This window comes from Erigeron canadensis, chromosome 1, assembly GCF_010389155.1.
Source record: "Erigeron canadensis isolate Cc75 chromosome 1, C_canadensis_v1, whole genome shotgun sequence".
NCBI lineage: Eukaryota > Viridiplantae > Streptophyta > Magnoliopsida > Asterales > Asteraceae > Erigeron > Erigeron canadensis.
The window spans coordinates 52,405,604-52,466,551 of record NC_057761.1 but is presented as its reverse complement, the minus strand read 5'-3'; the positions used below and the strand labels follow the sequence as shown (position 1 = coordinate 52,466,551).

Below are 60,948 nucleotides of genomic sequence, written 5' to 3'. Positions count from 1 at the left end.
GTTGTGCGGTTTTAAAGTTTTTATTATTGAGATTAATAACTAATAAAATTAGTTTAGCTAGCATAAATTTAATGTAATAGATAAATATATGTTAAAAACAAAACAATATGAAAAATATTAAAAAATATAATTAAAATAGGGATATATATATTATTTTGTTTTTATTATCTAATCACAAGAAACGAATTGTGTAGATGTTTTGTTTTTATATTTTTTAAATATTATTTAAGTAACAATTCATTTGTAATTATGGATATAAATATAAATAGTCTTCATTTTTGGTTAGTACGTGATTTAATATAAGATTAGATAATTTTATAATTTATTTCTTAAAATATAGTTAAAATTAACTGGGATTAAAATTTTGTTGCCAAATCTTTTAAAATCTATCTAATTTTATTTATTTATGTTATATATATATATATATTATAAAAACATGGAGATGCCACGTAAGCTAAAATCCTATGTGGCAATGTTTGAACATAGTTTTGGTTTTGAGGAGTGCTTTAGAAAGCTTGGTTAACTACTCTTTTAATATATATATATATATATATATATTAAAAACAAACTTACGGATTTGAGTGCAAAGAATAGTATAACCACAATATTTTAACTCTTTACACTTTTAACACTAAATTTTTATAACATTTTATTTTCTTTTATTTTTACCACAAAATTTTGATTTTTTTTTATTTTCACCACAATACTTTAACTCTTCACACTTTTACCACTAAACTTTTATACTTTTTGATTTTCTTTTATTTTCATCGTTAACTTTTTATTCTTTATATTTTCACCATAATATTTTAACTCTTTTCACTTTTAGCACAAAACTTTATACTTAATTTTTTTTTTTTAATTTCACCACAACACTTTAACTGTTTACACTTTTAGTAGTAAACTTTTATATTTTTCATTTTCATTTCCTTTCACCAAAATACTTTAACTCTTTACACTTTTAACACTAAACTTTTATACTTTTTAATTTTCTTTTATTTTCACTATAAACTTTTTATTTCTTTTTATTTTCACCAAACTAATTTAACTCTTTTCACTTAAACTTTATACCTTTTTATTTTCTTTTATAGTATACTTTTTATTTTTTGTATTCACCACAACACTTTTACTCTTTATACATTTAACACAAAACTTTTATACCTTTTTATTTTCTTTTATTTTTACCACAAACTTTCGATTCTATTTATTTTAACCACAATACTTTAACTATTTACACTTTTAGCACTAAACTTTTATACTTTTTGATTTTTTGTTTATTTTCACCGCAAACTTTTTATTCTTTTTATTTTTCACCACAAAATTTTAGCCTCTTACATTTTTAACACTAAACTTTTAAACTTTTTGATTTTTTTTTATATTCACCATAACATTTTAGCCTTTTAAACTTTTAGCATTAAACTTTTATGCGAACTACTTTCACCTTCACACAAAAAGTTTACTATTTGTTTTTTTAACCGTCGCGTGCAAAGTATAGTAACCTTTTTGTTCTTTTTATTTTCACCACAATATTTTAACCCTTACACTTTTAACACTAAACTTTTATACTTTTTGATTTTCTTATATTTCACAACAACATTTTACCCTCTAACCATTTTAACACTAAACTTTTTATGCGAACTACTTTCACTTTCACACAAAAGTTTTACTGTTCATTTTTTATTTGACAAATGTCAACTTTTGTTTTATTCTTAATCATTTAAATAATACATATTTTCTTAAAAAAGTTTGTGGTTTTTTAATCTCGATCCATAAACGCATACCTATTTGTAACGCATTATCTCATCGTTATCAAAATTTTGTAACTAATATACTCATTTCTATACGTTTTATTATTTCTATTAAAAATTTATTTTAATAGATATGAATAATTCTTTCTATTAAATCGTAACAAATGTGTACTTTGGAGTTTGGATGTCAATGTATAAATATTAAAATGGTTGATCATATTCAATGTGCAGATCAATGTATATAATATTAGAACACATCATCATCTTTCCCTCCAATTGTGAATGAATGGTGGATAAGGCTTGACCAACCAACATCAGATAAAGACCACACACACATTCTCAAACCCAAATTTCAGCCAGAAAAAGAAGCAAGCAAACAGAAATCTTTCAACAATGGCTACACTTTCATCATCTTTCCTACAACAACCAAACCTACTATCTCCCCACTTGTCTAAACCCAACCATATTTCCAAGAAAAGGGCAGTCTCCTTCAAGATTCAAGCTGCCAAACTCCCTGCTGGGGTATAGTACATATACATCTTTAATTTCCTATTATTCTTTTTCCCTCATATATTTACAACATATTGATACTCATGTTTTAGGTTTGCTTATTAAACTGCTTATCGCGTTTTTATATATTAGAAGATAGACCAGTTATAAAAGTATGTTGGATTTCTCGTTTATCCGTTTTATCCAAAATTGTTATATGATTATCAGCTAGCTAGTGAAATAAGCAGTTACAGATGATCAGTTTCACATAGGTTAATGTAATAAAATAATGCCAAATACCTACTTAAATGGATTTAAAGGTCCTTAATCATTTGGGGTAATTTATGTTCAGGTGGAACTACCAAAAGCACAACCAAAGTTTCAATCTCCATTTCTTGGTTTCACAAAAACTGCTGAAATTTGGAACTCTAGAGCTTGCATGATGGGTCTCATTGGCACGTTTATCGTCGAACTGGTTAGTTATCGGTTGATATATAACTGTCTTATTGAGCATGCTTAAACTGATTAAACCTGTTTTTGCAGATACTGAACAAAGGCGTACTTGAAATGATTGGAGTAGAGATTGGAAAAGGCCTTGATATCCCCCTTTGAGAAAATATGTATATTTGTTAAAATTTCCAACTATTTCCTGTGATTAGCTTTATTAGATCAAGAGTCTGTAACAGTTTATGTATGTTATTCATAACTGTTATTTGGAGTGGCATCGCCGAAATTCCTTGAATGTTTTGTAGTAAGCAACATTATCAACTCCACTTATTCCAACTTGGTTTGTAATGAATAATGATATCAGTACACTTTTATGTCTCCCTGCTGAAGATCCGTGTATATTAAAAGTAAGTGTTAATGCCCTGAAATGTGATCTCCCTATTGTTCCTCCCCAAGGTAAAATAACATAATTCAATTTAGATAAATCAAATGAGAAATTTTCAAGTTATATGTAGGCATACATATACCGTTTTGATTCGTAATCCATGTATGGATTCTGTGACGTTACGGTTCTGTACCATTTCTTGTTCCACTGTTGCACATACACCATCTTTCCCAAGGCTTCCGATACTGAATAGAAAAATCTATGGAGTGACTTTTAGTTCATATAAGAATGATGATCAGGATCTAAAGATCAACTCTAGGTATCTCATGCCATGACCAGGTCTAATTATGAATACCTTAGTTACATTGATATCAAAGGTGCCACCATTAATAGCTGAACAATCACTGCCCGTTGAAATGCCATGGTGGTTGTAAGATGCTTAAGCCTTTGCTTTTCAGAAAAAAAAAAGCAATCATTTTCTCGTATACCAGTTTGAATATTAAATTCATGGATAACTTATACATGAGCAAGCAGTGATGTTGATTCCATCAGTGTTCGGATTGTCTCCAGGTGATAAAGACTGAATATTTCTGATATCTACATCCTTGCAATTGACTATGCTGATATGAAGATTTGGGCTGTTATTATGTGTAGTGCCACTGACCCAAAGGCCCGTTACAAACCCCATGCATAACATCCTAAATGATTATGAACTTGAGTTTACATTGTTTTCACTTCTTATATGATCACCTCATTGGTTTTCTTTTGTACCTTCTTTCAGTTCAACATATTCTACCCCGGACTGGCTGATGTCCTTAAGAGTATGATTTGCCTAGTGCGGCCAGAAGAAGTTTCTCTATTCCTCGGTTCTGTTCTGTTAAGTTTTTTACTTTTTCTTGTTTTACATGAGTTGGTGTACTGCTAACATTGAAACCCATAAGATACTGTGGATAATTTTTATATGTAAATCTAAATAGCAATATACGTCAGAACCTCGCCCCATTGTAATTAGGTTGGGCCAACAATTTTGTAGTGCTGGTCCGTGGGTTGTTAGGTAAACTCTTTAGTTCAGTTGAGATTGAAATGGAGGGTCAGCTTACTTTGGGAGTTTGGGTTAACACATGAATACCATTTTTGCCGAAAACTTTAAAATTCATATTAACTAAAATTTAAATTCAATTTATTACTACAAATTAACATATCAAAAATCACAAATGAAGGGTGGCTACATAAAATGAATCTAAATACAAGTAATATTAGGCGTAGTATCAACAAAATTTCCTTCGACGTTTACACAATAAGCAATACTGTCACCTGTGATTTGAACATTTTTTGTCACAATATCAGTACATGTAAATGCATCGCTGCAATTAAAAATAACCGCTTGCGTTGTTGCTGATGACCCGTATATGTTTATATACTGCACGTCACTCACGTGTAGTGCTGATTCCTAATCCAAATACAGAAGAATAAAAATAAAGTAGTTATGAATATAATATACTGTATATCCTTTACAGAGATGAGGAATCTGCAGATTGTTGTTATTGACTAACCATTGGTACAGTGGAATTATCATCATTTGTAGATCGTGTGATGTAATGTTGATCTATTACTATTGGATTTAGAACATCCACGAGATAAATGTCTTGAAATACGATCGCCTTAGCATACCCCGTTCCATCCTAACAACATGATTCACGCTTGTTTAGTCATTAGTTAATTAGTACTTGTTTGCTTATATATTACACTGCCTTTCATTGGGAGTATGTTATTAAAGTTTATGTGTTTTAACTGTTAAAGCCAAAGTTGATTAGCCTTATAGAAGTATCATGAAGTTATATTTAGCTTTACCGGTACTGTCTTGATTCGAAGTCCCGTTACTGTTCCTGTGATGTTACAGTTTTGTATATGCACATTTTCGACTGTATCATATTCACTGTTTTCCCCAAGGCTTCCGATACTGCATATACACATCCATAAATATTTATTGGTTTCATTTTCTTACTGGTGATGACCTAAGAGATCCAAATAAGCATCATCTTTCATATGTTTACCTTATGCCATGACCAGGTCCACACAACACACGTGTCACATTCATATCGCTAACGCCACCATTAATAGCCACACAATCATCACCTATATATTCAAGTGTACATGTACTGCAACAATTGAAGATTGAAACTTACAAGAAATGTGTTAATATGAAGTAACAAGCATATATAAATGGCATACCGGTTTGAATATTTGAGTCGTGGATAGTAATCTGTGATGAAGCACTGATGTCGATCCCATCAGTATTTGGACTGTCCTCGGGTGCTATTATATGAAGGTGTCCGATATCCACATCCTGGCAATTAGTGATGCTAATATGAAGAAATGGGCTGTTTATATGTTTTGTGCCATTCAGCCGAAGGCCCTTGCATGAATGAAAATGTAATGCCTAAAAAATTCACAGTACTTGTATATTAGGTAATTTTCGCAGCGTTGACATCCATCTGTAAAATATAGAATCTTACCGATGGTCGCTGACAAGTATCAGTTGTCTCCTGTAACAAAAAAAGTAAGAATAAGTCTAAATCTTTTACAGTTATATTCAATATTTAACACTTAAGCTTGATTATATAAATGTAACCTGTACTCTCCACCAGACTGAACCCTGGCCATCAATTTGGCCAGGTCCATCAATAGTGAGTCCTTGCACTGATGTGAAATATAGCCAAAAGCGATTCTCTGCACAATCTTTCCATCCATCAAGTGTATCAGGTGCAGTGATGCTGCCCAAAAGCTATCCATCAAAACAAATATGCCGTAAATTATAATAACTATGACATCATGGATTAATAATTGTTCTTTCTTAGTATATATAACTGATCATGCGTTTGAGTCTCCTTCTATTTTGCTCTGAGGGTACGTATGGGCTTAATTAACTTGTTATGCAAATCCATACCCATATTAATAATTTTTTTGTTATAATTAAACCAAATGCCAACCTTGATATTTACAGCAGGGGCCACGCATGATGAACCGTCAAACACCACAGGGCTTAATAAAAACGTCATGTTTGGGGGTATGATCATTGTCGGGTATTCTGAAGTATCTCCACATAAATCAGCCCATGCTTGAACAAAAGCCTACAAACATGAACATACATGATAAGGAAACAGTAAAGTAACTCGTAATTAGTGAGTAGTTCCTTTTGACTAAATGATGGTTTACTGGGGAGTCATCTGTCATCCCGTCGCCATATGCACCATAAGTTGTTACATCAAAATCGGTTGCAGTTGCAGCCCTTGGGCTCAATGCAATGCACCAAAAGCTCAAAAATACTAGCCGCATCATCAAGAAACCCTGCAATGAGAATGAGTACTATCAGAACATGAGGTAAGTGTATCTACTAATTAATTAACATGTGTGGGTCATTTATCGTACCATCTATTCGTTACACGTACACAAAGTGATTGAATTGAAGCTGGTTTCTGCTGCGGTAACTGATTTGTGCTCCAATCCTGCCTTCAGTTCAAACAAAAATTGTGAGAATGTATGCAGTCAGATATTATATATATGTCAACAGTTATGTTATGTTAGATATCATAGTATAAACAATAAGTGCCAAACAAAGTTCAAACATATATATTGTGAGAGGGATTGTTGTATAAAGAGATCATAGATTAACCTGTCAACTTAGAAGCTTTACAAATGTGCAGCCTATCAGCATTTGTAACATATATCTCTTTGAAGAGTTTTTTTTGGAATGGCATCTCTTTAAAGAGTTGATTACCACATGTTATGCCACAATAAAGGCAACCATTACCGTTCAAAAAATATAAAGGCAACCCATCTTGCAAAATATATTAAAACACATTTAAGATCGACTTTACTATTTCAGTTTTATATATGTAATGTGTGTTTCAAACGTCAAAATATGTGAACATGATCATGTATTTAAGGTAAAACACTCAAAACAGATTTTCGATACCAAGCAACTTTTATATTAATTTGAGTATTACTACTTTTGGTGCCAAACTACCACTTTATTTGTCTTTATTATATTTATCAACTTATTACAATAATTCTATCACTTTATTTGTGCGGTTAACAACCTATATACCAAGCTGAGGAGTAGCCCGTTCCCACTCTCTTTTTTCGTGCAGAACGCCATCAGAACGCCCGGTCTTGGTCCCGGGGGCGTTCCACCTTCTTATTTTTCGTGCCCCTTCGCATTTGTAACGCGAGGCTCCAGCGTTTGTTTTTGTCATTTTGCCTGCGCAACATTTGGATGTATGTGGCATGTGGGACTTCTGAGTACCTCGAAAAAGTAGAAAAACATATTTCATTTTTTTTTCCATTAAACCATGTATATATACCATTTACAAATTAATAAATAATAAAAGGAATGCCCCTGGGAATAGGGGAATGCCCCTTAGACTATTTGTAAAGGTTAGGTGAAAAGGATGAAAGTGAAATGATATGTCAAATGACTTGAAAGTGAAAGCTTTAAATTAAGTTAATAGGTGAAACTTATAGGTGAAGATGGAGTTGACTAAGCATTTCACCAAGTGAATGTCTGCCACTTTTTTGTTTTTTTCATAACCATTGGTTGCAATGTGGGGCTAATAGGAAATATATATTATAAAATGTATTATGTTTTTAAATAAATAAAGATGGGGTCCAAATGAAAGGTGAATGGTTAAGGGAAAAAAAGAAGGTGAAAGATATAAGATGGTGAAACTGACGTGACATGAAAAAGTGTAGATGAAGAAAGTGAATAATTACGAATGGTCTTATGATTAGTAGTGGACACTTGTCAAGCAAGGAGTGGAAGAAGGACATTCCCTTAACTCTTTACTCCTCTTAGTCTAAATAGATTTCTCATTTATGCGATCGTATTAGCAAGTCTTTTCCTTCTCGAAGTCTTCAAGAGCCCGCTATTGGATACATAAAACATATAAAGTGAAAACAATCTTAATAGGGTAAAAAAGACAAATGTAAGCTAGATTTGTAGCAATAACTTTACATCCATAAAAGCACAAAAAAAAATCATTGATTTGTAGATTAAGTTCTTTAAAGAAGTTTGCCTAACACCAAATATCTTTAATTCACATTTAAAATTGTGTTAAAAATTCACATTTATAAGTGTGACAAAATTTAAAAAATTATATATATTTTTTTACAATTATAAATGTATAAATAAAATGTTCATACTTAAAAAATCTCGCTTCCTACATTTGTATGAGCAGATTATTAGGGGGTTTCGAGAGTCATGAGTTTCATTACAGGAATCCGTGATTCGAGCTCCGTATATATTGCCCAATTGGATGTCACTATGGTGTCTCGAATGTTAACTAACTATTAACTCGTTATTCAAAAAAAGTGTGAACAAATGTCCAACATTTTTTCACACTTAAAAGTGTGAGAGTTAATTTTTCACTCAATTTGTTCACACTTTCTCTTGTGTGAGGAAATTTAGTGTTACAATTAATTCTACACTTTAAAGTGTGCACAATTATATATATACTATTTCACACTTGAAAATTAAATGTTAATTTTTTGTTTTTATATATATAAGTGTTAAAAGATTTTATTTTTTTTAAACGACACAAAGTGTTAAAAGATTTGATTTTTAAAATTTATTCACAAAATTTATTCACACTTTTAAATGTGAATTGTTTTCACTCATTTATAATTATAAACAAACTAACAATTTTTTTCAAGTGCGAAGAGATTAATGATGATATGTCTATTGTAGTGTCTCATTATTTATATTATCCAAAAAGATTGAGTTGTTTCTTTTTACTTAAATGTACGTGACATTACTGAGATATTTATTTATTACTACTATTTTTTTTTGTCACACTCAAAATGTTTACTGTGTACACATCACCAACAAAGCACGTTGTTAACGATGGTTTTTATGCATATTATCTATATATCAATTATATCCAACCTGGTATTGTCCAAATTGAAAATGATACGTTTATTTGGCTATATTAATTAAGTTGTCCCATGTTGAAATAAAGACTCATCAAAAGATATAATCAACTTGCCATTCCAAAAGAGAAAAAGAAGAAAGATTTAACCAATGTAATAGCTGGTTGAATTTAATAAAACACTGTTTACTACTAATATACCGGTACCACTAACAATAACAACAGAAGGCTGGTCCCGGCCCCATCTATTCGATGCCATTCATCTTCTTTAATTTCCAGTATTTTCATTTCTATCTAGTGAGTAATTGGCAACTTGGTCAAGCCAATGATTGTTTGCCACGTATTGATACTTTAATTTAAGCTAAAGGTACAACTTGTTACTGCCAGAAAAATCCAGAGTAAATAGACCCACCCATTTTCCTTAAAGTTAATGACACAAATCGTCCCTGTGGTTTACTTAAATAGTCACCTTTCATCCTTTAAAATCAAAAACCTCAAGGATAATCCTTTATAGAAGAATAAGGTTCACATTTGGTCATTTGATTATTTGACCGTCAACTTCTATCTGTTAAACCCATCACGTGCCTCTCACGTGAGGGGTATTCTAGTCATTTCCACTCTAAAGGGCGATACGTGACTATTTAGGTAAACCACAGGGACGAATTATGTCATTAACTCTTTACAAAAACCTGATATTTTTTTCATCTTTTTGTTTTATTTACTTAAAGCCTAGATATTCTAAAATTAAATACATATATACACATACATAAACACATTAATACATATATCTTTATTTGAAGATCAATCTATCCAATTTCATTCATCCATTCAAATGAAATGGTTGCCATTAATTAAAGGAAGAGAACACAACAAAAAAAATGAATGAAGATGCGGATACCACCATTTTCCCGCCAACCACCACTGGGCTTTTTCAGGCCATCAGACTGTCGAATCTTTCAGGATATCTGCTATATATATCTAAATGGTGACGACGGAGATGGGGAGGCCGACGTTATGGTGATCGGATTTTATAGATTTAGGTATAGATCTGGATATAAATATTGATCTAGGGTAGGGTGTGGTGGTCGGTTTTTGGTGGTGTGGTGATTAGCGGTGGCGGTAGTGTGGGTCTGATATGGTAGGTAGTTTTTCGATAGGGTGATGGAGGTGTGGGGTAGGTGTTGTTGATGTTGATGTGCGGCGTGAGATTTTCCGGTGAGGTAGCCGGAGACTCCAAAAACAGTTTCAGAAAAAGGTACAAACTGTAACTTAGAGAGAGAGAGAGAGAGAGAGAATGATAGAAAAAGAGGGTGACAAAATGAGATATATGAAAAATTTAGAGATATATGTATAGATTTAAACTTAAGAAAGAGATAAAGGGTGACAGATGTATAGATATTTTTATGTATATGTATAAGAAGATGTGTTATAAAGGTTTAAAGGGATTCTGAAAAAAAAGAGGATGATTTTTTTAAAATATTAAAAGAATTAATTACACCTTTTAATTTTTGTAAAGAGTTATTGACATATATCGTCCCTGTGGTTTACCTAAATAGTCACCTATCGACCTTTAGAGTGGAAATGACTAAACGTGGGAGGCACGTGAGGGGTTTAACAGAGAGAACTTGACGGTCAAATAATCAAAGGACCAAACGTGAACCTTATCCTCCTATAAAGGACTGTCTTTGAGGTTACGAAAGGTGACTATTTAGGTAAACCACAGGGACGATTTGTGTCATTAACTCTTTTCCTTGTAGCTAAAAATTATATAAAAGTAAAGTAACTGCTCAGTGCCGCCTTCTGCGGGTTTTGAGCCCCAATACCTCGACGGTGTATGGGGGAGGTTAAGATGTAGACAGACCTTACCTCTACCTAAGTAGAGAGACTGCTTCCAATTTCTACCTAAATGGTAGAAAAGGCCCTCCAACCTTTGCATGGGATGAGGATCGAACCCATGACCTCTGTCTCCAGAGGCAAGGATGTTTACCACTAATCCCACCATGCTGCTTTTATATAACTAAAAATTATATATACAACGTATAACAACCCTAGCCACATCCCTTTCTAAAATACGATTTAGGAATATTTATTTGTCAAAGATCAAAGAAACACATGTTTCTAAAAACAACGCTACATGTTGATTAAAGACGTGTCAAATAACATTAAATCAATTAGATTAGATATTTTATCTAGGGTAGGGATAACGTGAGAACCACATATATGGGGAGAGAGAACCGTGAGAACCATTAGTTTTCCTCCTTCTTTCTTCTTTTTTTTTGTGTTTTTTTATTTTTTTAATTTTTGTTTTTCACTTTTTTCAACTTTTTTTTGTTTTTTATTTTTTTTTAACAAAAACCAATTCCAAAAAAAATAAAATAAATAAATAATTTTTTTTTTTTGTAAAAAATCATATGGGTTACGCGTTAAGAAAACGTATGGATATGGTGTGGGCGTTGCCCTACATCTATTCTAAAGGGGTTGTCATCGGACGCATTTGAGAATGATATGGATTTTATGGGCGGCGATCCAAGAGATGGTGACGGTTGTTACGGTACGGGCGTAACCCTTAATGCTAAGGGCAAATCCCTTAGAGATGATTTTCCAATGGTTCTCAACATATATGTGGTTTTCACTTGATCCCTTCTCATCTTATGTATATCTATCTATCTATATCTATATTATCTTATAAAGCATTTTGTTTTTTTTTTAAATTTCAAAAGATGATTTGAACTACCTAAATTACCTTTTTTCTTTATTCACTAATTTAAACATCTCTACCTAATATACCTATAATACCCTTAAATCTCAACCACTCATTTTTTCTTTCTCCTCAATTCTCAACCATTCATTTTTTTTCTCTCCACTCCATAAATTATTTATTCCCCCAATTCATTTAAAATCTTTTATCTCAAAAACCGTATATCGATAAATTATAAAAATTGTATGAGTGTTCTTAAAATTTCATGTTGTTTCATTAGAGATGTCATTCGATATATACTTTCGACGAACTTTTAAATCCGCGTACGGAACCTGTACGGCTAAGGCATTTGACTATCACACTCTATGACTTATCACATGTATGACCTATCACCCCACTATCTCACCACCGCATTGTGCGGGTACTGTTGCTCATAATTAGAGAAAGTGGTTACCAGAAATAGTATCCTTGAATAATGTTCCATAGTACGTGAAAAAATTTCCTTTTTTTTTGGCCTGATAAAATTCCCCGCGCCATTGTTTTGCTAATAGATAAAAAAAAAAGCACCATTCTTGAACTTTATAACCATAATACGATGACAATTAATTTTTGTGTATGTAAATTACGTATTGAGCTAGAATATATGTGTTTTGTAACTTGATTAATGAGCTAGCTAGGAGGTATAGTATATATAGCTAATTATGAGTGCCTAGAACAATCAACAATTTGTAATACTGTATATATTAAGAATTTCTATTATCTGTTATACATGCATGCACTTAATTTCATGTGTATAAACTTAACCCCAAATAATGTGTAGCTAGCTAGCTAGGGGGATACAATTAATTAACATAATCTAATCACAACTAATATTTGGGGTGGTATCAACAAAATTTCCTTGAGCGTTCTTGCAGTAAGCAAACTCGTCATTTCCAGTAATTGAAACTTGGTTTGTTACGATATCGGTACAATTATACTTGTCACTACAACTGAATGTAATTGCCTGCTTTGTCGCAGTTGACCCATGTATATTTGTGTATACTTGTACTGCTTCTGCCGTTGGCTAATAATCCAAAATTAAATTATGTTAGATATGATGAAAGTAAGATATATATACATTTTGTACGTACAAAAACATGAATAATGAATATATTGAAGTAGTTTTCGGTATGGATCGATCATAGAACAAATTATATACTAACTGGAGCTGGGCAATTGGAATTTTCAAGATCATTAGAACAGTAATGTTGATCTATTAAGATCGGGTTTTCAACATCTACCAAATATATGTCTTGAAATATCATCCCTCTAGCATAACCCGTTCCTTTCTACACACAACATAAGAAATGGATTTTTTGAATTATATAAGGATGTATTAATTAAAGAATTAATTAACCCGTGACACTTTATCAAGTTATATTAAAAACTTAATTAATTACCGGTACTGTCTTGATTCGTAATCCATTTTTGGTTCCTGTGATGTTACAGTTTTGAACAAGTACTTGTTCGACTGTGTCATGACCGCCATCTTCCCCAAGGCTTCCGATACTAAAAATACATATATTAAATTGTAATGAAGTGACAGGACAAAATACACGAAAAATTAAAAATGCAAATGACTACTTATATACCTTATGCCATGACCAGGTCCACATGACACCCCGGTTACCTTGATGTTGACGATGCCACCGTTAATAGCCACACAATCATCACCTATTGATCCAGATGTATTTTAACGTACAGTTAAAAAATTATGTCAAAGTAAAAACTAATTACAAAGGACCGAAAAAGTAGTACAGATGGATCTCAAACCAGTTTGAATATTGGAGTCATGTATGTTAATGTTTGATGAAGCACTGATGTCGATCCCATCAGTGTTGGGGCTATCTCCTGGTGCTACGATTTGAAGATTTCCAACATCTACATTTACACTATTTATGATGCTGATATGAAGCTTGGGGCTGTTAATATGTGTTGTTCCATTCAGCTGAAGCCCGTTGCAGTCAGTAAAATGTAAAGCCTGAATGATATAGGAGTATAAATAATGTTACTTATTTTTCACAAAAATATACTGTAAGTGATACGATCGAGTAATATTTTTATTTTTAAAGTAGAAACGCAAACATCTTACAGTGGGGCGATCACAAGTTTTAGATGTCTGCAAAAAGAACAATTCAATCAATATTAAGATCTTTAGTTATGATGCTCGATAGTGAACTTAAGCTTGATTGATTACACTCTATTTAAAACTTAACCTCATTTTCCTTTTCCCACCAGATCGAGCCCTGACCATCAATTTGGCCAGGTCCGTCAATGGTGAGCCCTTGCACCGATGAGAAATATATCCAAAAGCGTTCCTTTATACAATCTGTCCATCCATCCAGTGTCTTTGGTGCAGTTATGTTGCCCAAAAGCTACCCATTAATTAAACACAAAGACATATGTATTGTTTTAGTGCTAATCAAGATTTTGTAGATTAATTAAATATGGCATGCAGGATAATATATTGGCATATATGCATCCAGGATCAGTTGAGTTTGGTTTCACCTTGATATATACTGCATTGGAGTTGCATGGACCGTTGAATGCCACCGGGCTTAACATAAACGTTTTGTCTGATGGTATGATTAATGTTGGATCTTCTGTGTTATCTCCACATAAATCAGCCCATGCTTGAACGAAAGCCTGAAACGATAAGCATAATTAACAACTTTACAAAAATACAAACACAATTTCAAGGTGAAACCATCACACCAGTCATCACAGAGTGGTACTAATGGTAGTTTTCTGTATCCAAGCCAAGCCTTACCACCTTGCCTTGTGACCGAAGACCCACATATATATGAGATTTAGTGACCCATTTATGCATTGATCGACATTATATTGCTCAGTTTTAAGGACATTAAAGTTTAGTTGGAAAAAAATAATAATTTAGTTTTCATTTTGAGAAATGCAGATAAAAGGTACCATTTTTGGGTTCTAGTAGTACCTACTAAGAAAGACATGTTTAATAGCAAAAAGACTCATTCCTACTTCCAAATTCATCTTGTGTGGATATATATAGCTAAGTTTTTATTGTATAGCTAAGTTTTTATTGTAGGTAAAGTGTCCGGGCAACTATATGACTATTCTATACTTTTTGTGACACTCTTTTTTTTTTATTGATTATTGACTGTAGTGGCACGTTTTTGATGTATTATTGAACGGGCAACTTTCTTTTAGTGACAGGATTTTGTTACATTGTAGTCGTTTGTTTCCCCGTCTCCTGTTGCACCATAAGAGGTTACATCGTAGGTGGCTGAACTTGCGTTTTTCAGACCAAATGATATGTAACATAAGCTAAGAAAGACTATCTTCAAGAAATCCTGCAAAGAGAAAGAGTGATGTAAGTAAAGTAATCTTTCATTTTTCAAAGGAATCATGTGGGATCTAGTTTTACCATTCTTTCAAAAACATAAGCAGTTAAGCCTTGTGTTTTACAAGTTTAATGATTCTTCCCCTCAATTCACCAATATATATAGATTGGGAGGAAATCTTAGGACATATGTGTGAGCATGAAGATTTCGATTGGTTTCATAACTAATTAATGCATCATTTGACTACCAATGAGTCAATTACGTGCTTGTCGTTGTATGTGTTACTAAATAAATAAAAGTTGTATTCAAAACAAGGTAAGATAACTTAGGAAAAATGTTTGACCAGAGGGGCACTGCCTACTTGAACTTTCGAATTCTAAAAAAATATTCGTAAATGTAGTGTTTTTAATTTTAAGGACAATTGTAGCTTTTGATCATTTGACTCCGTGAATAAAGGTCGACCCGTTTGTTGGTAATGTGGTAAAGGTCGACCGGTAATATAAGTAAAGGTTGATCTATATGGTAATATGGGTAAACATTGACCCGTTTGTTAATCACAGGGCGAAAGACAAGTGTATACACCTGAGGTTGATACAATGTTTGCAGATAAAAATTCGCAAATTGCAGTTCCATATCCACAGACACATGCTATATTTGTTTTGAATTTTACTTCTTGTTGTCATGATCATTTATATTTTCATTATTTTATCTTTGCAGTATAATGTTTACATTTCAATTCCAAGCTTTCAAATAACTTACGAATATACTTCCTTCATTTCATTTTCTTTTTTCCTATTGCTTGAAAGAAACCCTACAACCACTAACACCGCCACCCACCGCCGCAACCCGCCACCACAATTACCACAACCATTACCGCCGGTGATACCACCACCCGTCGTTACCGACCTACTCGCTCGCTACCGGGGCACACCACCAACTTCGTCTTCCGTGGAAATGGCTACCGGAGCACCACCACCACCACCGTCTCCCCTGGAAATGGCCACCAGCATCTCTAATCATCTTCGAGATGTTAATCAAAGTGTTGTGGCGAAATTGAATCACGAGATCTCTAAGGGTGTTGTTCTGAATTGTCGTTGATTTATTCCTTTGTTACGAAAAACTAGGGTTTGACTTTGAAAGTCAAAATTGAATTTGGGGGAGATTGAAGTTTATAAGGGATAATTGCATTTGCATGTATCCCCAAATATGTCATGTAAATTACATATTTCCCCAATTAAAATTTTAAATAACAAATATATTCATTATTTTTTATTAAATAACATATTTATCCATTTATATCTATTTCTTTAATTAAATTTTATCTTATGACCATTTTATCCTTCTTCACTTAAACAATTTGATTGATCACTTAAACACTTTGATTGATCACCGGCCACTAAAATCAAAAACTAAAACAAAAACTTACGAACTCCTATGGAGGCCAAATTCTATGTATCCAGTTACATAGACACTTTGATTTATATGCACAAAGTTTATTTGTTGTTTGAAAATATACACGTACATATATGAAGTAAAAGGCCAACGGTGGATGTTGGTGATAAATTCTGTTGTGTATATGTATGAACATCTTATGTGTTTGTAAGTATATTTGCTTGGCACAATTTCTTATTTGATAAAGGGCATAATTGTCCAATTCATATTAAAAAGTAAGATTGGGTATATTTATAATATAAATTTTTTGTTGGGGAAATTTGTAATTTACATGCTATTATTGGGTATATATGCAATTAACCCAAGTTTATTTAGTTAGATTTGATTTATATTTCAAATCAGAAAGATTATAAATACCCCTATATATTAGTTTAAAGATTTTCTTAAACCATAAAAAAATTGATGATATGTGTATTCTACAAAGACTTTTTCTATGATTACTCACGTATTCGCACACGTGTGATGGGTGGTGCCAAAAAAAAAAACAAAAAAAAATTCAAATGGAGTAAAATTAGAAGAAGGTAATGTAATTATTTTAAAGGATGAAGAATGTATATTGTAAATGGTTTTATTTTTGGCTATTATAGATATACGTATACTAGTTGGAGATATATATTTAAATTAGTAAATGAAGAAGATGGGTAATTTAAGTAAATCAAATTTTTTTTTGGAAAAAACAGATGGAAGTCAAATCTTTGTTTTATAAGATGATATAGATGAATAGATAGATATAGATATAGAAATGATCTTTTAATTTTTTTTACATATCATCATTAATTTTATTACGAATATTTAAGAAGATATATTATATCTAATGTAATAGTTAACTTCATGGCCGGTGTCATTAATATATTTTTAAACATTTGAAAGTATAAATTTTTTCCACATATATAAGTTCAATAATATTATAAACTCATGGATTTTTTTACACATTTTTATGGTAAGTGTGGAAAATTGCGATATCTGTAGTAGTGTGGGGGCATGCATGCATGTGAGTATAATTCGCCTTAGAGACGGAGGATATCTTGCATGTTGGGAAAATAAAGGTTAACTCGTCCTCTTATATTTAATTTTGTATTGTTTTTTGTTAAACGGGATAAAGCAACTTGTTACAATTCAAGAATACTATAATATTATCCTCAATATATATATATATGTGGGGGCCGGCCAAATAAATCTAACTAATGGCATCTAACTCTTGGGCTAGTAGAAACAAATTTCCCTTGAGCATTTTTGCAGTAAGCAATATCGCCTGCTGGTCCAGTAATTCCGACGTTCCATGTAGACAGTCCCGTACACTTAAACTTGCCGCTGCAGTCAAAAGTAATCGCTTGCTGAGACGCTGATGACCCATGTATATTCGTATACGAAACATCGCTGACTTGTACTGCTGGTTCATGTGGCTAGTAAAAAAAACGAAACATATAAATTAAAAAAATTAGTACATTTTTGTAGAAAATTAATTAAGATAGCTAGATCAATGAGATTTTTGTTATAGATCCCAGTAGACATATATATATCATGACTAATTAACTAACCGGTGCAGGGCAAAAAGCGTCTTCATAATTGGAGCAGTAATGTTGATCGATTATGATTGGGTTTTCGACATTTACCAAATGAATGTCTTGATATACAATCCCCTTAGCATACCCCGTTCCACCCTGTAGTGATGATTCAATAACATCATACGACACACAATTAAAATATAATTCTGTTTCTGTTTAGAGAATAATTAATTAAGAAACTATATGTATATATAAAACTTTACCGGCACTGTCTTGATTCGTAATCCATTCTTTGTCCGGGTGATGTTACAATTTTCTACACGTACTTTTTCGACTGTGTCGTAACCACCATTTTCCCCAAGGCTTCCGATACTGCAAAATGGATATGATATGTCGGATGAAATTTGTAAGTACGTGTCAACCTTTTAAATAAAATATATTTGTACGTTAATTAGCAGCTTAATGATAAATTCGAAAAGAAATTGAAATGATCGAAGAGCTACTACTATACGTGGTACCTTATGCCGTGGCCAGGTCCGCAAAACACCCTTGTTACATTGATATTATATATGCCACCGTTAATAGCCACACAATCATCACCTATATATGTCGAAAGGATTTAATTAACCCTTAATTAAGCATAGATATGATGGAAAAAATTAAGTACACTAAATTAGCTAGTATAAAATATATATATATATATACCAGTCCCAATGTGAGAGTCATGAATATTAATATAAGATGAAGCACTGATGTCGATTCCATCAGTATTTGGGCTGTTTTCTGGTGCTATAATTTGAAGATTTCCGATATCTACATCTTGGCAATTAACAATGCTAATATGAAGAAATGGGCTGTTGAGATGTGTTGTGCCACTTAGACGAAGCCCATTGCATTCATGGAAATGTAGCGCCTTCGATCATTCAAGATTTCCATCATATTTATAGCATGCATGATCATGTTGTTAGCCTTTTGCAAATTATTAAGTCTACTATTATATATAATCTTTATTAATTAATGTAACAACAAAAATGTCTTAATTACCGTTGGGCGCTCACACATATTGGATAATTCCTGCAAATAATATCGATCCTTTGATTAGTATATATATTATCTTGATGTACGTTGCTTAGTATTGAAATCGAATTCGGTTAAGTTGTACCGTCTGTCCCCACCAGAGCGATCCCTGACCATCGATTTGGCCAGGTCCATCGATTGTGAGCCCTTGCACCATTGTGAAAACTATCCAAAATCGATTTTCTACACAATTTTTCCATCCTTTCATTGTCTTTGGTGCTACGATGTTGCCCATAATCTATTCATATAATATATAACTTCCATCAACTAATATATAACAAAACAAAATATTTACAGTTAAACTCAGAATAAAAAAAACTTAACCAGTCAAAATATGACAATTAAAATGAGAAAAAGGAAGTAATCAACCGTTAGTGACACTCGTCATATAATGACGAGATGAAATGTAATTTGAAACATGTGTTTTCAAAAGAAAAGTTAAATAATTTATAATCAACACGTGATTTTATATACATTTGACTTTTTCTTTTGCTATTGTAATTAATACAAAAATAATAAAAAGTATTTAACTAATTAATGTGATTTTGGTCTTATATAAAATGTTTTTATTTAATAGGGAGTCATTAATGTTCAAAAAATTATTTAAATTACAACGATCGAATAGATAATCAATGAAAACTGCATAATATATTTTTTAAAACTAGACATATATATATCTATGCAAGACGATGACGATAGTGGTAGCGACCGTGGTGGCAAAGCGGTAGTGGCACTGATGAATGGTACGTAGGCGCAATGTTGTTGTTCTAGTGAATGTAAAAGTAATTAATGCAAAAAAAGTATTTTATGGGTTGAGATCTATATCGATTTTGTAAATTGTTTCATTAATGATATTATAGGTACGATATATGAAAATGTTTAATTCAAAGAATAAATAAGAGAAGTAATTTAGATAAATCGTATTCTTTTTTGAAGAAGAGAGGGTAGTCTTTTATATACGTGTATAAAGATATATCGTTGAAAACAATAAAAAGAAAACTCAAACCACAAAAACTAGGTGGATATGCATGATACAATACTAGATACTAGATGCATGTTTGCATGTTGCGACGAAGATTGCGGTACTTGTAGCAGTGTGGTGGCGGCGGTTGGTGTGGCGGCAACAGCGATGAGCGGGGTACGGTGGTGAATGTAGATTTATTTAATTAAAGATATTATAAATATATTAGACGGCGGACATTTTAATTAGTGAATAAAGAATAATATAAGTATAACACTATTTTTTTTCCTAAAAAAAGGTTATAAGTACTAAACCTCTTTTTGTATAGTATACCAAATCAACGGCTTCACATGCGTTAAAAATCAAATATCAATATATGCTATCGATCGATCATCAATATTTACCTTGACGTGTATCGTAGAGGACTCGCATGAACCACTGAATTCGACAGGGCCGACTAAAAACGTCTTCTTTGAAGGAATGATCAATGTCGGCTTTGGCGATTTAGATTTACATAAGTCAGCCCATGCATCAAGGAAAGCCTGCAAATTAACGTACGTGAATTAATTAATTATAATATAAGTATATGTAATTAGGATATTACTGTTAGTTTGTATATGCATATATAGAACTGCAATATTCTCTTCTAATCACGCTTATAATAGAGATAGTTTTACATTGGTATCGTCCGTCTTCCTATCTCCTTTTGCGCCATAAGATGTTACGTCGAATTTGGCTGCGCTAGTGGTTTTCGGGCTAGCCAAAATGTAACAAATGCTCAAAAGAACTACCATCAAGCAACCCTGCAAAAAGAAAAATATAAAGAGATTATGTAGGAGTACGCAAGTATCGTGAATTTACAATCTTTGAATTGGCATTTATATATAAACATATGACTCCTAATGAAAGTCTTACCATTTCTTTTTAATTACCAGTTAAAGGTGGTAACTCTGCTTTTTGCTTAATATTATTATGCCTCCACCCACCCATCCATCCATCCAATCCCAATTTATATTGTGACAAAATGCAATTAGATTACATGTTTGAACATTTTGATTTTGTCATCATGTCAAAATAAATTAATGCTTCGTTTGACTATAATCTCTTGTATTACGAAATGAGTGTAATATTTGACCCAATATACAATTTTGTTATAGATCATCTCCGATGTTGAATCTCTCCAATGGTCTACAATTATGACATGAAATCAATTTATTAACATATCCATGATATAATATAATAAAGTTTGTTTCCTCATACTTTAATATACATATAAATATATAATACCATTTCAATAACATTCACACCATCACTCCATCACCACCGCCACACTAATCGTCACTCACCTTCCACACCTCGCCATCCCCTATGCTAGCTACTACCACCACCCGCCACTGATAACCTCCCACATCTCGACCCGCTACCACACTTCGCAAGTCGCATTGCATTGGTATATAACCTCGTCATAATTTAATGTCTATTGTGTTAATACTTAATAAAACCTTTTTAATGCTTATAGATAATGGATGTAAGTTTGTAAAATGTACAATTTTATAACTTGTTTTGATTTAAAGGTTTTACAGCTTGTTATTTTTATTAAATAAGTTAATAATGTCATGATTAAAAGTTATAGAGGTTTAGCATTAAACATAATCTTAATATCTAATAGGATAGTTATAGAGGTTTAGCATAATCTTTGGAACACATTTATCAAATTTTATCACGTTTATAGGTAGACGAGATGATTATATGAAAAGGTCTACGATGTAGAATCATATGTGGCAATAATAGGATAGTTAATTGTGAAAGTTTATATAAAATGTACCAATATATGTCATTAATAAGTTTGTAAATTACATTAAATATATAAAAAAATTTTTTGAAAAATGTGAATTATTCGAGGTTTAACATACGTTATCTTGACGAGAGAGTCTAATTGCAGAATAGATTTTAAATTTAAATCTTTTGATAAAAAAAACCCCTAGTCACATATATATTTTTGGGTGGGGGGGACTTTACTTAGGCTCACCATGGATAAAATTTTAATACCTATAATCACGACTCATCTATATCTATCTATACCTCTCTTAATCTCTTAAAACATTTATCACATACATCTTTTATCTACTAAATTATTTTCATTAACTTGTTAAATTACATGAATTATTTTACATCAATTATCTACCTTATTAGCTCCCGGTACCACTACAAGTTGCCACCACCACCACCGACACACCGTCTACACCGCCGCATTGCGCGGGTATTGGTCTAGTATAGTCAGATATGCTTAGAGTAAGATTAAAACCTGAAATCTCTTGTAAGAAAATGACCTTCTTGCCTATTTGGTGATGATTTACATTTTATGGGTATGTTTGTTGAAAGTAGTTGTAGTTTTTAGTTGGAGCTGTAAGCTGTAGCTTTTATTTTTTAAAAGTGTTTGGTATGGTAGCTGTAGCTGCAACTTCAAGAGGTATTTATGTAGATTTTAAAGATTAAAAGCTTAATTGAAAAGCTAAATCTCTTGAAACACTAGCGTTTCATTTTGGAGGTTTTTCTTTGAAATAAAAGCTAAAGCTAGTTGTGTCCAAACAAAGCTTTTAACATTTTAGGAGCTTCTAGTTTCAAATAAAAGCTAAGGGCGCGTTTAGTTCGAGAAAATGTTTTCAAGTTTTCCATTTCTAGTTTTTTAGAAAATGAAAAGTTTTTCATTTCTAAAAAACCCTTGAAAATTTTGAAAATGTGTTCAAAATAAAAGATGGAGTTTTCATTTTTCCATTTTAGAAAACTAGAAAACATGTTCAAATTCATTTGTTTTCTAATATTAGGTTTGGAAAATAGAAAAGTGAAAACAAAAACTGAAAAAAAACAATTTTCTAATTTTAGTGTAAAAGTTGGAAAGGGGAATTTTCATTTTCCAAGAAAACTTTTCTAGAAAAATACAATTTGAACGCGTTTCTTATTTTCCATGTTTTTTTGAAAAATGAAAATGAAAAACAAGGGAGTTTTCTTGAACTAAACACACCCTTAAGCTCCTGAAAAGCTATTAAAAAACTTGTGACAAACATATGCTACCTTATATAATGAACACTAATTAGATGCACAATTTTCTTTGTTTAATGCTCCATATATTGTTTTCCTTTTGAACGGTAAACTTGGATTCCGTCATATTGCCACTCTATATATCAGGAGAAACCCATTTTAAGATGCAGCGATGACAACAACACTCAACAGTTTTTGGATTTATTTGGATCTTGATGATTTACACGATACTAGTATAAGTTAGTAAATACCAAATTGTCCATAAAACAGTCTTGATAGCATCAGCTAATCTTTGGGCAGTGGGCTTTGGCCGAGAAGATCGAATTTCTATTTAAGTTATTACTCAAACTTTTTTTACGAGTAATAAAATTCAAACACGTTCGTTTTTGTTTGATTCGATCTGGTAAGAAAAATACCTATTACATTGTTAAATTATGGAAGCAATGCATACAATCTAATCACAAGTAATAGAAGGTGTGGTTTGAATAAACTTTCCATGAACATTTTTGCAATACGAAAATACTTGTTCTCCGGTGATTCTAACTTTGTTGGTTACGACTCCAGTACAGTTGAATTTCCCGCTGCAATTTAATGTAATCGCTTGATTTGATGTCGACGATCCATGTACATTCTTATACGTTACCTCACTCACTTGCACTGCTGGTGCGGTCGGCTAATCCACATAAAGAGAAAATTATTAATTAGTACATAAAGATTTTAATTAGATGCTGAGATACAGAAATTTTTGAGTTGAAAGGCATACTGGTGCAGGACAATCAGCATTGTCCATATTAGTGCAGTAATGTTGATCAATTATTATTGGATTTCCAACATTTTCCAACATAATGTCTTGAAATACAATCTTCCTAGCGAACCCCGTTCCATACTACAACAAAAAAAAAAAAAAAAAAAATTATCTACCTGCAGAAAATTTGATAATTCAACATTCATCGTTGTCATGTTTAATATGATATTTGTTTTACCGGTACTGTTTTAATTCGCAATCCATTTTGTGTTCCAGTGATGTTACAGTGTTGTACTAGTACTTGTTCCACTGTCGTATAACCACCGTTCTTCCCAAGGCTTCCGATGCTGCCAATTATAGTACAAAGCCTTATATCATAAATCATGTAAATTTAGCCCTTCAATATAACAATTATGAAGAATAACCCATTTGTAATTAAATTGTTGCCTCTTATAGAACAAGACTTGTTACCTTATGCCATGACCAGGTCCACAAACGACCCTCGTTACATTGATATCATAAGTTCCACCACTAATTGCCACACAATCATCACCTGCAATTTTATATCTTCAAAGGTAAGTACAGTTTGTAGATAAGATGCCGTTAAATTAAGATACGGTGATTTTCTTAAATGTCATACCGCTTTGAATCGTAGAGTCGTGGATATGAACATGAGATGACCAACTGATGTCGATTCCATCAGTATTTGGGCTATTTCCGGGTGCTGAGATATGAAGATTTCCCACTTCCACACCATGACAACCAAAAATGCTAACATGACTCTTTGGACTATTTATGTGTGTTGTACCTTTGAGTTGAAGGTTGTCACATCTATCAAAGCGTAACATCTACGAAACAAACCAACATTCATACGTTGATATCTCGATAAAATCAATGTTAAATCTAAAAAAACATACAAGCATACCGACGGGCAATCACAAGTTGGACCTGTTGGCTGCAGAAATAAATTTAAAAAAAAATATTAAGGAATTGATCAATCAATGTAGGAAAAAGTACTTATGATTTATGGTTGATTTAAAAATCTTAACCTGTAATCCTCCCCACCAGATGGAACCCTGACCATCTATTTGGCCAGGTCCAGTGATGGTGAGCCCGTGGACCGATGCAAAAACTATCAAATACCCTTTTGTTTCGCAACCTTCCCATCCATCTAGCCTCTTGGGGGCGGTAATGTTACCCAAAAGCTACCAGATAAATACATAATCAAATTGTAAAATTGTTATCATATATAATTAACAAACTTAAATGACTATAAGAAAATGACAAACATAATTAGTTAATAGAATACAAAAAAAAATATTGATAATTGATTAAAGGTACCTTTACATGAACTCTGGGAGACTTGCATGGACCATCAAACGACACACATTTTATTAAAAATGTTTTGGCTGAAGGTACGATCAATGTCGGGTCTTTTGACTCATCGCCACACATATCTGCCCAAGCCCGTACAAAAGCCTGCATTATAAATTTATAATAAGAAAAACATTGGTCTTTTTGTTCAAACTTATAGATCGACGTGATTTATGTACATTGGTGTCATCTGTATTCCCATCTCCTATTGCACCATAAGACGTTACATCAAATGAGGCCGCACTTGTGACTTTTTGGAGAAATGAAATGTAACAAAAACACAACATGATCACCATCAAGACACCCTGCAATTAAATAAGATAAGAAAAAAGAAGGTGAGTGTGATGATTCTGGCATATATGTGACTGATGTGGGAGATATATCTTACCATCTTCTGAAAGCAATAGAAGCTTATTGTAATGTACATACTCTCCAATTCAAGTATATAAAGCAAGATAATATTAGATTGTGTTCATATGTAAATATTGTTATAATATCTTGTATTGTTTTTGAATGTTATTTCATTTATTATATAGCTACTGTGTGTATTCACTTGCAAAAAGTGAGCATTTATAGCTATTAATGTTATTTAACTATTGCCAACGGGGTGGTGCCCATTGATAAGGTCTTTGTATCTTGGGCTTTCCCACCTGATTTCGAGTCTCACTTCTCACATTTGTGGTGGTGGGGTGGCGAAGGGGGCATATGTTTTTAACCAACTAACAGTTAAGTCATCATTATACACTGATTTTCCTAGTCTTGCTTTGAGATCATTTGCTACAACGTTGATCCTCGGGATTCAAAAGTACTACCAAGCCTTAAGAACATTTAACTGGGGATGAGTACAAGATCTTAATCATGTTTTATTTTAGCACTTTTTGCCTGTGATCCAAAACATAAATTAAGCAAACCAAGCATGGTTGGATAGATTCAATAACTGCAATGATGTTGCATGACTTTATCTTTCAAGTCATCAGTCACGGGGTTCACTATTGATGGCTTGATGCTATGCCGTGCTAAAATCGGCTTTTGAGTTGACATGCTTATGGCAGCCTGAGGTGTTACTCTTATAGACCAAAACAGTGAGAAAATGAACCAACAGTTTAAAACATGGAAGTCTGCGACATCATCTACTAAGAGCTGATTAAAGTTGTTAATTCAGTTACTATCCAATAACTGTATATCAATAATGATACCATGGTATGAAGTGTATCCAAGGCCTGAAAGTCAATAACTTGAGTGTTCATTGGTTGAGATGCAGCCACAAAGTACATCTAAAATAAACTTAGGACTGTTATTAGAAGTAACTTGTAGTGTTTAATACTGTATGTTACTTTTTTTTTTTGTGCAGCAGCCCTTAGGCTTAGGACTGTTATTAGGAAAATCTTGTTTTTTTAAAGGAAAGTTTTTTAAATGTGTAGTTTTGAGCTTCATAGGCTCCTTTGCCAGACAACCTAGTTTCTGTAATCATATGTGATAGATCCGTTATATATACCTAACTCCTAAACTGCAATAAATGTATTGACACGTCAACCCAAGAACGGCAGTCCTTTCTATCCGACACAAAATATTAGCCCGGACCTAGTTCAATTCAGTTTGATGCCCGTTTTGGCACATGTATTATTTTTATGCCAACTTTCCATATATTGGTAGCCATTGCACACTTGCAGATGACTTTTAAGCTTAAAGCAATTAGCTTTAGTATATCAAAATCTCTTAAAATTCATACATGTTATCCCAGATGGATATGGGGCTACTATCTAGCTAGTTGCAACTAATAGGAGGGTTGGTGTCAATAAATTCTCCTTCAACATTGTTGCAGTAAGCAACTACGCCGTCTCCAGTGATTTCAACTTGGTCGGTTACAATTTCAGTGCACTTATACTTCCCGCTACAGTTTAAAATAATTGCTTTCTTTGATGCCGAAGACCCATATATGTTTGTATACTTTACATCACTCACTTCAACTGCCGGTAAGTCCGGCTAATCCAAATCAGAAAAAATAAATAAATGAGTATATATGGAAATCTATGATTCTAGAAATAATACGATCATTTATGAGATTTAATGGGAGTAACAAGGCTTACTGGTGCAGGGCATTCGGCATTTTCCATATTATCGCAGTAGTGTTGATCAATTATAATCGGATTTTTAACATTATCAAGTTGAATGTCTTGAAATATAATCCCCCTAGCATACCCCGTTCCACCCTACAATACAAGAATACGTTAATACGCTTTAAAAACCATCATTAACATGCTTGTCTTAGTCAAGTATATATAATGAAAGTTTACCGGGAATGTCTTGATTCGTACTCCATTTTTGGTTCCAGTGAGATTACAATTCTGTACCAAAACCTGTTCCACTGTTGCATAACCACCATTCTTTCCAAGACTCCCAATGCTGCAAAAACATGTCATAGAAAAAACTTAGTTTTTATAAAATAACTATATAATATCTTTGCCGCCAAATAAAATTTATCTGTCATTGATTTATAAATCTTGGAGCATTAAATTGGTACCTTATGCCGTGCCCAGGTCCACACAAGACTCCTGTAATGTTGATATTATGTGTGCCAGTATTAATAGCAAAACAATCGTCACCTGAATAAGTTGATCAAAATGTTTTCAGATTATATGGTAGATACATGTTTTGTATTAGAAACTACAGACTATTTGATGTCATACCACTTTCAATTACAGAGTCGTAGATATTAATGTTAGAAGACTCGCTAATATCAAATCCATCAGTATTTGGGCTGTTTTCAGGCGCAGAAATATGAACGTTTCCAACTTCTACTCCATCACAAACATTGATACTAATATGGCTCCTTGGACTGTTGATATATGTTGTATCTCTTAATTGGAGACCATCACATTTATGAAAATGTAACATCTAGAAAAAAAAATTAGCATGTTCACATTTAGTATTCAATGGGTAAAAAACGTAGAAAATATAAAGCGATTATTCTCAAACTATGAACACACCCACGTCAACTACTAGTAGTAGATGCAAACTGGAAGGGGATGTGCATCAGTAATCAGTTTGAAAAATACTACTCGTACTATTCTATGTATTCGTACGTATTTAGTGTTTTGTTATGATAATATATATCATGTAAAAAAACAGACGATTGATCATACCGACGGACAATCACAAGTTGGACCCGTAAGCTGCAAAATTAAGACAAAAGCATACATCAATTTAGATAATTGATCAAAGGAACAAAAAGATAAAGATGAGTAAGTTGAAAATCTTAACCGTATAGTTTCCTTCACTTCCAGGCCACCAAAGGGAACCCTGGCCATCTATTTGGCCAGGTCCAGCGATGGTGAGTCCTTGAACAGATGCAAAACTTATCAAAGACCCTTTGGCGGTATCACAACCTTGCCATCCATCCAGACTCTTGGGTGCTGTAATTCCGCCCAAAAGCTACCCACCAAAAATGAATATGCACATTATATATAATCACAGTTGATTAAATGTCAAACATAACTTGACATGCATACATCATCTATGAAAAATACTTCATACCTGAATAAGAATACTATCAGAGTTGCAAGGACCAGAAAATGCCACACATTTTAACAAAAAAGTTCTGTCTGGTGGTATGACCAACGTCGGGTCTCCTGAGTTATCTCCACATACATCCGCCCATGCTCTAACAAAAGCCTGCATTATGAATCTAAATTAGAAACAAAAACACTCATTTTGACTCAAACTTGTAGACAGGAATATTTACGTACATCAGTATCATCGGTATCTCCATCTCCTATGGCACCATACGCCGTTACATCAAAGGTGTCTGCACTTGAATATTTCGGGCCAAATGAAATGTGACAAAAACTCAACAAGATTACCATCAGAAGACCCTGCAAAAGAAAGAATTAGTGTGAGTGTAGTGAAGCGCGCAGCTGGCATTGGATAGATTGCATGCAGTTGAGAGTTGGAAGGTTATCTTACCATTTTTTCAAAGCAATATAACTAATTGTCTTTATGCTTGTAGATTTGTGTGACAGTGGTCATATTAGTTCGAGTATTTATACTGTAAAAAGACGAATCCGTGTTAGATTACGAGTATGTGTTTAACAAGAAAGGTTGGATCAAACGGTTAATACCTTTGCCTAAACAGCTTATATCTAGCTACCTTAAATAGGGGTAACATTGTCTACGTGTCAACATATATACATCGTTCTAAATAATATTAAGACCTATAACCCGTAAAAAGATTGTAGTGGATGTTACTTGCTTACTTTATTTATTATACATTGGGATCAAATACTTTTTTTTACCAGTTAATGATGGTGGTCGTGACTCTGCTTAGTGATGTGATTCATCTATACTCTTTTATAAAATTTATAGCATATTTATTAAAATACTTTAAGTTTTCAAGATGCAAAAATATATTCATGTAGCATAAATTTTAAGTACATGCATTATACATTTAGTCAAATTTTTTAGTTCTAAAATTGACTCGTCTAGTTTATTTTTCGCTTATATTTTATACTAGATTAAACCAGCACATTGTGCGGGATAAATGAAAACATAAATAAAAAAATACAATATTTAATAGTTACATTATTATTCATAAATTATAATTTATATGAATATATGTAAAAGCAAAACAGAAATATTTATTAATCATAAAATCTTTCTTCAATTCTTATGTACATCTATACATTGATTGTATGAATCATACAAAACGCATGTTGGCACACAATATATTATACATATTAATTAAATTTAAATATTTAAATCACAAACATATCATATACAAATAATAATGGTTTTTTTTATTATTAAAAATTCATATAAAGTATTATCAACTATTATATGTTAACGCATAGAAAAACTTCCTAATTTTTTATTTTACCTTATTAAAAAAGATTCAAAGAAAAATTGAATGTAACAAATGTAATTTTTTCCACTTAAACCACTTGCGACAATTACCATAAAAATTGTGGATATTATTAATGAATAACTAGCACGTTACCCGCACAATGTGGCAGTGACAGTGTGGTGGTAGGGGATGGTTGTTGGTGGTAGTGGCGGTGTTGAGTGATGTTAGATAATTGATGTAAAAGTAATTGATGTAAATGGTTAATGTAGATATTTAAAAAAAATTACTGATAGCGTTATATACTCATTAAGGGTAATTTAGTCATTTCCCTTCATGTAACTTTCAACATGATGGCTATTTTCTTTATTATATAGTATAGATACTAGATTTTAAATATATATTTAAACAAAACTAAAATAAGTTTATGACAAGTTGTGAATTTAAATATATGAAGTAACATATGCTTGGTTTGTAAAGATCAATTTAGAAATATATAGATAAAGATATACAATAGATTATTCTATTAGATATTTATTAGCTATTATTATTGGTATTATATATTGAAATTATTGGTTAAAAAGTATAAATTAGTGATTGAAAACAAAAAAATAAATAAATTAAAGTCATTTTTCAGAGAATCGAAATTTGTGATTGGTCGATAAATTACTTAAACAACTGCCTTTTAATATATAAACATATAAAGATTTTATAATAATTATAACTTAATTATTTAATGAGACCAAAATGTGTATAATATGAAAAACAAAAAGTGTAAATTTATTTTACAAAAACCAATATAAATATTAAAACATTTAGATAAAAACTATTAGGATGTTTATATCATAATATTTTAGTTTCTTTAAAAGTTATTTTATGTTAACACCTGTGAGGTTTGAAATTACCAAATGAACATTGATAAAGATTTTTGATTCAATTTAACTGTCTTATAGTATATGTTAAAATTAAAATATGTATGTATGTGTCAAAATACATGAGTTGTTTATCATTATTTCAACCTAAGATGAATTGTTAAGTATATAAATATAAATTTGAAAAATGTAATTAAATTTTTTTTTTTTAAATTTAGTTTCGATCCAGACTTGCTAAAAGCAATTTTAATTAAAATCTAATTAAAGAAAATAAGCCTAAACATTGGACGGATATATTATAATTGACTTTTTGTAATTTTTTCTTTGTAAACATTATTTGTTTTTTTTTTTTGACCATTAACATTATTCATTTTTTTTTTTTTAACATTAACATTATTCGTTTATACATATAAATTATTTAATGACATGTTTCGATTTAGTTATCAAGTGTGGATAAAATAATTAATTATAGTCGTAGCTCATTTAAGAAAAACTTATGCTTTAGGAACATAATCAAGATTCAAATTTTGGTATAAACATTTGAGGTAATTTAAGAAATAGAGTAGAATTGACGTAATATTTAGTCGTAAAAAATATATATATATATAGTTATATCTTTGTCTTTTAACAGTATTTACATTTTATCTAATTTTCTATGCTTTTTGGTTGAAAGACATTTTATCTTACTTTTACTTTTAAATTAAATGCATGTTTGGAATAAAACTTAGTAATCTTGAAAAACCCTTATTAATCTAATTTTTCAAATGTAAGAAGTATAACTTAAACTTACCAGAATTTTTCAAAGTCAAAGACCTTATCAATGAGCCACCAACCTCAATTAATGATATCAAATAAACTAATTTTCAAGCTTATATATTAATATGTCTTAATATGTTACTAATATAAATTTAATGATATCGAATAAACTAATTTTCAAGCTTTTATTTTCATTACATGTATTTGTGATTCATGCTAATATTATATGTCCTTTAAATCATTTATTATTTTTCGATTTCAAAACAACCATTCTTTGTACAAACATGTTGACTTATCTAATATTCTGTTAAAATCTATGAATCTCTTTTAAAGGAATCTCATATATACAACTTATTTACAGTCCTACTACTAATGTGGATTTCTTATTTATCCTAACTAAAACTTACAAAGAGCTTGAAATAACTTTACAAGTGTATAAATATAACGATATTCATTACTGTATCTTTTTGCATCGGTGTAATTTAATTATGTTACACTTTTTGTATTAATATATTTAACTTTTCTTATCAATAACAAGTGTACAACTATACAATGTGAAAAGGATCCTAATTAATAGCGTATTTTTAAGAACTTGGTTACGGAAGTTGCTTTAATACATGATTGTATTGAATATTTATTATGAATTGTTTTCTTGTCCTTTAAATTTGATTTTGTTTGCACCCAAATAGATGAAAGTCTGGTAGTATATATATCTAAAACATTTTGAGTAATTAATTTATATAAGTAGTAAAAAAAGAATATGCTTGTAGTCAAATTATTCGCATAGTTTAAACTTTAAACTTCAATACCATTATCGTTATGGTTTTTTTTAATAAAAGGTCAATATATTTTTCTCAATTGGATCATTTATATCCATTATGCACCTTGTCAAGATGCATCTTTCAAAAACATTTATCGAATAATGTTCCCAAGCTAGATTACGACATATTTAAAAAGACAAGATTGAAAATTTGTTGGCGGGGCATAAAAACCCATTTGGATAGAAACTGAAACATAAAAAGGTAGAATGACTTTTTTATATAACAAGAAAAAAAAAAGATAAATAGAAAAGGGATACTCATTAAAAAAATAGAATAACAATTTTTACATGAATTTTCTATACGTCTATAAATTTGAAATTTTGGATTATTTATTTTTATTATTTGTTTATAAAACATTTTGGTTATCACATTACATCTTCTGTAACTAGTGAAATTATGTCACATTACTGACAACAATTAAATCTCTGATTTTCTTTTTATTTTCTATCAAAATATTTTGGGTTTCTTATAAGTAAATTTTAAGCTATGATGCACCGAAACTCTAAACAAGTAGCCGTATCCGTTTTCAAAACTCCATGGAAACGTTTCCTCGTACGAAACACGTATGAAACATTCCCTAGAATTTTCTATAGATACTGAAACGTTTCTTTGAAGTTTCCATACAGTTTCTTAATAATATCAAGGTTTTAAAGGACTTTTTCTAATCCCCAAACCCAAACATGCTATATTATATACAATTTAATCAACATTAAATTTTTTATATTCCAAAACCAATTATTAAACACTAAATATTCAATGAGTGATCACTAATCAAGCATGTATTATACAGTTCTACATATATAATTATACATAATATCTCAAGTCTCAAGTCTCCTTTATGAAAAAATTGATATAATTTATATTTGTATATTTTTTTATTGCCGTACCCGTATCCTGGATATTTTAGTTTTGCCGTTCCCCTTTCCCGTACCCGTTTCAGTGCTACATAGATTTTAAGTCAACTATAACATTTTTTTTCAATTTTTTTTTTTTTGATAAAAACATACGTTGCTAGTTTGGATAATTATTCATTTATCCTTAGTTTTAAACATATACCAAGTCCTTCACGAGTATAGTAGTATTTGGTTAATGATAATTATTTTTATCACTTTAAGTTAGTGTTTAAAATCATTTATAACAAAGATGAGCTTTGTCAGTATAACCATTAAAAAAAACATAATTTCTTATAATTGTATTAAAAAAATTAGTGTTGAAGATTTTATATAGATTAACTGAAGCAAAATTGTTAAAAAATATTTCGCCAGAAAGGCGGGACTGTAAATATAAACAGGCAAAACTATACTTTCGGGCTTTAAGCAACCATGAGTTGCTCCAATAGTTCTCTAATTTACAATATACCTTAACAAAATTTCATCCCCACATCCACAAATGTTGCTCCTTGATCTCTTCACTTAGTTTGATAACATTAAGCTGGCATTCAGCATTATTAAAGGGACACGAATCTGCAACTTACTTCTGAGGGTACCTGTGGTAGCATTTCTATATATATGAACCAACTTTTTTGCAGCGTTCAGCTTCAGAATTGGTAGAATAACAACCGAAGGAAATCTATATCTGCTGATTATGCTTGGTTACAAGGGTTCATGCATCGAGCAAGTACAGGTACTGTCCATAGAACCCTGACTAACGATACCTTTTAAATTTATTGATCAAAAACATATGAGGTCTTCATCAGAGGGCAGCAGAAAACTATTGAGATGACAGGTACGAATTTTCCTTGCCTGTTAAAGATTTAAATGTTAGAATGTAATCACAGATCTTTCCGAGGTCTTATGCGGTGAACGTACCAAATATGTTTGATTTCAAGGAAAATCGAGCAGCTGATCCCTTCTTTTTCCGATCTTTAATTGCCTTGCCCATCTTAGTTTTTTCAATCTTAGCAATACCACTGGTATTGCTACCACCGTCTCCCCTCGACATAGCTACGCCTTTCTTCACCTTTTCATGATACACAGCTGGTGGTGCAAGCCTCAGCTGTGGCATGTTATCTACTTGTATCATCCTCTTGTCTTTATCAAGATTAGTCAATATTTCATACTGTTGCAATAACCTCTACTCAGTATCAACAGCAGCAGCAGCAGGTGGTACAAACATCACAGAGATTATTTATTAACAAAAACAAGCTAAAAAAAACTAACCCTTGATAATTGGCGATCATTCTCATGTACGTGAACAGCACCTGTCCCTTGTGTTAACCTATGTTTTGGTAAAGGCTTACTCACTAATCCATTCTTGTCAGGGACTGAGCCCTTTTTCTTTGGCATACAAATGGGGCAACCTGTAGACAAAGCTCTATGCGAGGCAGGTATCTCGCAATGCAAATGGCTTGCATGCCCACAATTGTAAACTCGAATCGCAGTTGTAAGAAGACAATTACATATACAACAAACAAGGCTCCGTGGGCCATGACCATGAGAAGCTCCTCTCTTAAGTAAGCTCATGGTATAATATGCGTCATCCTCGATTAAAGATCGAGCAGTGTCCTGATATAATGACAAAAAAAAGTCAATACATAATATGCATGCAAATATGAACGAAAAATGGGTCTTACCAAAATTCTTCTTTCAAAATCATATGTTCCAAGCAATCCTAGTATGGTAGCCTTAAAATCACCAAACTCTTGGCTACCGTTATCAGAAAGAAGTTTCATCATGACGGTCGGTAACCGGACATATCCTATCATTCCCTCAACCATTTCTTTAATAAACATAGAGAATAATTTCCTCAAGATTCGAGCACCTTTATCTGACCCTCTGATCTTCCACTTGATTCCGAATGCTTCTCCATTTTGCTGCCTTCTCTGAAGTTTTTGCTCAGAATCCATCTTATCAATGCATGGATTTGTCAAGGGTTCACAAAATCTGCATCAAGGCTGACAGTTACCACCATAATGAAATAGTACCATAATAGCAATGACCATATCAGAGATCTTCCTGGAAGCAGCCTCTCTACCCTTGGGTAGAAGTATGGCTGTCTACATCCAACCTCCCTCATACCCCACCCCTAGTGGGATTTGGTATCATTGTTGTTGTAGCAATGACCACATGGAGGGATATTTTAGGTGAATAGCATAACATGTGCATCCTACAATGATACACCATGTCTTCCCAGACATTTTGCCGTTTTCAGCCTCATATTTAGACCTAATTTACTTGATTAACAAAGATGATATATGAATCATTTTCATCTCTTTTTTTGATGCGAATTTGAAGTGATCCTTTTTTCCCATCTTATACAAACAAAAGATAATGAAAGTAAAAATTAATGGATATGTCAGAAAGACAACTAATAGTAAGGCACCAATCCGAGGAAGGAAAATGAACATTTCGACTATAGAATTAACATACAGTAACAGAAGCATGGGCCAGTAGCATGCAGTACATGAACAATATCAAGGAGCTTACGTGTCGAGCAGCTGAAACCAGAGGGCCTCGGACTCATTAGGATCCAACCGAGAGCTGTTTCTTTGGCACAATGCAACACAAGTATGCACGATATATAGTATATCAGTTACCTACAATTTGAAAACAAGATGATTGTGTTTTTCATTGACAATATGAAACATAAGTCTTAACGAGAAAGAGAAGTAAATGCAATGGACCTCCTTCTTCTTCAAGAACTCATCAAGATGATCTAACCCAGCATAATCATTTACACTTTGAGCAGCAGCACCAAGCATACTAAATTTATCTGCAAGATCAGAAAGTGTGAATGAAAGAGCACTTCCAACGTCCCCAGTCTTTTCTAATAAGTAAGCAGCAGCATCTATGATTCCATGTTCTTGGCACAAGCGTAAACATTGGTCTACCCTATAGCTTTCACAGGTCTCAAGGTAATGGAGGACAGAATTGGGTTCATATTGACATAGCAACTGCACAAAAAGAAGCTATAGTTTAGATCCAAGTTCAATACAAGTATGGAAGAATATGTAGTGTAGATTGCAGGTAATTTGACAAATATGAAGTAAACGATCAGAATGTTGTCACTGAGAAGATTTCATATAGTTTTGTTATTAACACTGTAATGGGAATAATAAAAGAAATTAATGAAAATATTGGTATAAATAATTCACTTATCTGAAACTGAAGTTTCCATAAAGAAAAGGCCTTGGTATATTTTTAGCTAAAAACAAGGTATCAATAAAAATCAAGATTGTGGAGGAAACAAATTGAAAAATAATACTGGAAATATTCTTAATGGTATAGCATCGGCCTCCAAATTATTCATACAAGTTCTCATTTAATCGTACAATAGTAGAAGCCAAAAGTGAACATCCTAAGTGCACATGAAAAAAAGATGTAAATAAATTACATAATGCAAGTCCCTCGAAATATTTAATGTTGGATGGTGTGAGCAATTACCTCAAGATACAGCTCAGTCATTTCATCAGTTACATGAACTGGATTCTCACGCAAAAACTTTGGGAACTCGGAAATTCTTTCTAAGAAATCATGTACTCTTGCCCCAGGAAAACACAGAGGTTCTCCTTTTTTTAGAAAATCGAACCTCATGGTGCCTGTTGAATGAATTTCCATAACTGTTTTAAGGTAGAGGAAGAGACTTCCCAGGTTAGACCTCAGATCAGCTAGGATTTGTTGGAAATCTTGAAAAAAACGTTCAATAACAAGAAAAAGTGTGCCCTCTCTGCCAATATTCAGCATCCATTACAAGTAATTAGGATAAAATCTAACATTGAAAGAAAATCTGGGATGATTCAGCATCTAAAACTACTAGCAACGTACCTGCTTAATTGAACTAAATCTGGAATGCGTGAAATGACTGCAGCTTCCAAAATATCAGACCTCTTGTCACTCATCAAATAATCGATATAGAAAAAAGCATGAATTGGTTCATCTATATCTTTCATGAAGCTATCAAGAGCAGCTAAATATCGGTGTTTGCTGTTATGAATGAAGCCACAGACCTAACGTAAGCACAATTATCAGTCACATGTTGCATTTTTTTTGGAACAGAAGCACATGTTGCATTAATCATCAGTGTACTAGGAGGAGAAGGAGGGGGAAGTTAGTAGGAACCTGATAAAAGTGAGCCTTCTCACACATGTTTAACAAGTATTTATCATCCCAATCTGTCTCCGGCACAACATTCAAAAGTGCTAGGACCTCCTTTTCTCTTCTTAAAAAGCAATCTCCATGTTTCCTTTCAACATTATGTGGAATGTCAGCCTCTAATGTCAAATGCTCGAATATCTGACTTAGCAATCGATTTGAGACTTTGACCTTTTTACAGGCAACAAAATGAGATATGAAGTCAAGTATATGATCTATATCAACCTTTGAAGGCCAATTTGTGTTAGGTTGAATATCCTCAATGCTAGTAGATTTGCCCTTTTCAGGTATGAGAGCAAGAACATTGACGGTCTTTTGGATCAGATCTTGACTTGGGGATGCAGAGTCCTTATCAGCTGCCGAATTGTGCGAAGGATTTTCATCTATAATTGCACATCTCAAAACATCCAAAGTTGCTTCGGTATCCAACTCTAGGAGATAATATAGATTCTTGTATCCTTCAGTGGATGATAAATTTGTCAAACCCCATGAACTTGGAGCGTTGGAATCTTCCAGTAACAAGCTTATCAGCTCCTCTCTAAGAGATGGCAAACGTGCAGGAGAAAGAGCTCCATGTCCTGAAAATAAATATTCAGTGAAAGAAAAACAAAGGTGACAATAAATCCTGCCCAATTACAACTGAAAAGAAGTTTAAGAAATCTTTATGCAAAACTATTTAGAGGAATGTTAGATAAAATCCATACCCGGAGGAAAAGCATATCCCGAAAAGCAGTACTTCAAATAAACGAGCATCCTGTACCTGTTTACAAAACAGATGTAAAGTTAAAACCATCAAAAGACAGTACCATATTTCATCAGTGTGAGTGTGTGACATACCCAAGTGATGGAGCACTCTCACTATCATTGTTTCTAAATACCCGAAGCAGCTCCTCTAAAGGTGTCCTGAAATCATCTAGACCTTTATTGAACAAATATATCAGGGCTCCATATAAGCTGTGTTCCCGACATAACCTGAACACCTGACATACAAGCATGAAATTGAAAATGATGAGAAAATCTGTGTGTCTGTGTTGGGGCGGGGGGAAGGGGTATGAGTGTATGAAATTCTTTAACTGTGGTCAAATACTTATATTTCTCATTTCTTGTTTCAGATTTTAGCAGAAGATTTGTGCTAAACATTTTGTAAATTAAACTGACATGGGGTGAGAATAGGTATTTAGGTGATAGATATCATTTCAGGTGTTCCTCTTTGTTACTACTCATTCTCGCAGAGTAGGGAATGTAATTAATTTCCATATAAGCTCAGTTTTTCACTTCTTTTTCTTGTTGGTGAAAAAATTGCAACAATGACTCATGAAGTTGACCAAGAAGCAATATTTGGTAGAACCTTCTTTTTTAATGACGAGTTCCAGTTCTATGAAGGTCTTATATATCTCATTCACTTTTGGTGCTTATAGGTCCATAGGATGTGTTTATATGTCAGAAGCGTAGCTTTGAAGTACAGGTCTGGACATGCTGGGTCACATTACCGAATACTTTTTAGTAAGTGAAGACACTGACAGGTTCTTTGAAACTTATTAAGCAGTGTGCCAATGTATTGATGATTGATAATAAGAATACATTAAAGAAAAATTTCTTCAGAAGATAAAGGTAGTTTGTGAATTTTTAGGAGGTTTTATAGATCGAATGCTGTTTGATGTTGCTTATTATTGGTATCTTTAAGACTGTTAAAGTCTATAGAGATTAATTTAGGTTAGGTATTATATCAAATCAAAGAAGAAATGTTGGTCAATCAAGCAAGTTATAGTGGGAATCTTATTAAGATGTTGAGTTAGAAAATAAAACAACCCCTGCCACTCAGGCACATACATTTTCACAAACGTACCTGATTGAAGTCCAAGGAAGAAATGTCCATGTGGAGAACACATTGTTCAACACGCTGCAGCCAACCTTTTGTACTATAATGCTCCACCAGTGCTTGCATAATCTTCCATTAAGAAAACAAAAATAGAATAAAATTATGTTATAGTTGCATATATCTCGCAGAATAATATTCTTAAATTGTCTGAATTAGTAAGCATACAAAATATATAAACAAGTAAAACCTCGGGTGGTAGCGACCCAAGCATGTCCTTCAATATATATGGTTCCAAAAGCTCCAAAAATGTCTCTGAAAACATAAAGGCAATACAAATATACAGCTATTAATGATTCGTCAATTCGATACTGCCAGAGCCAGAAATTTGATGATCAAAAACTTGAAACTAAGTTTTAAGATTTTCAAATCAGTTTTTTTATTTGGAACTAAATTTTTAAGATTTTCTAATAGGTTTTAGTTTCACCCTGGCCAACTAGTTTGAAACAAAGGCTTAGTTTTATCAATCCATAAAGATAAAAGAAGATAGGTCACATGCTAATAGAAAGAACTTGATGCACAACTATCTACCTTTCTGTTGAACAGATTCAAACCGTGATAAAATTTTCTCAAAGAGGATGTCATTTCTCTTGATGTGTACACAAACCTCAACGGCAACTCCACCAACATGGGTGTACTGCTCTTTTATCTTTGACGTCATGGAAAAACTATCATCCTTTGAATCATCCAAGTTCCCCGCGTTTTCAGCTTGGTTGCCTAATGCCACCGATATATAAGAAAAGACCTCATCTACATATGCGAGTAGCAACTCCACTAGGTAGGGCATTACTGCCATTTGCACATCATCCAAAGCTGTAGGAAGATCAAAAACACCATGGGCTTGACCATCATAAAGCATCATTGCCATGTTGAAAGCCCCCATCCAGTCACCGCCTTTGCGTAAAACTTCTATGCGTTCCTTCCATGGGAGAAGGCGAGAGACAACAAGATGTGTAGGTCCAAGTAGATACAGAGAAGCACCCCTAACAGCTATACAGTTGTGATGAGCTTTCTCTGAGTTGCCTGAAACATTGGTAAAAAAGGTGTGATATCCAATGAGTTCCCCAATTCTGCATCCATCTACAGCATAACTTGTGTCATGAATTAGAGTCCCATCATTTGCATACAGACAGAGTTGTCCAGCTGATGTTAGCACCACCAACATCTGAAGAAGGATCAAATTTGTATTACTTGTATGTTTCTTTAAATGCATGATAGAATGCATTGTACTCCAGATTTACACAACACCAACTATATTCACATATTAATTATATATTAAGCATAATCACCTGACTATCCAGCCAAGCAACCCCTACTGCCGAACTGTCGAGGGTCCATGTTGCATATATCTTCAGTTCTGATTTCACCAATTTTGCAACCTGCACTTGGGAATCCCAAGCAATTGCTAACAGCGGTTCTACATTCTCTGAATGACAACCTCATATTATAACAGATTCAAAACAATTGTAATATACCAGCAATATTTTACCCAAAGAAAAAAAATACCAGCAATGTATTTCCATGCAGTATAAGGCATGGAACCCTCTCGGACACCATCAGGCTTAGGAAGTTGAGCATAGACTTCTGGGATGCTAGATACCACTTTTGCCTATAAATGTAGAGAGCACATTACAAGTATCGTACAGAAATATATTATAGCATTCTTAATCATATAGTAAACTTCTAATCTTTTGACGATTTCATACCACTAGACCAGATTGATGAGTGACAAATATGACCACGCCTTCTTCAGCAGAAGATGGGTCTCCTGGAACTACTCCCATCATGCTTCCTATGCCACTCGTTCCAGCGTTGGTGCCGGCAGAAGAACGTCCGGACAGTAGGGGAGAAGCACATACAACTGTGCGTGTTGATTCATCAAGAAGAGTCTGCTTTGAAAAATTAAGGTCAAGTGTGATAGACTTGATACAAGTACATATAAATTTCCATTAAGCTTGAGCGAAGGTAAAGCTTTACCGAGGTTTTAGAAGTTGAGAACCTATTGAGCCATGAAGATGTAGAAAAGCGGATCAACTTAACCACACCTTTGCTATCACCACTTATTATGTTGAACTGGCGTGCCACTTGAGAATCCATTCCCATATATAACATGTGCACTACTGGAGCTTTATGTTCAGTAACAATTTTTGCAACAGAAACCCTCTGGACATCCCAAACACTATAATGCCCATCAGCATATCCTGCAAAAAGGAGGTCTCCTTGCTGGTTGAAGGACATGGATGTGACTGGGGCATAAGACCTATCACCTTGTAATCCAAGAATTAACAACTGAAATAAAAAGCAGTACTTATATCACGTCATCTGATAAGAATGCAACCGCTCATGCTTTTAGTACTATTGGACAAAACTATAACTAATGCAAGGATAAACTTTCAAGACCTTTATAAAGCAGGGACTTCAACTTCTAGAGTTCTAGTCAACAGATAACTTCATATTCATCACGGATTGAAAGAGTCATTTTATTTATTATTTACTCAAGACCCATAAAAGAGAGAAAAATACATAATAGCATATGTTAGTGTTAAAGGTATGAATAAAACCTTAGTGTCGATGTTATCAGCAAGATGTAGAGAGTATTTGCTGGGGAATATAACAATCACCCCTCTTGACATCCCCACGGCAATGTAGTTCAGATGAACGGCTAGCGACTGTGGAGTTCCATGGTCTCGCTTAAATGCTGGCGAAGAAATAGTCTTAGTGATGATGTTATCGCTACTAGTACTCAGATAACCCAACACAGTTGATCCTCTGTGAACACCCTCAAGCTTCATTGGTTGTGCAGCTGCACCCTCTTCCCAATGCAAACCTGTAAACGCATGCTTCTTTTCAAGCTCCTCGGCAAATTGAAGGGGTTTCAAGGAGGGGGATGACGTCCCTGGTGTCTCTCTGTCTCTCTTCTCACTTCCTTGATCCAGATCAATACCACCCTTTTCGACTGAAACATCACCGCCAGCTTGAAGGCCAAAATCCACATCATTTGCATGTGTTTTTGTACTTTCAAAATCATTTCTTTCTGACAGTACACTTATCGAGTCCTCCTCAACCTCGTTATCATCCACATTCCCATGGGCAAAAGGGACCACCCCCTCTACATACTGTAAGGTAGAGATAGTGGCTGACTCCAAATCATTGCCCTCAATGCGGTCATCACTGTCATCATCTATAACTGGCATGGAACCATCCTTATCCAAATCAAGACCTTGGTCATTCAAAAGAGAACCTATCTCGGATTTAGTAACAGGGTTGAGAGTATCATCACCAACATCAATCTCAAACCTACCTGCTTCGAATGCATTATCTACATCTGCTTTTGTTTCTTCACTTGGGAAACCATCACCCCACCTGTTTTTACTTTCATGTTCAGTAATCACTTCCCCACTAGATACAATATTTTCGGTTTCCAAATTATCCAGTTTAAAATCTCCTTCGACTATATTTGTATCTGAATTCCCAATTTCTGAACTTGTGCCACTTCCAGAAAGTATCTCAGAGCCAATACTAGCTTTCGGATCCAAGCTTAGCCTAATAAATCTCTCCCTCCTCAGTTTGATAGCAGCCGCATGTGGCGACGGAATCGATCGTGAAGCTGCCGCAGCGGCTGCCACTGCAGCCCCGGGCTTAGCATTTGAACCAAATAACGGAAGAGATAATTGGCGTGAAACACTAGATGTATCGCCTGAATTTATTCCGCTAATGGAACGGAACTTTGACTGAATTGCCGGTACATCCCTATCAGTTACCAATTGGGAATCAAGAGAAAAAGAATCGATTGAATTACTGTTGCTTTGGGGGCTGCTTAAGCCATTCGATCGGGAAGATGATGAAGGAGAAGAAGCATCATCGGAGTCAATATTGAGAAGCTCATCGACAGCGCTGTGATGGTAGGTATCTTCATCGTCACTGGTCGTGGCGTCGTGTGATTGCAGGAAGGCATCTAGATCAAGCTCCATAGCGTTTAGAGGGTCATATAACTGACACCACCGTTTAATTAAACTACCTGCAATATCATTGGCACTCGTATCACTAAACCCACCACAACCAAATTTACCCATTACCCTCGTAAACAAACCATAGACGTGTATTCTTATTTCTTATTCAGCAAAAAAGAAGGCCATCGTTTCAGATTAAATTATACTACGGATTATTGGCTTTTGTAGATACATTTATTTATTACCAGAAACAACTAGATCAATACCCGGTCAACAATAAAATATAGGAAACATGTCCAACATTATCTGTGAAGAGTGAATTAACGAAAGTATAAATATCCAATTTTTATTAATAAGGCATAATACAAAACATTGGAACCCAAACATAATAGTTGAAAAACAATCGAAATCTGACAAGATTATCATTTGTGTGCCGCCACTGTAATAGAATCTTCAATAGTTGACCTTAGAAGCTTTAGAGTTCAGACCTATATATTTTTAATACCCTCCAACCTTGTTCATTCTTGAACCATAAAATAGTTTTGTTGCAAAAGTAAATTGTGTAATTATTTAGTGACTGAGACACAGATCACAATGGTTTTGCCATATGGGACATTTAAAAGCTAAATCACATTAAAAATAAATAGATAAGGAAAAGCAAGAAACCATGATTACCAATTTAAGTGTACCTCCATAGTCATTAAGCTTTGCAAATTGAACAACCAATATATTTTATTTGTTGTATTTTATTTAGATGGTTATGATTATGTGATACTAATATTTTTTTCTCTATGCTCTGGTAGCCATAAATATATATAATTTCATATAAACCAGCATTCTCAAGGAAAATCCCAAATGAAAATCATAGAAATTACCAAATTAGCGCTATGAAAAATCACACGATATTTTACGTACTCAACTGATACAAATTTGTAAAATGACAATCTGATTATCAACCTTTTACTTATGGTAAGACCACTTCTAACACAAATCAAACTACATAATATCCAAAACTTTAGGTGAAATATATATATATATATATATGATGCAAACAACTAATGATTATAAAGAATACAAACATGGGAAACAAAAGAAAGAAAACAAAACTCACTGTAAATAATTGGTAAAGACGACCCCGAACACCCAGACCCCCATTTTCTTCCACTCGCTGGATGGTTGTGATGGCGGCGTGCTTTGTTGTGGTCGTTGGAGATACGAAAGGATTCAGGAAGGAAGGGGACACCGGATAATCAACAGAGAAAGGGTCGTGATTGGCGGGATGGTGCTGATGATTGGAGGTCGTGATCGTCGTGGTATGCGATGGTGATGGGGTTTTGGGGTCGGATAGAGAGACAGAGAGTGAGGTGTTTTTTTAGAGAAGCATCCTCTTTTATATTTTTAAGGGTTCAGATTAAATTGTGAATGAATTTGGATGGTTGAGATGAGAAGATTTTTTTATTTTTTTCTCTCAGCTCTCGGAGCCATATATATATATATATAACTAGATCAATACCCGGTCGTTGACTGGGTTAGAAACAGTACATGTTGAACTTTACGTACAAAGATAAATAAATTGACAAAAGTATAAATATCTAACTTTTTTTAGCAAGCAACGTTAAACCTTTCAACCCTAAACTCGTCCACTATCCTGCCAGCCTGATTAAGTTAGGTTGGTGAGTTAGTTTCGGGTTATCTGGTTAGTAGGTTCGGGTTAATTTTTCTACCCAAAAGTTATCAAGCTGGGTATTTTCAACTCGTCAACCTGAACCCGGCCTTATTGACACCCCTATACAAATAAAAGACATAAATAGTATTATAAAAAATATCGAAACTTAGATGGGCACGTATCTATATATATCTAAAAGTTCTATCAAGCAAGTGGAAAAATTAACGTATTATTGACGATTTATCGATTGGTACTTAATAGATGTAATTAGGTTTTTAGCCTTTCATTTATGGTATTTAATAGGGTTAAATATTTATAATTATTATTATTATCATTATTATTATTACTAACTAAAGGTAGGATTGAAACTTTTTGGGCTTTCTAGCACTTCACTAATAAGCATACTTAATGACCTTAGTTAATATTATTCTCTAATAATACGTATATCATCAATTATGCATTATACACCCATTGCATTTGAATGCCCCGGTTATTTAATAAACCGAGTCTTTGCACTTCATAATAAAAGCCCATCCATCCAACATAAGTCCATTTGTTGGTTTTACTCAGCCCGAACACTTCCTATCTTCGCCCAAACCGAAGACACGGAACAACTATCTAGCTTTTCTCTTTTCTTTTTTTCTTTTTAAACAAAAGTGAGTTGATTTACTCTTATTAAAAAAAAACCTTTCGTCTTCTTCTTCTCTCTTTCCTTCATCGGGTGTCCGATCAATATTCCAACCCAAAGGTAACTCTTTGTAATCTATACCTGTCAAAATTTTTATATTTATTATGTATTTATTGATACTGGGTTTATGAAAAGTCTTGCTAACCTATGTATATAAATAATGCATTTGGTTGGAATGGAATAGTATTGCTCACTGATACATTTTATTTGTTTGTAATGGCCAGCCTTAAGTTTTGGATTGCTCCTACCGTATTCATCTTGATTATCCTTTATTTTTTCTGTCTGTTGTTGATTTTGATTTGATTTCTTTTTTCTCTTATAGGTTTGATGGAGTAATTGTTTAGTGATGCTTTCACTTATGCTAACACCATCAATCCAGATTATTTTATATTGATTTCAGGCAAAAAAAAATTAGGGTTTTTATGTTTCATTTTCATTACATATATCTTTCACCTACACATTGCAGTTTAGTTATATGTGTTAAGAATTATTCATAATTTCACTGCAAATCTATTTATTATTGATATATTTTTTGGAAGTATTTTTGGATATGATTAACAACTGAGCAATGGTCTTCTATTAATTTAGTCTAAAAAACAAATGTTTCTAATCGCAAGATTAATAGTTATCTTTTGGTATGGTTTATTTGGCTTTAATTCTGATTGAACTTGGGTTTTTGTAGGTAATTTATCGATCTAAAGCAATGTTTGTTGACACACCTATAAGGTATTTTAATGTCTTCCTTCTTATATATGTTACAGTAATCAAATAATAATAAAAATAATAATACTGATAAAAAAAATGGTTTTAGGGATACTATCTTTTTCGATATTTAAATTAATACAATTCTCTCCTTTATCGGGGGGAAAATGAAATCTTTGATAGAAAACAATGTAAAAACGTAGCCGAAGCTGACGAAGCTTACACGAACTGAACATGAGCTTCAAAGGCCTTTTTTGCTGTTGGTGATGCTGCAAATGTTGCGGGGGGTAACAAGATAAAAGTTCAAGAGGTGAATCTCGACACTCTTCTTCCTTATCTATTTGATTAAATACACCATCACGGATATGTTAAGAGGCAGGGTATGCTGGAACCTGACCCAAGATTGATTACCCCGGGAATTCTCTTTAGTCTACTTTATGTCAAAGTTTTATTAAAGGTTGTTCTATTATGACTGTTTTTTTCAGCTTTTTTTACTCCATTATTATGACCGATAAGAAGGGAATTTCCATCTCTATGATATCAAGTCAATATCACCCCCATTCAGTAACTTGGTTAAATGGTTTAGCTAATTAGCATGGTTTTTTTTTACCCATTTGATGTTGAGGAAGCTACTTATTATTCCCAAGTTTCGTTTAATTTGGGTCTGATGGGGGATATCGAATTCAAACCCTGCTTCAAAAACATACAAGAATACAATTAGCAACACAGACTAGAACGAAAAAACAAAGCAATAGACAGAATTTAAGTACTTGGCCAGATCGGGTCTATTTGCTTTAGCCAGATCGGCTCTATTTGCTTTGTCCACGATAGAAGTTGAGACATTTTATTGATTTTTTGTTTTTTAAAAAGGTTTATAATTTACTTCGGACTCAATAACTCAATGAAATAGATACTAGATAAAACCCATTTATGATCCCTTATACAAACTTTTTTTGACTTATGATGTAACATGTTTCAGGCTTCACTCAACTGATGGGGAACACAGAGATAACCCGTATATCGTAATTCCTTTTTATGTGGTTCTAGAATGGAAATTTTACCTACAGATACATTGAGTGTCACTTTGAAGGGGTAAATATACTTCAAGGTGTTATACATAGTGTAATTGTAAATGGTCATGATAGGTGCTCTTCTTAAATTTCTCTAATCTAAAGTGAGATAAAATTAACTCCATGATGTTGACTGATACTCTGGATTATGTAGATGCAAAGAGTTAATTCTCGGCTGACCTTGTGAGTTATGCACTACTTATTAATGCTAACCGGAAAGTGCGAATCGAAAAGGGGGCTCCAGCTTTTCTTAGAGATGTTAGATGCTGGTATGAGGTATGCTCATCCTTCGTTCTTATTGTTGAATAGTGGTAAAAGTGGTAAGTGTGCACTTCAGACTGATAGAAACAGATCCGTTTTATACATTTTATTAGTATAGTTCGTAAAAATTACTTATAACAACTCTGGGTGACTTCGACAGTTCTGTTTTTCTCACCTTACAAACCTTTTTTTACCCGACCCACTTGGCTTCTTTTAATAAAACACTATGTAGAATGTGAATTTATCTCGCTTTACTTGAAAATATATAATATCACTGTATTTGAAATTTCTTAATCATATCAATGACTCGAGAAGACAGAATACATTATACATCCTAAAAGGATTCACCGTTTTGACCCAAATCGATGTGTCCGATTATCCATTCTGACAGTCACTTTTCCACCTTTGATGTTTTGTTTCGGTAGTTAAATCTAATTTCGGATATCTTATGCCAACATTTATTGTTATTATTTTTTTGTTGAGGCCTGGAGATAAAAACCATCTATAAAAAGTCGATAGTTTTTCGTATATTTTATTGAACATGTCCATCCACGCTAAGCACAAGTAGGACAACCACATTTATGTACTTCAGAAGTATTGTTTTATAATCCCAAAATTTAGAGTGCTTGATGGGCTTCTTGCTCTGTTTTTACTCATACTTATAGATATACATTTACTGGTGAAATGGAATACGAAGTTAAACCTACTAACATCAGTGGCAACGAATAATTTAAGTACACATGGAAATAGCATATTCCAGTTGGGGTTTTTTATTTATATATATTAATAGGCTCCATGTTAGTTGACACGCTCATTCGCTCAAATACTAATGAGGCGGTTTGTTACCGTCATGACTCATTATGGCTTATTATGGCTGACTGGTAGGAAACAGAGGTGAAAAGGAACACGAGCAAGAAATTAGAAGATGTAAGATAAGAGACATTTAAAGAAAAATAAGACCAGTACCAATGATATGCTGTTGTTGACAATCATTAAAAAATAAACGGTGATCTAAAGGAGAAGTCTAAAGGAGAGGCAGATACCGTGCCTAGGAAGCCTAACCAGGTATAGCTCAAATTATGTTCATTTAATGTAGAATATTGTTGTCGTCTTTGTTAACACATTTTTTTACTCAGTTTCTTAATATTTGGACACTTAGGGAGTACTTAGAATATGAAATGAGAATTCATAATCCTCCTTCCAAGATCGATTTCGAGCGAATAGTTGATGACCTTATCTTCTTATGTTTCTTTGTTGGGAAAGACTTTTTACCACATATGCCCACTTTGAAATTCTTGAGTTACATTTTGAACTTTTTTGCAAGTACCATAGTATTGTTACTTTTAGTTAATCTTTACCATTACCTTTTATCTGCTTTCAGGGTGCTATAAATTTACCTTTAGCCGTGTATATAAAGGAGTTTAGGTCCCTAAATGAGTATCTCACTAATGAAATCAAGGTAATTATTTTATAATTTATTTTAGTCGGCTTTTCACTTTCATGTTTCTACCCTGGTCTTTATAGTCTTCTGGCCAGTACTCATCTTCTGTTTGTTGCTTCTCTTTTTTATTTGCTCCCAGCCACTCAGCCAGACCTTAGTAAAGTGGAGCAGTTCATTCGGGCCGTGGGAACCTACTTATTGATGATTAATAAGCATATCTTTTAGTACCCACAAAGCAAATGGTGTTGATTCTTGCACTATATATATGGTTTGTAAATGATTAATAAGTATATATTTTAGTACCCAAAAAGCAAATGTTGTTTTGATTCTTGCTGAACACATGAGCTTTTAGATTCGCATTTACACATTTCACTATACATGCGTCACATAACTACTTCATAAACTTCCATTAGCAATCTAGAAACTTCAGCAAAGACGTGAAATACATCAACTAACCCAGCCGTGCAACGCACGGGTCTTCACTCTAGTGTTATTAGTATTAGTTTAATTTGTCACTCACTACAAAAATTTACGTCTTATAGTATATGAAAATACATATCTTATATGAAATCTGTCATAATGTTAAGATAACAAACCTTCTACTTTTTTTGGTATAACATATATGGAGTCGGCTATATATTAAGATTTTCAATATAGACCTTACTAAATAAGGTTGTGAAATCTCGACTCGGTAACCGACAAGTTGATATTTTAGGGTCAGGGGGTCGGGTTCACTTTTTGGGTTAATAGCTCAACCCACCTACCTAAAATATTTTAAATTTAAATAAAAAATTTTAATAGGTGGATCTACAAGCTTATTTGATCAGACAACCCATAACCCATTTTACTTAAAACTAATCCGCCAACCACCAATCATGTCACCTAAAATCAACCCACCAAACCATTTAATCCGCCCGCTAACCTGATTATTTTTTTTTGTTTGTGGTTAAGTTTAGGTTGACGGATTGACAGGTTTGGGTTGAGATTTTCAAATCAATTTTTGATATTAAGCCATAACCACGTCGATGATATAGTTATTAAGGATTTTTCTAATTGAGAATTTTAATACTTATTTGTTAACTCTTTGCTCAAAATAAAGCTTATCTTAATTGTGACACCTTACGATATTTTTAATTTTATATTTATTTTTTAAGTCACATATTAAGTTGAATAAAATAAAATATTGTATATATGAGTATCAATTTATATACAACATGGATTTTCATGTTCCCCTTGCATGCATAAGCTTGAAAGTTTTACTTTTAAAAATAAAATTATATTAAATTAATGGAAAAAAAAATATTCACATCCGTAGTTTGTAGCAATGGATTGGAATCTGTAAAGCGTTTTGGAAGTTTAGTTAAATAGCACAAAGTAATTATCATAATTATATAAGTAGTCAAACATTAAAAAGTTGCCATATATAAAATAGTGAATTTTGACTTTTAATTTAGATGGTTAAGATTTATTTCTTGATCTATTTCAATGGCTAAAATCATCCTATAACTATATTTTTTTCTCTTAGTTGTGGTAGCCATTAATATATATAATATTATGGGCTTTAGGGGGTTTTCATGTGATTAGTGTACTTCATTCATTCATGAGTACATATATAAGTGTTCAAATCAAACTAATAATAATGATTAATGGTATTACCAGGCTCGACAGTAATGATTAATGATATTAGTCAGCTTCAATCCTCAGAAGAGATTAAAGATTCGACGGCGAACGATGGCGGAGCAACGACGGAGATTCCAAATCGCCTCAAGTAAGGGGTTTTTGAGAATTCCCTTTCTTTTTTTTTAATGATAACGTGCATCTCACGTGATTTTTATTTTTCTTTAACGTTTATACCCGGCCCGGTTCAGCCGACTATTACACAAATTTAAAAACAGTAGTCAACAAGTTTGTGTTTAGTACTTTAGTCCAATTGTCAAAGGCTAAACACTGGTGACAAAGTATTGATGTCATTTCATAAAATTTCAATTAAAGTTGTTTTTAGTTCATGCCTTGGATGATTACAATATATGTGGTGACATTATCTATGGGAGGGTATCATTTTCTTAATTTATGTAGCTTCTAAATTGCATGCCGGCAAGTATTTTTTTTATGATCGAAATGAAGAAAATTTTTTGTATATAATACACCAAAGCTATACATACATGCATATCCCTCAAACTCAAAAACCATATGGCACAAAAAGTTGAGATAACCGCAACTCATATAGTTAAACCATTGTGCTCGACTCCCAAACACCCAAACACCCATGACTTGTCTCTACTAGACCAGTTATCGCCGTCGATTTTTCCTCCTATAATCTTCTTCTACGAGACTAAGCCAGACTCGAATGTAACCACTCGACTCAAGAACTCTTTGTCTAGAGCCTTGGCCTCGTTTTATCCATACGCTGGACGTGTAAACGGAGACGCTTTTGTTGATTGTAACGATGAGGGAATTCCGTATTCTGAAGCCATTGTTGATTGCTCCTTATCGGATGTACTTAAAAAATGTGACTTGAATTTGATGAGACAATTTGTTCCTTTAACTGAGGAATCTGTGATTCTTGATCACACGATTCCATTGTTAGTTCAAGTGACCTTGTTTAAATGTGGTGGAATTGCTATTGGTGCGTGTTCTTCTCATAAGATTGGGGATGCGGCTAACTTTTTTACGTTTATTCGTGAATGGGCTAACGCTTCGTTGACCGATAACCCAATTCTGATTCCAGAGTTTAGTATTTCGTCTCTATTTCCACGTATCGGTTCTTTGAATTTCAATACTGGATTTGAGATTCCAGTGAATCAAAAGCTTGTCCGAAAGAGGTTTGTTTTTAGTGCAACGAACATATCGTTGCTAAAGGCTCAAATAGGCCATTGTTCTCGAGTTCAAGCTGTTTCGGCTCTTGTATGGAAATGTGCTATGAAATCTATTAAGAAGTGTGATATTGGGCTCAAAATAACATCATCTATAGCAATGACCCTTGTCAACATGCGGGGGAGAATGAACCCACCATTACCCGAAACCTCTTTTGGCAACTTCGTCGGTTCTTTTTTAGTCGATAGAAGGTTAGTCGATTACAACGATGACATCGAGTTGGGCGAGTTGGTAGGTCAACTAAGACATGGATTTAAAGAATTTTGTGATGGTTACATGAAACAAGTTCAAGATTCAAAACAAGGTGTATTTGCAATATTGAATTATAGTAAAATGGTTGGGGAAATGTTGCAAATGAGTGGAACAGAAGTGTTCACATTTAGTAGCTGGTGTGGATATCCATTGTATGATATTGATTTTGGGTGGGGAATGCCAAAGTGGATTAGTGTAACAAATACACCATTTAGGAATGGAATCATGATGATGGACGCTAAACAAGGGAATGGAATTGAGGTATGGGCCAACTTAGATGAAGATGTGATGGACATATTTGAACAAGACCATGAACTTTTGACTTATTGTTTTCCAAGCTCATGTGATTAATAAATTATAACGATCATTGAAGAAAAAAAAAAACTCCAATATTTTATTAATTAATAACATCATTTTAATATTTTGTTTAAGTTTTTGAAATTACAGAATTGTATTGTAATATGTTATTTGTGCAAGTTATGAACAATGACCCGCCCCATATGACTAGGTTCTGCTTGATCTACGTCATATCTTGTTACACTATTTGAATTTTATTATATTGTGTCACGTTTGAGTTTTCTCATTCGAATTTTTTTGGGTTTTTTTACTATTTTTTTTCTTTTCGATTTCCAATTAAGAACTGAAATCTTTGGTCAACTTTTTTGGTCACTCGCAGTCGGATTCGCCACATCACATCTCGATTGTTTTTTTTCATCATGTTATTTTTTTTTTTCCAACTTTTTTCCCTTTTGGGTTTTCAATAGCATATTGAAGTTTTTCGTTTAGCTTTTTGTGATCACATCTCATACCATTATTCTGATTTTTTTTCCACATCGCCTGCTGATTGAGTTCTTTTCTTGAAGTTATTTGATGGTTTCTTGTACATTTTTTTTCTTCTTTTGAGTATTTAATTAATATACTGAAAACTTTCATTTAGATTCTTTTAATGTTATAAATTTTTATGTTGAAAATTTTCATTCAACTTTTTGATATTATTAATTAATAAACTTTGAATTTTCATTCATCTTTTTGTTGTTATTTGTTTTGTTGATTTATTTTTTTCTTTTTACACAAACATGTCTTCGATAGTGTAAACTATTCTAATTAACATCACCTGATATGTTAATTAACATCACCTGATATGTGGAAACAGGCTTTTGAATTTTAAATCATATTTATTTGTCACTTTTAATTATAAATGTTAGTTAAATTAACATCACCAAGTTCATGGCTTGTTGGTCAAAGCCCAAACTTTGAATTCGAAGGTCTAGAGTTTGAAACATAACCTGATATGTTTTTGCCAATAAGTTGTACTAAATACTAATATATACTGATATGTTTTTGCCAATAAGTTGTACTAAATACTAATATATACTACACATGTAATATAAATAATACATAAATAGCTGACGTGGCACTAACATGGTTGCTGACGTGTCACCCGGATTAATATGGTGACGCCACGTAGAAAAACGCTGACGTGGTGAGCTCAGAGACCGTCACGCAAGCACATAGCCTTTTATATATATATATATATAAAAAAGAGAGAGAGAGAGAGAGATATTATCATAATTTTTACTAATGGATGATGACTTTCTTGCTCATAGTTTACTTTTTTACATCGAGAGTAATATCCTTAACACTTTTAGTTTAGGCACAATCTTTAACGATTTTAATAATTTGAGAGAGCATCATCTACAACTAAAACAGACTAGTTTATTTTTAATATAAGACTAGCGTTGTATTCGCGCGATGCAGCGGGGAATAAGAAAAAAACGCCGGTGGTTTGTGGGGCGGCGGCGATGAAAAAGAAAAAAAAATAAGCCGGCGGCAGTGGATGATTGTTTGATGGTGGTTTTTGGGGCGGTGGTGGATGGTGTTTATGGGGGATAGCGTACATAGAAGGTGGATTGCGGCGGTGGATGGTGGTATTTGGGGAGGTGGTGGATGGTGTTTATGGGGGAAGAAAATCAGAGAAGGGGAGAGGGAGAGAAAATCGGAAATCGGATGAACTTATGTGTGTGTAATGAGCGTGATGGAGAAAAAATAGGGTAGTGTAAATTAGGAGGGCATAAAAGACATTTTAAAGGTAAAAGTGTTAAAAGGGGGTGGGGTAGTTTGCTTATTAATGGAGTATAGATTATCATATTTTGGTACTATTTTAAGTATATTGGTACGTGTTTGTAGTTCTACTTTTTGACACCTCTTACCTAAAATATGGCCTCCGTCACTTGTGGTCATAATAATGTGGTCACATCGTGATGTATAACTTTCGTAAAAAGTCGGTATCTATAATCTATCCATAGAAAAAAACATAGGAACTCATATATTAAAAAAAAAATTAAAAAAAAATACTCGTATTATAGAAACAACTTTATGAGTAATATTTAAGCCCAACCCAAGCCAATATACGAGCAATTTCTTATATAAACACAAGCCAACCAAATCCCCAAACCATTGATTGAACAGTCGCCTGCTTTCCTCCCGAAACTAATATTTTAAATACCGGTATTTTGGTCGTACCAGTCGGGTACCCGGTACCGGGTATTACCGGTATAATACATACCGGCATGGTAATTTAATTTTTGTATTTTTATTTTTATAGAAATCCTACAAAACTTGTTACAATTTAACGAAAATAATCAAAATACAAGTACAATCCACTCAAAAATAATACCAAATAGGTATTTCATAACAAAATATAAGTTTTAAAGTTTACAAATAACAAAACATAACATTAAAGTATCAAAAAATAATTTTTAAAAAAATTCAAAAAAAAAAATCAAAATACCCGTATTACCAATCCGGTAATACCGGAAATACCGGCCGGTATTGAATAGTGAAAATATCGGACAAAATACCGGGATAATTGTACCGGGGTACCACCCGGTATCCGGTATGCCGGGTAATACCGGCCGGTACGTACTGGTATTTAAAACACTGCCGGAAACCGACTCAAAATAATGTCAGCCGAAATCCCTTTTAAAGTCCAAACGAAAATCATACAAAGAATCCCTGACACAAAATCGTTGATTTGGTACAGATCGGTGTCGAAAGCATGGAAGTCTGTGAATCGATAGCAACAAGTTTGTTAAGGCTCATACCCTCCTCCGCAATCAGGAGCATCGTCATCTACTTATAAAGACACTTCATTGCTCCACTTGCAAAGATTGCACAGGTGATATACCTGAATCGGAACATTGCGATCATTGTAATTATACACCTGTAAAATATTTTTCTATTGCCGATGATGATGACACTTTTCCTCATCAAAATGTTAGTGTATTCCTTCTCGATTCAGTTGCCGAATATAGTGATACAGTTGCCGAATATAGTGATAGATCAATATATAGTTATATGGCATTACATGGTACTTGTCAAGGCTTGTTTTGTTTGCATGCACCTGGGAAGGATGTTGTTATCTGGAATCCTTCCATTAGGAAAACCGTTAACATTACAGTACCTGACGAATGCGAACGGTACTATATGAATGCTATTGGTTTTGGCGTTTGTCCTCGGAGTCTCGACCCTAAGCTTGTTAAGGTTACATATGCTTATGATTTACGTGATTTACAAGATGATGTAGATGCTAACGCCCAAGTTAAGGTATTTACGTTGTTAAGTTCAGGAGGGATTTGGACAAGTCCATTAAGTAGCAACCTTCCCCGCAAATCGATTGGATTTAAATATTCTCAGGCAGTTGTAGAGGGGATGCCGTTGATAGGATTAATGTGGATGACAGACCAAATGTAATCATGTCATTTGATTTGACAAATGAAGAATTCACCAAAGTAAACCTCCCTGATTGTTTAGCGCTCAACTCTATAGCTCGTTTCTCCCTATATAACCTAAAGGATTCTCTTATTTTTATCGATTATAAGCTCAATAGTAAGTACGATGAAGAGAATTCACAAGTATGGATGATGATTGGGCATGGTTGTACTAGATCCTTTGATAAGCTATACTCCATTAATGTACCTGTTGCATCAATATATACAACACTAGGATTCCGAACGAGTGGTGAACCCATAATCGAAGTAGATAATGACAAGGAAGATTGTTATTATAGACATAAACGTGCACTTGCTATTTATGAGCCAGAATCAAAAAGCATCACTAACATAGGAGTTTATGGATTATTTCGTACCTTTTATATGCATTCTTACATGGAAACACTCCTTTTGCATGGTCATTGAGATTTAGGACCAAGATAATGACCACATTGCAAAGTATGCATTTGAATAAAGGACTCTTGTAAGGTGCAAGCAAAGTTGATTCGAGTACAAGTTTCATGCATATTAAAAGTTAAGAAAGTTTCAAACTCTTTACAAATAGCTCTATGCTTTTGTTAACTTTGAGATCCATGTTTATCATTTGTCATGTTTAATCTTACTTCATTGTAACGATTATGCATTATTACTTTGTTGACCGTGATGTTTAGTATTTGTGCTTAAACTCTTTTACAATTACCATGCTCACCTTGCCATGTTCTATCTATATAATAGGGCCAAGCTACAACATGTGTTTTTTTTTTAAATTGCGGTTATGTATTAAACGAAGTGATCCAACAAGTTGCTTCGATCACAGTGACAACTAAGACAACTCCAATTTGTAAACTGGGTCATACATGTCGAAGTGGGTAAACATAAACTCATTTAATACTTTCTGTTCTTTTCCAGGCTGACTAAAATTTGTATACTAAGAGTGGATTTGCTTAGTTTAACTATAATATGAATGTTTATTTTGATCTTTGTTTATAAAAGTGTGGTTTGCTACGTTTTGCCTCCATTAATATGTTGACATTCAATCGTTATGTTTAGTGTTGGTCTAAATTGTTCTGCAACTCTATATTGTTTGGTTAACATTCAATTGTGATGTTTAGTGTTGGTCTATTGCTTTTTGTTTAGTTTATTTGTGTTTCACTAGGTAAAAATATACAGACTTTTATCTCTTTGAAATTTAAGATTTTTAGATATAGGTGAGAATGAAAACTAAGTAGTTCAATGTATTCTATAGATGAGCCTCAATGCCATGATCTGAACCCTCAACACGAGGACAACCGATGGAAAAGAAAAACAATTGTGAACTAGTAAAATAGCTGTAATTAGATCTTCACTCTGCATTTCCTCCAAACCGATGTCTTAATGCTTGGTTTGGAATGTTTCGCTAAGTTAAACTAAAGCATACAGACCCTGTGAGTCTATTGAGACACACAATAGGCTAGCCCAATTACTCTGTTGTAACCAAGTTCTCTTCATAGATAGAGTCCTTGCCTAAGGTCCTATGCCATGTGGCACTGGAATCTTTGAGTTCAATTGACAAGTTGTCACATAGAGTTAGTACATTGTAATATTGTATGCCCAAGTTGCCCGAACTTTAGCGTTTATTGTTCTGAGCCATATGATATGACAACGAGAAAAGGTTGATGCAACAAGTTAACTTCTGTACTTAACAAAGTGCTAATTGTTTTTTTGATTGCTGAATAAGCTGAAAATTCTTTTGGTTGGTGTATCTGTCTTGGTTTTACATTTCTTAATACTTTAATAGTACATTGGAATTGACCATACCTCTCTTATGGTTAAGATTATATAGTTTATAGTAACCCATTGATAAGAAGCACCAATAATATTTTTTTTTCTTTTGCCATCAATCAATCTAGCAACCAAGAATGGGTTGTGTAGTGGTGTGGTTAAGGATGTTGGTTCAGTGAGTTTGATGGTTAAGATTGTGCGTAGTTGGTGCTGTGTGGTAATGGTGGACGGGTTTAGAGTTGTGCAGTGTGGTGAGAGGTCATATATGATACTCATTGTGACCGATTTGGAGCATCGTTATTGATTGCTTTATTCATCATAGGTTGCCTTTGGTTGGCCAGTGATGTTAGATACATCTTAAATCGTCCGTTGTGCCTTTTACTCAACATCTTAACTTTTGCTATTACATTATTGTTTTAGATTCATTGGATGACTACTGTGGTTATTGTCATGACGACTGTTAGTCTATTACCCTTGTAGATGAAGTTGCATTGCAACAGAATTAATTACTTTCGTATAAATAACTGACTAAATTCGCAATTCGAAATAGTCAGGACCAAAATAATAAAACCCTCTTTCTTTTTCTTTTTCTTTTTCCTGTGTATCTATGTGAGCCCCTCATCTTTTGGAGTCGTTGGGTGTTATTTACACTTGCCAATATTTGCAATACCTCGAGAAAATTTTGCAGCAACATACCGCTTAGTTTTGACAGTACTGAACTTTGAGATGTGGATGGGTGTCTACACAAAACTTATTTAAAACCCATTGTTGATTTCCTTCCATTTATTATCTCTTTTATACAACCTTATAAATTATTATTTATCAAGTAACCTCCTACTCTTAGCGAGACTCCAAGTTGGCACTTTTTAGTTATGTGACTTTAAGTTGGCACCTAGTTATTTATTATAACAGGAAATGTCAATAATCTATGATATCGTTCTCTTTTTGTATTTCATTTTGGTTTTAATCAACGATTATGTTAGTTAATTTGACGCTAAATATGTCATCTATATTAGCTTGTCACTTATTCTTTTTTTGGTTTTGGCTATAGCTGTAAATATGAAAAATTACTATGGTGCTCTAAATATTCCATAGGGCTTGTGAAGGTAAAAACGGGTTATTACAATAATGTCATAATACTTCTATTTTGCATAAAAAGTTTAATATAAGAAATGTTTATGCATAAAAAAGTATTTATGAAAAGTTACCGTTGTACTTTACATTACTCAGCTTGGATTCTTTAAATAAAGATTATGCTTTTATAATTATGAGTTACAAAAAAGGCAAAAAGCAGACTACATATAATTTAAAAATTAAATTTCTATGTTTATTTTCTTTAACTTTTAGTAAAGTCATTTTAGTTCTTTTCGGAACAAGACAAATCTTGAAAAGACACATATTTTGTACATCATATGTCGACTATGTAGTAGTAAAAGCCAGAAGTGCATGTGATCATGGATGCTTGAGAGGTTGAATACTAGCTCGCATTTTCCTCCACTTCGAACCTATCCCGTCGTGATCCCGTTAACCTTTCGGTTTGTTGACGAGACAAAAAGTAATTCTCTTCCAATCCATTTTACATTACAAGAAAAGAAAGTTTAAAAAATAATAGAAAAAATTGAAAGCAAAAGATAAAATTAAAAAAATATATAAAAAAAATGAACTGAAAATTTTCATTTTTAAAAAAATACACCTTCCAACGAATTTTGGGCTACCTCAAGCCAAGTTGTAGCTAAAGCCATTTGTTCCTCGTTTGACCAAGCAATTTGACTTTTACTCGTGACTCTTCTCGTGCTATCCTTCTATGAATATATCGCCTTCATTGTTGTGACGAGGCATCCGGTGGTGAAAGACCGATAGTGGTTCCGCTTGTGGGGTGTCAATATTTCTTTGATTATCTAAAAAGATAATTAAAAAAAGTTTTTAGTAAAGAACTTTTGGTTTATGTAACATGTAAAAAAAAATATAAAGTAAACAAATCCAAACATCTGACCCAATATGTTTTGGTGAATGTTCGGATCGTTCATCGCCTTGAGTTGACTGGGGTTTATTTGGATGTGTAAGCGAGTGTTTTGGTTGAAGGCTTGTTGAGACACGATTTTTTTAAAAAGAGATATGTAAAAAAATATAAATTATGAAAAATGATATAAAAGTGTGAAAAAAGTATATAAATATGAATAGTATATAGTTTGTAGCATTGGAAAAGGTAAAATTTTGTTTTTGTAATAAAATTATAAAGCTAACCCATTAACCACTATATTTGCTAAAATCAATAAAACGAGTGGGCATCCAATATATGTCGGGCAACAAATTTCTTCTTGTTAGGCACTCGGGACAGTATGGAGGAGTGTCACGCCTCACTCCCAATTATACGAGTAGATGAATGATTTTTCTTTTAAAACTATGTCAGGTTAGGTTAAAATATTATTTTTAGATCAACAAAATAAGTACATGTACAATTTAACCAGAGCAACAAATTTTATTTTATTTTATTGTTTTTTTTTTGGCGCCCTTGGGACGATGTGAAGGGCGTTAGGGCGGTCCTGCAGAGCAGTTTCACTCACAATGACATTAATAACAATACTTATAATAATTTATAGATAGATGAATGATTTTTTGTTAAAAGTACATACTTTAAAGTTAAAATATTCTATTGATATAAAAATTTAGGGGTCAAAAATAAATTAAAAAAAGGTAAAAAAGTAAAGTAACTTCTAATGCCGTCTTTCACGGGTTTTGAGTCCCAATACCGTATTCGACGGTGTATGGGGGATGTTGATATGTAGACAACCTTACTCCTACCAAAGGTATTCGACGGTGTATGGGGATGTTGATATGTAGATAACCTTATTCCTACCAAAGGTAGAGAGACTGCTTCCAGGTTTTACCATAGATAGAAAAGGACCTCCAGCGTTGCTGGGTATGAGGATCGAACCCATGACCTCTGTTTCCAGAGGCATGAGCTCCAACCACTGATCCAACCCAATTAGTTTTGGTCGAAAATAAATAAAACGATTTATAAAGTGTGAAATGAATGAATAACTTCGAAGATAAGGAAAAC

The 60,948-nt window shown here is 33.1% G+C and overlaps 7 protein-coding genes across 9 annotated transcripts; 2 read left to right on the top strand and 5 right to left on the bottom strand.

Moving 5' to 3' along the window:
- Positions 1-2,010: 2,010 nt before the first annotated feature.
- On the top strand, positions 2,011-3,059 carry LOC122581561 (light-harvesting complex-like protein OHP1, chloroplastic). The gene is made up of 3 exons (XM_043753794.1): positions 2,011-2,267; positions 2,587-2,709; positions 2,778-3,059. Exons 1-3 carry the CDS (start codon positions 2,139-2,141, stop codon positions 2,844-2,846), a joined length of 321 nt encoding a protein of 106 aa, XP_043609729.1. The 5' UTR covers positions 2,011-2,138; the 3' UTR covers positions 2,847-3,059.
- Positions 3,060-4,218: 1,159 nt separating this feature from the next.
- Positions 4,219-6,883, bottom strand: LOC122585212 (probable polygalacturonase At3g15720). 3 transcript variants are annotated; one of them, XM_043757321.1, is made up of 11 exons: positions 6,740-6,883; positions 6,496-6,576; positions 6,283-6,414; positions 6,057-6,197; positions 5,699-5,851; positions 5,583-5,612; positions 5,299-5,506; positions 5,121-5,202; positions 4,918-5,026; positions 4,620-4,748; positions 4,219-4,516 (listed from the first exon to the last, which is right to left on the bottom strand). In XM_043757321.1, the coding sequence occupies exons 2-11, from the start codon at positions 6,496-6,498 to the stop codon at positions 4,307-4,309; spliced, it is 1,197 nt and encodes a 398-aa protein (XP_043613256.1). In that variant the 5' UTR covers positions 6,499-6,576; positions 6,740-6,883; the 3' UTR covers positions 4,219-4,306. The 3 variants fall into 3 exon arrangements, with proteins under 3 accessions (XP_043613256.1, XP_043613258.1, XP_043613257.1); XM_043757323.1 differs by having other exon boundaries at positions 5,299-5,413; XM_043757322.1 differs by having other exon boundaries at positions 6,496-6,572.
- A 5,618-nt stretch (positions 6,884-12,501) lies between these two features.
- On the bottom strand, positions 12,502-16,057 carry LOC122594830 (probable polygalacturonase At3g15720). Its single transcript, XM_043767143.1, has 10 exons — positions 15,986-16,057; positions 14,931-15,056; positions 14,239-14,376; positions 13,947-14,105; positions 13,823-13,849; positions 13,504-13,711; positions 13,323-13,404; positions 13,131-13,239; positions 12,894-13,019; positions 12,502-12,754 (listed from the first exon to the last, which is right to left on the bottom strand). The coding sequence occupies exons 1-10, from the start codon at positions 16,055-16,057 to the stop codon at positions 12,548-12,550; spliced, it is 1,254 nt and encodes a 417-aa protein (XP_043623078.1). The 3' UTR covers positions 12,502-12,547.
- Positions 16,058-17,680: 1,623 nt separating this feature from the next.
- On the bottom strand, positions 17,681-21,490 carry LOC122594821 (probable polygalacturonase At3g15720). Its single transcript, XM_043767134.1, has 10 exons — positions 21,389-21,490; positions 20,720-20,857; positions 20,447-20,584; positions 19,167-19,319; positions 19,049-19,078; positions 18,710-18,917; positions 18,523-18,604; positions 18,268-18,376; positions 18,038-18,160; positions 17,681-17,902 (listed from the first exon to the last, which is right to left on the bottom strand). Exons 1-10 carry the CDS (start codon positions 21,488-21,490, stop codon positions 17,681-17,683), a joined length of 1,305 nt encoding a protein of 434 aa, XP_043623069.1.
- Positions 21,491-23,535: 2,045 nt separating this feature from the next.
- Positions 23,536-29,063, bottom strand: LOC122594809 (probable polygalacturonase At3g15720). The gene is made up of 17 exons (XM_043767124.1): positions 28,947-29,063; positions 28,735-28,872; positions 28,462-28,632; positions 28,344-28,373; positions 27,888-28,095; positions 27,722-27,803; positions 27,495-27,603; positions 27,288-27,410; positions 25,380-25,505; positions 25,168-25,305; positions 24,876-25,031; positions 24,752-24,781; positions 24,467-24,674; positions 24,298-24,379; positions 24,065-24,173; positions 23,845-23,967; positions 23,536-23,754 (listed from the first exon to the last, which is right to left on the bottom strand). Exons 1-17 carry the CDS (start codon positions 29,061-29,063, stop codon positions 23,536-23,538), a joined length of 2,169 nt encoding a protein of 722 aa, XP_043623059.1.
- Positions 29,064-33,676: 4,613 nt separating this feature from the next.
- On the bottom strand, positions 33,677-44,805 carry LOC122597668 (vacuolar protein sorting-associated protein 8 homolog). Its single transcript, XM_043770244.1, has 20 exons — positions 44,514-44,805; positions 42,014-43,470; positions 41,430-41,741; positions 41,159-41,341; positions 40,959-41,061; positions 40,742-40,878; positions 39,984-40,617; positions 39,643-39,707; positions 39,423-39,524; positions 38,414-38,556; positions 38,281-38,336; positions 37,544-38,154; positions 37,250-37,431; positions 36,869-37,151; positions 36,109-36,378; positions 35,912-36,021; positions 35,059-35,368; positions 34,646-34,990; positions 34,295-34,544; positions 33,677-34,228 (listed from the first exon to the last, which is right to left on the bottom strand). Exons 2-20 carry the CDS (start codon positions 43,421-43,423, stop codon positions 34,197-34,199), a joined length of 5,538 nt encoding a protein of 1,845 aa, XP_043626179.1. The 5' UTR covers positions 43,424-43,470; positions 44,514-44,805; the 3' UTR covers positions 33,677-34,196.
- A 6,506-nt stretch (positions 44,806-51,311) lies between these two features.
- On the top strand, positions 51,312-52,707 carry LOC122586093 (stemmadenine O-acetyltransferase-like). The gene has a single exon (XM_043758199.1). It carries the CDS (start codon positions 51,421-51,423, stop codon positions 52,705-52,707), a length of 1,287 nt encoding a protein of 428 aa, XP_043614134.1. The 5' UTR covers positions 51,312-51,420.
- The last annotated feature ends 8,241 nt before the right edge of the window (positions 52,708-60,948 follow it).

Coding starts and splice junctions, on each gene's coding strand:
- LOC122581561 (XM_043753794.1), top strand. CDS start 2,139: ATGGCTACACTTTCATCATCTTTCCTACAACAACCAAACCTACTATCT. Junction 2,268..2,586: donor CTGCCAAACTCCCTGCTGGG/GTATAGTACATA, acceptor ATTTATGTTCAG/GTGGAACTACCAAAAGCACA. Junction 2,710..2,777: donor GCACGTTTATCGTCGAACTG/GTTAGTTATCGG, acceptor CTGTTTTTGCAG/ATACTGAACAAAGGCGTACT.
- LOC122585212 (XM_043757321.1), bottom strand. Junction 5,507..5,582: donor ATACTTGTCAGCGACCATCG/GTAAGATTCTAT, acceptor TGAATTTTTTAG/GCATTACATTTTCATTCATG. Junction 4,749..4,917: donor TTCGAATCAAGACAGTACCG/GTAAAGCTAAAT, acceptor TCATGTTGTTAG/GATGGAACGGGGTATGCTAA.
- LOC122594830 (XM_043767143.1), bottom strand. CDS start 16,057: ATGCTGGTGGCCATTTCCAGGGGAGACGGTGGTGGTGGTGGTGCTCCG. Junction 15,057..15,985: donor CCATTTCCACGGAAGACGAA/GTTGGTGGTGTG, acceptor TTCTCTTTGCAG/GATTTCTTGAAGATAGTCTT. Junction 13,240..13,322: donor GGACCTGGTCATGGCATAAG/GTATATAAGTAG, acceptor ATGTATTTTTAG/TATCGGAAGCCTTGGGGAAG.
- LOC122594821 (XM_043767134.1), bottom strand. CDS start 21,490: ATGCAATGCGACTTGCGAAGTGTGGTAGCGGGTCGAGATGTGGGAGGT. Junction 20,858..21,388: donor GGGATGGCGAGGTGTGGAAG/GTGAGTGACGAT, acceptor CTCTTTATATTT/TTCTTTTTGCAGGGTTGCTT. Junction 18,161..18,267: donor TACGAATCAAGACAGTGCCG/GTAAAGTTTTAT, acceptor TCATCACTACAG/GGTGGAACGGGGTATGCTAA.
- LOC122594809 (XM_043767124.1), bottom strand. CDS start 29,063: ATGGTAATCTTGTTGAGTTTTTGTCACATTTCATTTGGCCCGAAATAT. Junction 27,804..27,887: donor CGACTCTGTAATTGAAAGTG/GTATGACATCAA, acceptor CAACTTATTCAG/GTGACGATTGTTTTGCTATT. Junction 25,506..27,287: donor ATGCCGAATGCCCTGCACCA/GTAAGCCTTGTT, acceptor ATTTAATTGCAG/GGTGTCTTGATGGTGATCAT.
- LOC122597668 (XM_043770244.1), bottom strand. CDS start 43,423: ATGGAGCTTGATCTAGATGCCTTCCTGCAATCACACGACGCCACGACC. Junction 38,155..38,280: donor GGGATATGCTTTTCCTCCGG/GTATGGATTTTA, acceptor ATTTATTTTCAG/GACATGGAGCTCTTTCTCCT. Junction 37,152..37,249: donor GATTTAGTTCAATTAAGCAG/GTACGTTGCTAG, acceptor GAATATTGGCAG/AGAGGGCACACTTTTTCTTG.
- LOC122586093 (XM_043758199.1), top strand. CDS start 51,421: ATGGCACAAAAAGTTGAGATAACCGCAACTCATATAGTTAAACCATTG.